The sequence below is a fragment of the Microtus oregoni genome, unplaced genomic scaffold, assembly GCF_018167655.1.
Source record: "Microtus oregoni isolate MIOR12 unplaced genomic scaffold, Mior012 000032F_ref0000030, whole genome shotgun sequence".
NCBI lineage: Eukaryota > Metazoa > Chordata > Mammalia > Rodentia > Cricetidae > Microtus > Microtus oregoni.
The window spans coordinates 9,591,536-9,663,624 of NW_024543091.1; the positions used below are offsets into that span (position 1 = coordinate 9,591,536).

The following is a 72,089-nucleotide window of genomic DNA, read 5'->3' on the forward strand; positions in this document are numbered from 1 at the left end:
AGAGAGATCATTTTCCTGCCTGTTTCTTTTCTTTATAGGAATGATGAAGGTGGGGTCCCAGGCTCATTTTAATTGAGCATCTTGCTGGGCACCTGGCCAGATGAATACTTCCTGTTTAAGTGACTTCACCAGGCAGATGCTATCATTTCTGTATTTATGGAGAACAAGGAAACAATAAAATTTGGAATCAAAAAGCAGGATTAAAGTCCAGAGAATCTGTTCATTTTGAGAGCAAATCATACTCTTTTTTTAAAATACCATATTGAATTTTGCATAGAAAGATGATATTTTTGTCAGGAGATGCATGTAGCAGAGACTCACTGGAAATAAGTTTACACTAGGTTACGAGTTTATTGGGTAGGACATTTGTCAGCCCTTCAGAATGTAAGGCAAGTTGGACAGTCAAGGCCTCAGCATCAGGAGTCTGGGCTTTCTCCCTAAGGTCCATCTACTGCAGGAGGCACTGTGCCTGGGTTTTAATTGACATTCCCAGAGGGCAGACCCTCACTGGCTCCGAGACACCTGCTGTGTTTGGCTTTTTGCCTCTAGTCCCATCAACCACGACCAAGGGTCATGAAGTAGACGCAAGGCCTGTTCCAAGCGCTAAAGAACCAAATCAAACAACCGCTATAGCAAAGACCCTCACTCTAGGTTTCTATTAGACTTGCCTATAAGTGAGTAAATGCTTATAGCCTGGTGTGTTTGGGAGGTTGGGTATATTTATTACTCTCCACAAGGCACTTTGAGAACCTTGGCCGAGAACTTTATTGCTGTTAGTGTAATTCCCAGACAGGGGGTTCATTCGACTTCAAGCAGCCAAGAGAAATATGGGACATTTCTATGGGCCAGTTGTCCCCTTGTTTACAACCATAGGAACCAACCAGGAAAGGAGAACTGAACTATTTATTCTCAAATGTTGCTTTCAGGAGGCCGGAGAAAATAGGAAAAACATTTGTGGACAGGCTATTGTATTTACTGCTGGCTGCTGTCCAAGACTTATAAAAAGAAGGCTCTCACAGAGGAGATACTCTGTTTCCCCCATAAGAAATTGTTTTCTCTGTCTGGAAAATGTGCCATGTTTCTTTTGTTTCTAAGGTTAACTATCTGGATGCTTGAGGAACTTTATCCCCCTTCAGAGCAACCTTATTTTGCATTTCACAGTTCTGGAGTTTAGCCATGGCCTGTTCCCTGTCCCAGAGGCTGCAGGGATACTGACTGACGGTCTTATACTGCCACCACGGGGGCACTGCTGGAATTTCAAGGAACTTACAAAGCTGTTGTAGTCTCAAAAGTCAATTTTCAAAAAATGAAAGTGAGCAAGTTAATTTTACATTATATTATTTACGTAATATTAGATTTAAATTTAGATATAATTCATCAAAACCCATGAGGGCATGACCTGCCATCTGGAAGGAAGGCTTTGAAGGGGTAGAGAGAATTGGCATGTGTGCCTGAATTAATCTAAATATGGAAAGCTCTCCAAAGATCCCTCTGGTGAAGGCTTGACACCCAAACGTGGTAATGTTCAGAAGTGGGGCTTAGAGGGGTAATTGAATCCGAGGTGCACTGAACTCATCTACTGAGTAGTGGATTTATCCATTGGTGAGTTCATAGTTGAATGGTTATTAGCTTATGGGGCCCAACTAGAGGGCAAAGGTTGCAGGTTGTCTCCCCCATCCCTGCTCACGTTCTCTGCCTTCTGCCTGCCATAAGGTGAGGTCAGGGAACCCTAAAAGTTCATACTGCATTCCCCTCCCCATGGAGCAAGCACCAAGCGTTTAAGTCACTTTCAATTAAAATGCGAATCACTGGCAGTGTGACCAGAGGCTAAGCTTTTCCACAAATCATCTAGTGCTCTGTATACAGCATCAAAAGGTCACTAAATCAAGACCTCCCTGGACTGGACAATTACTCCACCCAGTAGAGAGTCATTCCCTTTACCAGCAATAGTGATGTCCTATTGCAGAAGGCATAGTGGAGGTCAGTGAGATGCTGTGTGTCAAGTGTGTAGAATCACGCATCACTTGCTACCAGCGTGAATGCCAGCAGAGATAGCTATAGACTAATACACAGTTACAGGAAGTAATACCAAGACAAAACAAACAAACAAACAACCCCCCTGCATCATTTATCATATGGTCTCCAGTGCCCGTGGTTGTCCAGGCTGTATAGTATCATCAACTGGAGGCTGCCGTAGTTTTAACTCAACTGTTCTTTGTGTGTTATCACTGTACACAGTTCTGTCACCTCTGTAGGCTCCTGTATTCACAACCCCAGGCAAGACGGTGAGCAGCTCCATCATCCCCAGAATCCCTTGCACTGATTCACCAATTCACATCAGTTCCTCTCCTGTATCCTCATTACCTGTCCTGAAACTCTAGTGGCCTAAGTGACACGGGGCTTTGTTTACTTAGTGTGATTCACTGGGGAATCCATGCAGATTGCTGCTCAGATTGAGAGTTCATCCCATTCGTTACTATGGTCTTAGAGGGTGGAGATGGACCACTGTTTGCTTAAGAGCCCTTGAAGGATGGCTTCCAGGAATAAGGCTGCTATAAACAGGCGTTTGTGCAAACAGGACTTTCCATCTCTCATCTGGGCCAGATGACAATTACATGCTCTGTCTCAGAAGCTCTGAAACTGTTTCCCAGAGTGGCTGTTTCCATTGTCCTGACCAGCAACTTAGTTACACTATCTTTTTTTTTCTTTTATTTCTGTGTTTCTAGTAACTGTGCCATATTCTTTTACCTTTCCATAGCATCTAGTAACGCTGAGCAGCTTTTCATGTATTTATGTGCCCACTGTTTCAACTCTTTGCTAAAATATTCCTTCCTGTCTTTCACCTATTTATACTAGCATTGCAGTTCACTAATGAGTTTTTGTGAGTTATCACTACTGATTTTTTTTGCATTTGTAAAATATATTTATTTTGCTACTACTGATGGTTTTTAAAAACATATTACTACCAACACTGGATTGTGAGTAACGTTGCTACCTCAGTTACTAAAGGGGGGAGCAGGAATACAGAAGATTTGAACATTTACAGTGAAAATTCCCACCTGAAGGTGTCAAATGGACATTGTAAGGAAGTTAATATGGAATATTTCCCATGAAAGGGCAAATATCGAGCTATTTATAAGTTTTTTTAAAGTGTAGAGTACTAGAGTAATTCAGAATATTTTGGGAACAAAGGAATTTTGCTAGATATACAGCATAACAAAAAGATACCTAGACAAATTCCCAAAGATTTTAAACTCAAGTTACACACTTCTAAATAACGCCTGGCCAAAGAAAAACTCCAAGAGTGGTAAAGCCTTGACAACAGCCAGGGGTTCTGGTGCACACATTTAATCCCAGGACTCTGGAGGGCAGAGGCAGGCAGATCTCTATGAATTCAAGATCAGTACATAGTAAGAAGCTGTCTCAAAACAAAACAAAGCACCCAAAACAACAAACAAACAAACAACCCTCCCGCCAAACCAAAACAGAACAAAACAAATTCACTTATAACTGAATAAGGACAATGGGGCTTGTAGATAGTTCAGGGCACAGAGTGTTTTTGTGCAGGCCTGGAAACCTGAGTCCAATTTCTTGTCCTGTAAGGTGGTCACGAGAGTTGTCCTCTGACCTCCATGTGTATGCAGTGATACATGTGAAGGGCGTGTGTGTGTGTGTGTGTGTGTGTGTGTGTGTGTGTGTGCAGGCTACTGCATGCAAAATGAAAAAAAAAAAAACTACGGCATAACCAAACAACAGATCCCTGTAGCAGTAATGAAAACAAGTCCACGACTTACCAGCTTATGTTAGATTGGAAGGTCATTCATATCTAAATATAAGAATAGGATTAAAGTACCTCTCAATATGGAGTTTCCCAGACTCAGAGGATCCAAGTGCATTCTCTGGCCTCTGGGCTCACCAGGTATAAATCTGATGTACAGAAATACACACAAATAAAACTCCCATATACATAAAAACAAAAATTCAATATGGAGTTTCACTTTGCAGTAAGCTGTTCAGAATAGGTCTATGAATTGGGGAGTATTTGTAGACAAAAACAGACAAGACCAACAATGTAGAATATTATTGTAAGGTGTGTTACTTTTGGTTGTGCTATGGAACACGTGTTTAATGCTGCAAAGATGTGTTTCATTAAATAAAATTCACCTGCGGTTCAGAGGCCGCGAAAGCAAACATCAGACAGGAAGTAGTAGGGAGGAGCCAGGAGGAGAAGGCTTTATAAAGACGGGGAGCAAAAACACAAGGACTTCTTAGGAGACCTGAGGAGGTGAGCTAGGTAAGCTGCTTGCTATTCAGCCTCTCTGGGGAGCAGGGGTCTACTGCAACCTTTCAATCTTTTCTTTTAATTAATTAATTAATTTATTTATTAAAGATTTCTGTCTCTTCCCCGCCACTGCCTCCCATTTCCCTCCCCCTCCCCCAGTCAAGTCCCCCTGCCTCATCAGCCCAAAGAACAATCAGGGTTTCCTGCCCTGTGGGAAGTCCAAGGACCACCCACCTCCATCCAGATCTAGTAAGGTGAGCATCCAAACTGCCTAGGCTCCCACAAAGCCAGTATGTGCAGTAGGATCAAAAACCCATTGCCATTGTTCTTGAGTTCTCAGTAGTCCTCATTGTCCGCTGTGTTCAGCGAGTCCGGTTTTATCCCAGACTTTTTCAGACCCAGGCCAGCTGGCCTTGGTGAGTTCCCGATAGAACATCCCCATTGTCTCTGTGTGCGGGTGCACCCGTCGCGGTCCTGAGTTCCTTGTTCGTGCTCTCTCTCCTTCTGCTCCTGATTTGGACCTTGAGATTTCTGTCCGGTGCTCCAATGTGGGTCTCTGTATCTGTCTCCTTTCATCGCCTGATGAATAATATTCAGGAGGATGCCTATATGTTTTTCTTTGGGTTCTCCTTATTTAGCTTCTCTAGTCGACCAATAAAATCGAATAGAAGACCCTGACTTTAACCCACAAACCTATGAACACCTGATTTTCTATAAAGGAGCTAAAAGTATACAATGGAAAAAAGAGAGCATCTTCAACAAATTATGCTGGCAAAACTGGATGTCAATCTGTAGAAGAATGAAAATAGATCCATATCTATCACCATGCACAAAACTCAAGTCCAAATGGATTAAAGACCTCAATATCAGTCCGAACACACTGAACCTGATAGAAGAGAAAGTGGGAAGTACTCTACAACAAATGGGCACAGGAGACCACTTCCTACGTATAACCCCAGCAGCACAGACATTATTGGCCTCATTGAATAAATGGGACCTCCTGAGACTGAGAAGCTTCTGTAAAGCAAAGGACACTGTCACTAAGACACAAAGGCAACCCACTGACTGGGAGAAGATCTTCACCAACCCCGCAACTGACAGAGGTCTGATCTCCAAAATATATAAAGAACTTAAGAAACTAGACCGTAAAAGGCTAATCAACCCAATTATAAAATGGGGCACTGAGCTGAACAGAGAATTCTCAACAGAAGAAGTTCAACCTTTCAATCTTGAATTCTTCAGTGGGACAGAGATTTAGATGAGTTCTCTTAGTAGTTTTCAAAGAGTTGGTGCCTGAGGGAGCAGAATTTCCTCAGGCTGCGACTCTTGCGGCCTAGACGCTGCTGGTAGCAGTGGAGCTACAGTTGCTGACTAGCTTAACGGTCGTGTGAAAGGCAGACAAAAGAGAGGGCCGCAGCCAGAACGCTGCATGAAACTGCATGAAAAGGCACCGCCCGAATGGCTGGCTCTCAGACCTAGCTACAGAAGGAGTGTGGTTTTAATGTAGAACCCATGTCGGCCCTGGAGTAAATCGGAGAGAGTATTGAGATTTTATACATTTTGAAAAGAAGAAAATTGAGGTTTAGAGGGAGCAAACAATAACCCTAATGTCGGCCATCCTGGAAGGACTGGGGACAGGAGCCCGCTTTGGGAGTGAGTCCACTACTCACTCAAATGGACTTTGCTGTGGACACGTGACCCATGAGCACACCTGGAGTTGATGGAGTGGCTCTGGCGGGCTGGGGCTGTATTCTGAGAAAGCACAGACCAGCTGTGGCTGTCTAGGACTTGGGAACATAGTGTCACATCTTGGACATTTTACTATCCAGGCAGACAGATTGTTTTGATTTGAATTCCAGGCCAGTCAGTCCCAGGTTTTTTTGCTACCTACACCCAGCTGTTCTAAACAGGCCCAGCACCTCCACCTTCTGAAAAGGCTGAGAGCATTCAAAACACATAACTCTATTTTGATACCAAACAAAGCCAAATCCAAAGACTGTAGGAAACTCACTAGGCCCATGTTTGAGGTGACTGAAAAGAGAAAGAGCTTACTACGCCCTTTCCTTCTCCAGGAACCCCAGCTTTAGCCTTCAGCTTGCCCGTGGGGGTTTTCTTGTTGTTCTGATTTCTCCTTGCGTTGTGAAAATGTCTCCTATTTCAAAGGTGGCTCTTAGGAAGATGCACTAGGCTGGTTAGAGTCCCTTGGGCATGTCATCTGTTACAGAGGACCATCCTGTGAGAGGGCAACAGTAGGAGTAAGGCTCCACAGAAGGCTATGCTTCCTTTTTATTGCTCACCCATGCAACTTTTAGAAACAAAGAGGTTCGATTTGTTATTTATCTACTCACTGAACAGTATATGCAAACATTAGGTTTTTGTTAGGAACATGATCGAAACTGATCTGTGTAAATTAAAACACCATTTTGTGTGACTTGGAACATTGTGATGCCTGAGCATTGTCACCAGGCAGCTCTGGTAAGTCCCAGGCAGGCCACTGGGCAGCTCAGATATAGCCTAGCCCAGGCCCTGCCCTGATATGCTAATGAGCTAGCCCCAAGTAAACTAGCAGCCCCAAGCTGTGAGTCCCGAGATAGGAAAGTTACCTCCTGATGAAATAATACAAAAACTGGAACTGTGGAAATGGTCTCTAGGATTGCGCTGCCATGCTTCTGCATGGCCTCTCTACCTCTGTGGTGGGAATTCCTATCCCCAAGAGGGCTTGATATACCGTGCATGGTCCTGGCTTCAGTGACCCTTGAACTTCCAACAGTGTCGTTGGGCCCATGCAGGCCCACCTGTCAGCCATCTCAAGGATCTTGTGGGACTTCTGCCAGGCCATCCTCCCAGCCTGCCACAGCTGGGCTTCAAGGTGAACGTGGGTGGAGCCTGTGAGCTTCTAAAGTGTCCTCAACTGAAGAAGATTCCCCAGGGGGACCCCGTAGCAGCCTTTCTGCCCCATCAGCGGCTCTTCGTCTGGTAAGATGTCTGTCTTACTTTGATACTATCATGATATTGTAAGAAATGTTTGTGTGAATAAGCTGAGCGTATTCGAAAGGCAAATCTTGTGTGGACATCCAAATCACCAAGCACCTTCCAGGCTGTAGGTATGCTCCCCATAGGTTTGAACTTGAATCTGCATGCTTTCTTTTATGCTGGAAGTGCTTGTGTGCTGTCTGATCCAGAATGATCAAGAAAGAATTCCACCATCAACCTTAGGCCTCTACGTACACACACACGTGTGCACAGACAAACACACTCACACAGTCACCTACACACATGTGCATGCTCATACATACATGCACTCACACACATACACATGGAAAAACAACTTTAAAAAGTTCATTTTGAAAACTAGGTGTGGTACACTAACAGGCAGAGGGGTGGGTTGGAGGCTAATTGAAGAGGAAGAGGTGCGGGTGACCAACGTCAGAGGAGCAGCAGGTGGCAATTGAAGTTCAGGTGTCAGCCCACCAGGAGGAAACTCCCTTATGGATGAATCTTAGCAAGACCCGGAGACTACCAACTCCACCGTCTTTTGCTTCTGCTGTGCCTTTGCGTGTTTGCCACCTCTCCCTGGTATCTGCCATCGTGTGAATGGGGTGGGGAGACCCCACTGCCTGTAACGCGGTGTGTTTATCTCACGGAAACATCCCTTTCTACTGGGCATTTTGACCTGTGGATTATTATAAAGATGTTTTCTTCCTAAGCTGTACCGTCTAGCTGATAGTGTTAAATAGAGTTTTGACGATTGTTGGGGACCGTGGGCCCCCAGACCCTGAATTTCCTGTGACCCTTTGGCTGCCAGAGTAAACAGCTTGTTTTCCTGTGCTTGCAGCTGCTCTGAGCACAAGACCCTGATGGCAGGGGAGTGATTTCTGGTGGCTTGCAGTTGAAGGATCCCTAGAGCTAGGGCATGGCCATTGGTCAGGGAAGGCACTACATAAGCTGCCCTGGAACACAATAAAGTTAGCATTCTTGTTTCAAGGATGACTCTCTCTCTCTCTCTCTCTCTCTCTCTCTCTCTCTCTCTCTCTGTGTGTGTGTGTGTGTGTGTGTGTGTGTGTGTGTGTATTTCAGTCTCCAGGCCCTTATGTGACTTGCAAACCATCCCCGTAGTGCAGGTGGTACACTATAGGCAGAGTACCGTAGCACATGTAGCACATGTAGTAGTATGAACGCTACAGATGATAAAAATATGAAGCTAGGAAGTGTCACACCGCTAGAATATGTGAATTTCTATTGTGGAGCCACACAGGTTAATGATTAAGAAAAACAATTGAGTCCCAGCAGCCTAGCTCGCTTAAATTCTTTAAATGTTAATGTTGAGAGATGTGTTCACAGATGTTGGGGTGCATCATAGCTGAAACAAGACCTTAAAAATAAAGTTAGACTAAGATGTTTTTGTTAAATAGTTTTGAGGTGAAAAAAATCCAAGAAGACTATCTAAGGTTTTGGAAAGGCACAGAGTTGAGTGGGGAACTGGAAGGTCAGGGAACAAGAACCAAGCAGTCCAGTTCTCCTTAGCTGACGTGCCTTTCTTCACAGGCTTGGGAGATGAGCAAAGGCAATGATTAATTCCTTATACCCATGTCTGCCCTCGGTCTCCTGATATAAAAAACATTGATGAGTGTGAAGGTACCCTAAAGGTTTAAAGTAGAGCTGACTGCTTGTTTTTCATGTATGAAAGTTTAGGCTTGTGATTCCTTATAAGATCACCTTTCAAGGTAAGTAATAAAGTGATTGGGCCTTCCTTAGTAACCGCAAAACGCAGCCTGCCAGGAAAAGAAAACCTTGCTTGCTTACACTGTTAATCTGAAACAAGTTGCTTGGGTGTGAATGTTCGTGGGCTCTTGAGATAATTTGTTTTTCACCTGTAATATTTAAAATGCTTAATCATGTAACATGTTTTTTACTTGTATTCATTATAATTGTTCATGTGAAAAATAGAATGTAACCATATTGAAATTTTTATATTCCCTGAAAGATTTTGCTGAGGTATATAAGCTGTAAGGGAAAGAATAAAGGTAGAGTCAGAAGGAGTTACAAGGAAAACATCAAGACTAGAGTTAGAAGAAAAACATCAAGAATGAGAGAATAAGGAAGAATAAAGATAGAGTTAGAAGACAGAAGGGACATTTCTGGATAGAGAGAACAGGAAAAGAATAAAGCAAAGGTCTGCCTGGGCGGTGGTGGTGCACGCCTTTAATCCCAGGACTTGGGAAGTAGAGACAGGCTGGTCTGCACAGTGAGTTCCAGAACAGCCAAGGCTACACAAACTCTGTCTTGCAAAGCAACAAAACAAAACAAAAAAAGGAAAGAAGGAAAGAAAGAAAAAAAAGGTCTGAAAGAAACCATCAAGAGTGTGTTTTTTCCCTTATCCTCGTCAGATAAAAACATTCCCTGGACTCCCTTTGAGCCCTTGTGCTGCTGGAGGTTTGTCCCCCAGGCAGCCGAAAGAGGAGGATCGGGAGGCAATACCCTGTACGGGTACCACAGGAGGACCGTGGAGTAGGCTTTGCCTTCACTTTCTTAACTGCGTAGGTTTTGCCCACTCTTTCTCTTGGCCATGAAGTGTGTAAAGTGCCCTCATCCTAAGTGTACAGCACACCGACGCATCACCCGGATTAGGGTAGAAACCCAGCCTAGCGCTGCAAAGGTTGCTGGCTCTCCAGTCAGTACCGGGCACTCTGGAGTAACTGCTAGGAACCCAGCGTCACTCAGCTTTATGCACTGAATTACACAGGCCACATCGTATTTGGCTTCTCTCTTGGGACAGCCTGTGCTGTAACAGTGTAGTTCAAGTCACCGCTACGCTGCTCTTTCTCGGGGCAGCTTCCATACTTCTCCGTGATTCATTCCCACGTGTTTAGAGTGAAAAGAGAGTCAGACTGTTTCAGGCTTTGCTTCTCAGCCAGTTCAATTATATACCTTTCCCAGCTGAGGTGGGAGCAAGGTCTCCCAGTCCTGGTTTCCCCGCTTCCTTTCTGTTGCTGACTGAATGTGACCCTCTCAAATGCCTGACTCCTAATGGGATTTACAAGTAGGACCTGAAGGAAATGGTTAGATTCACATGGTGGTCGCAGCTTGTGTAAATGCGATCGATGCCCTTTTCAGAGCAGACTTGGGCCATCCATCAGAACAGAACAAAGCTAATCTGCAAGTCAGGAGGAGCTCTTGCCAGGAGTCTGACCTGCTAATGCTTCACTCTGGCTGATTTCCAGTCTCCAAAACGGAGAAATGATGTCAAGTCACTGAGTCTACAGTGTTGCTCTGGTGTCTGCACCAAGACAGCTTTCAACTTTTCTAAGCATTTTTTTGGTGTGAACTCCGAAAGTGTTCTTGGAGAAGGTGGAACGCTTACAGGAAAGGCAGTAGAAGGGAGAGCCGCTGATAGGTCTCAGGCACTTGTCTTTGGGGAAAGATGATGGCCTTAACTAACCTCAAGGGGAGCTCATGACCAGGACCTCTGAGACACCTGTGACCAAGCAGCTTCCTGGAAGCTGAGAAGGCCCCTAAGCTAAACTCTGCCAGCACAGGCTCACCACCATCTTCCTTGCCCATTACCTGTTTCTGCAGGTTCCTAATATACTTCCTAGCACCCCAAGATTAGGGCCTAACCATGACTGTGCCAAAACCCAGACATCTATGGCACTGAGTTTTCAATTAGGCAAGGTATTGCTCCATCTCTTGAGATGAAAGAGGCAATTTGGAAATAAGGAGGATCCGCTCAACCCCACAGGTCTCCCTGTGACCAGTGGGTTAGAAGCAGGTGAAAACGGCCGTCTAACTAAGAGAACGGAGTCCAGGCTTGGGCATGGTTTTTTAAGGTGAATATTTATTTGAAAAGTATGTATAGAATATATCTTGATCATAACCACCCTTCCCTCCAGTTCTCTCTCCCCAGAACCCCTCATCACATCTCACCCCCCGCCAACTTCATAATTTTATAATTATGTATCTATTTTTAACTCAATGCTGTCCATACATACATGGCTGTGGGGTCATCCACTGGGGCATACTCCCCCAAAAGTACCTAACCCTCCCCCAGCAGCCATCAACTACAAAGAGTTCCTCTGCAAGAGGGGCCCAGGAGACCCTCCCGCTTCCTCTTCCTGATGTATGCAGGTAATGGACACTGCTGGGAGTTCCCCAGCAACAGTCACATCCAGAGAGCAGCTCTTCTACCCACACCCCAGCTCTCCTAGTTCTGCCCCTTTCCTGTGAAATCCTGAGCCCTAGGCAGGTGTGCTGATGTAGCTGTCCCATCTGCAGCTGAGCACCACACTCTGAACAGCCCTGCATCTCTGCACCAGCCACTACCCGCTGCACTAAGAAGCTTCTCCAAGACAGAGGCACAAATCTATGGGATACCCAAGAAGACAGTCTGACAACATGGTCCTTTAGAATAACAATAGGTTCTCCCCTGAGCACTTTGCAGCATTCAGTTCCTCCTGTGGAGCAGGCTTCAGATGCAACCAAGTCTCCTCGCTATTGCTCCAGTGGGCACCTCTTGCCTGGCAGGTGGGTACTGTGGCACGCCGAGTCTAGTCTACCACTGGGTAAGATGATTAATCTTTTCCTCCCCAGCAGCCTACATAGCCCCTTCTGGCACTATAAAAGCAAGCGGTGAGAGAACTTCCTGGGCAGTTGGAGTTCTGTGTCCTGCAATTAAAGCATGTGCATCTTCAATAGGGTCTTACCACCTTGGTGGGCAACCAAGAGCATTGGCAATTATCTGCATCGTTTTGGGTGCCTCTGGCCTTCTGTAACCACACAAAGGATCCTATGCCTGGCACTGAGATTTTCACTTAATAACTTGTCTTCTCAGCATTGTTCACTAATGTGGTATACTTCCATCCAAACTCCCTCTTTAAAATTATGTTTGATTAGCAGGGTTCCAGAAGTCTTCTTCATATACTTTTACCGAAGACAAAGCATCTTTTATTCATGTCAGTGTTTTATAATTTAGCTCACAACCCTGAATTCTGTTTGAATGGTATAGCTCATGAGTTGCCGGTCATACTTATTCTGTTAGGAGTAGAGCATATATGTCAAACTGAAATGTGCCTGGTTTGAAATTTGGCAAGAGAACAGTCTAGATATATACTGATTGGTGCTTTAAGCACATGTATCTGTAACTTGGGTGCTAAGTGGTAATAAATCTTGCTATTCATGCAATCAGCAGACAGAGCAGGTTTACATAGCTTATTAGTAATGCAGAAATGTGGACTCCAGGTTATGTAGAAGCGCTGCCAGGGAAGTCAGCCCGTGTACTGCCCAGAGGAAGGGAGAGCAAGGGAAAGCCCTTTGGGGCACGCGCTTCTGCACGTACCTCCCATATGTTTTTCCCTTTACTTGTAGCTAAAATTGATGAAAACCCAGCAATCAATAGGTGTTCTTGTTTTCCATTTCAACTTTTCAAAAGTGTAAACCATGTTCTCAAACTAAGCACACCCATTTTCCTTCTTAAATTATCACCTTAAACTGATCATGCTTGGGAATGTCCCTAAAGTATTTTTCTGAATGAAGTCCCTGAACAAAATCAAATCCCTTTTTGTGCTTCCTTTGCCTAATGCGAGCACTGTTTTGGGATAGCCCCCCTGCTATGTACATTGCCTCTTCTTCACGTCAGGGATGCTTTGGGATAGCCCTCCTGCTGTGTCCACTGCCTCTCCTTCATGTCAGGGATGCTTTGGGATAGCCCTCCTGCTGTGTCCACTGCCTCTCCACCATGTCTGGGCTCCACTTGTCTTAGTTCTGTACTCAAGGTGTGGACCAATAAAAACAACTCAGTCTATGTGAGGGCATGGAGTGTGGACTCAGATCCAGACAGGCTGAAAACAGCTTTGCAGGGCTTGTTAATTCTCTAGTCTAAGTGTTTCCAGTGTAGACTACATTTTCCAGGTCATCACTGGCCCAGCAGTATGAGAGTGGCTGAGATTAAAAGGAAAATTCATTTCCCAAGGCAAAGCAGTCTCTGTCACGTTCTACAGGGGTGTGTGTGTGGAAGCTAGCTACCAAGGGAGATCTGCCTGTCTTTATTACCGGTCCTCTTCTTAAAGAATTGGGGAGCTGCAATGATGAAATGACACCACACAATCAGGCCTAATTAAAAATCTTCCCATGATTTTAACAGTCCTAAGGAGGAAGAGGCAGGTGGATATCTGTGAGTTCAAGACCAGCCTGATCTACAGAGTGGGTAAAAAAATCAGTAGCCAGGTAACATAGTTAGAAACAAAACAACAAAAACTTAAAAACCCTTAAAACCACTCATACATGCACTAGTTTTTGAATATGAATTCCATTTTTTTTTTGTATGAGTGCTCTGTCTCCATGTATGCTTGCACACCAGAGGAGGGCATTAGATCCCATTACAGATGGTTGTGAGTCACCATGCAGTTGCTGGGAATTGAACTTGGGACCTCTGGAAGAACAGTCAGTGCTCTAAATCACGGACATTTCGTCAGCCCATGATTTCCATTCTTTTATTTTCTTATACCACAAACATTTTATTCTTTTTACAACCTGACTTACATAACAAAATTGTAGAGGGAAAAAAGGACTTTCTTTAAATTTCCAAAATAAATGAAATATATAGCCAATCCTAGTCCTTAAAGTTTTAAGCTGAAGCAGCTTTATTGCAATCTTTCAAAATTGGCATTACAGTGTAAATATTTATATCCATAAAGCTTGGCTTAATCTACAGTAGTTATTTCTGAAGTAGTTAAATTGAGTTAACAATGAAGAAGATAAAGCTAAAGCAATTTATAAAACAAATTATTTACAATTAAACATTTAGGGTCCTGATTCACAAAAATTAGTGCATTTCATGATTGATCTGAGTTTTACAGAGAAAGCAAGCAGAATGCAGAATACTCCTCAGGGAAATCTGGAATGACGGCTGTCAGAAGACAGCCTACCAGTGTGCTTACTGCAAAGCAGAGAAGGAGTAACAGAAACCTTGGCAGCTGCACTGATTCCACGGTCACAGTGACCAGACAATCGGTGGAGGTGGACGAGCAGACACAGCTTTGATAGAGCTGTTGGTGTGTACAGAAGGGAATGATTTCGCTTTTCAAAAACAAAATCACCCCCAATATTCTCTACACATGAACTCTGAGTCTGTATATTTTAGACAAATCCCAAAGGAGTTTCTTTTCTAAGAGCCGGCTGAGTTCAGTCCAGTGGTGAGAGCGTGGGACTGCTCTGGGAAAGACCAGCACGGGCAGGGTGCCTCACCCTCGGGCGTCAGTGCAATCCAGTGATTTTACGTACGCAGCAAAGGAGGCAACTCAAAAAACAGTTACAAGAAAGCATTTTTAAGTAAATTTCAGTGAATCAGGGCCCAGGTAGTATTAAAGGAAGATTTACAGTAAACATTTAAAACTCTGGAATGCAGGTATTATTGTACAATTACATTTACAAAACTGCCAAGACACTAGTTGCTCCAGAGTAAGGATTCAAAATGTACAAGCCAGTTCACTATGACTTTAGATACAATGTTATTAAAATACATTGTTAATCATAAAAATACTTTAGTATATACATGTACAAACTCAGGTTTACCTACTGAAGAAGCTGCTAGCACCGCTGGCCACTGGCACAGGAACACCACAGGCCATGGTGGTGTTGGCGGCATCCGACTGGGTCAGCAGTCAGTGCTGCAGCTGTCACTCGCTCGAGAGCAATGCACCTCTTCCTGCTGGATGTCTAGTTTGAAGACTCACTTTTGCCTCCACTGTACTTTGTTTTTCTAAATCCTGATCCAAGTAACTCTGGACATTCACATAATTCATTTGCAATTTGGTTACATTTCAAAACGAGGCTATAATTTATCTCATCCGTTATTATACTGTCTTGCTTGTAGTCAGGGTGGTTGGCGATGAACTCTCTCATCCATCTGGCAACTGTCATTAGTTCTCCTGAAAGAAAAAAATTAGGTGCTTTAAGAAGTGGGTATTTGATGACTCGCAAACACATGTCTCTAAAGTGAAGTCTGCATGACCTGAGAGTGTCACACACTAAGAGCTAAAAGGATGGCTTTCACCACATTCAAAAGATTGCTAATGGGGACAAACGGACGACTGCAGGACAGCAACAGGCATATACATCCCAGTTAGATAGATGCCACCCATTGGCTGACACCACCAGCTCTTAAGGGACTGAGGGTCAGTATTGTTTATAAGAGCTATGTTGTCCTTCTTGGCCAGTGGGCTATGTCTACAGATGATGCCTACAGGGTCCCTACAGTTAAGGAGCACATAGAATAAAAGGGAAGCCGTAGATAAAGTATTCTGGAGGTGATGTGCTCTTACAGATGACCTTTGTCAAGGTGGTGTTAGCACTCACACCGAGGTTTGCGTGAGCTGCTCCCCGCGTAAGTACTGGCAAGGCCAGTGAGGCACTGTAAATAGATCTCAGACTGACAAGGGTCCTCGGAAGGCTGCTGTGCAGCACGAACTGAGAGCTGCACACAAGCCAGCGGTGCAGGCTACTGGAGCTGTGGCTATTCAGTGACATGCAATACACATAGATGACACCAGACTGGCACCGCAGCCACCACACCTCATCGAAATACCACATTTAAAAATGTATCACTATTTCCTACAGGTAAGGGGGAAAACTCTCTCTCAATTTAAAACTGTGACCCTAGGATTTTAAGGTATATGCAACTGTAGAATTATCAAATGTTAAAAAAAAGAGCATGGCTAGAGTGTGACATACTGTTAAGCATGGTGAGTCAAGTACTGTAAAGAGTCAAGACAAAGCAAAGGGGAAAAATCTACTGTACCAGACGCTCTCTTCTTAATTAGCTTTAGGTAGTTCAGAATACTGCATCTGGTGTCCACATCTACTTCCATGTTTTCAAGATAGGAGTTCAGAATGGGGATGAGTCCAGGAAACACCCCTTCCTACAAGAAGAACACATTATAAACTCTGCCAGCTGGTGCTCATCGCATAAGCCCCGTCCAGACTGTATCTTCCCATTGATGACAAGCCCCGTCCAGGCCGTACCTTCCCGTTGATGATGGTGTCTATGCTCATGAGGGTGTACTCCTCTGCTGCTGGCTCAGAGCTGGTCTGGGCCTTGCTACACCCATCCACAACAGCATTGCCACCTGCCAACCAAGGGGAGCACAGAGGAGCTTCAGCTGCCTGTTCAGCATAAACCGACCCTAGAAACCCGAACACATGATACCTTTGCAAATGTCTTTCCTGAAATAGAACATCCCCTGCAAGACAGCATCCCGCTTCTGTGCCATTTTCATGTTTTCATCAACCTAATGGAGAAAGAGAATCAGGACTAAGTGAGAACAAGGACTTAGATGGAACAAGCAAGTGCCTTCATCACTTTGATGCTTCAGAAGAGAAGCTCACTTTACATAACACAAGTAGAAAATGCTCCTTCCTAAGGCTTACCAAGGTCTTGAGACATGGGAGGGCCTGAGATCTTGGTCTCAAGCCTGTGTTCTCCCCAAGCCTGCCTCACTTAAGTGAGCAAAGGGGCAGCAGGCTTCCTTCAGGTATACAGTATTGGCTCACCAAGGGCAAAGTCACCAATGCCATTTGCCTACCTGTTAACTCATTCGTGAATTCTTTGAAGACTTAAGTTATTCCTGTTACCTTTCTAAAAGGTCACTGTGTATCTCTTATTTCTAGCATTTCTCCTTGCTTTGGAAATGTTTTACAAACCAAGCCATACTAGAGTGTTGCAATTTGATACTTGTTTCTTCTTAAAAGCATTTTTACATGTATTTATCTTTCTGTGTGTCAGGAGACGGCTTGTGTGGGAGTCAGTTCTCTCCCACTACTACATGGGTCCTGGGAATCTATCTCAGGTCACCAGGCTTGGAGGCAAGAGCCTGTACCTGCACAGCCACCTCTGAGTCCTTTTCTGTCGCCCCTTATCTTTACTGCTTTCTCTTCTGTGGATTTCTCTTCACATTCCGTTCCTCGCTCTGCTTTTATAATGCTAATAAGTTTTCTTCCTTCTTTTTCTTGCTCTTGAGCCAGTCATTTGGAATTAACTTCAGTTTTAAACAAATGCTCTTTTCATATTTATTTATGTTTGACACAGGTTCTTGTTTATGGAGACAAGATTATTGAACTTGTTATCCTCCTGCCTCAGCTTCCCAAGTGCATTAGCCTATTCTGCCGCTGATGATTAATAGTGTTATATTTTTCTTATTCTTTGTGGTGGTAAAGAATCACTCACGCTGGGCAGTGGTGGCACACGCCTTTAATCCCGGCACTTGGGAGGCAGAGGCAGGTGGATCTCTGTGAGTTTGAGGTCAGCCCGGACTACAAGAGCTAGTTCCAAAACAGGCTCCAAAGCTACAGAGAAACCCTGTCTCAAAAAACCAAAATAGATGGATGGATGGATGGATAGATAGATAGATAGATAGATAGATAGATACAGTGCCCAGAGTCTAGAAGAGGGTGCTGGAACCCCCTCGACCCCAAATTAGAGTTACAGCTGATTATGACCATGTGGGTGCTGGGAACTAAACCTTGGTCTTCTGCAACAGCAGTTAGTGCTACTAACTGCTCAGCTATCTTTCCAGACCATTTTCTTTGTTTTGAAAGTATTATTCTCTCAGTGTCTAGCATTAGAATGCATTTGCTCAAAACTGAGTGTCCATGTAAACTCAAAATCTACACAATGGTATCCGATCCCCAGTGTGACAGGATTAGAATCCTGGGCACCTTTGGCCTTCTGAATGAGAACAGAGCCCTTATTCAAGACCTCAGACTGCAGCGGAGTGTAAGTGAATTGTAGAGTCCCAGCTTCCCATGCCCGAAGTCCTAAGTTCCTCTCTACCACTAAACAAAACCAACACTGAAGGAGGGAAACCATAAACAAAGGAGAGATCTCTCAAAGCTAGCCAGGCGCCTCTGTCATCTGTGCACACAGGGAGAATGTAATCCAGTAATGAGAAAGTGGCCCTTGCCACACAGCATCTCTTCGCCCGCTCCACATACACAGAATGCTAGTTGGTTTTTTATGTCAAGTTGATAGAAGATAGGGTCATCTTGGAAGAGGCAACCTCAACTGATGAACTGCCTCTATCAGACTGGACTGTTGGCAACACTGAGGGGTATTTTCTTGGTGCCGACTGATGTGGGAGAAGGGACAATCCCATCATGGTGGTGCTACTCCTGGACAGGTGATCATGGGTTGTATAGAAAAGCAGGATGCTAAGCAACTAAGCCTTTAGCACCTGCCCTGACTTCCCGCATGAGTTAGGACCTGGAATCCTAAGATAAAATAAACCTGCTCTACGTTGCTGTTGTTCATTGTGTTCTCCACAGTCACAGAAAACAAACTAGGTCACACACTAAATTAAACAACAGGGAGAACTCATTTGGATGGGAAGGGAGCTCAGACATTGCTCTTTCAATCTCTCTGGCAAGAAGTAATGTCACCCTTTCTCCCTTGCAGGTGTCCTCACCATCTCTCCTGTTCAGGACATTTCAGTGGAGAAATAAAATTCCTAGATTTGGGTGCTGAAGTTAACTGCTTCACTAGGACTGTCAAGTGAAAATGCTGAACCTTCTCAAGGATATTTTTTCTTAGCTTTCTGCCAGCTTTAGGACAGCTAGTCATGTTCAGGAACAGAAGCCTGGATGAGTAACGCACAAGGACCTTTCTTTGGGTGGATCTGATGTAGTCAGCACACACCCATGGGCAATGCGCTTCTGAATTCCTATTTGCTCTGACAAAGCCCCTCTGATTCTTCTATGGCCTGACTCCTTGGCAGCAGTCCACAGCAGCAGAGCCTCCACTCTACTTAACAGTCTTTCCCATCCATTATTATGTCAAGAAGAACTCATGGCCTGGACCACCTTAACGACTGCCTCAGACCACACACAAAAGCTTTGTGGCCTCTGAGCAAGGGCAGGCTCAAAAACTCTACTGGCCAACTTCCTCCAGGAAGCCTCTTCTCTGGTCTTCCTGGGGTGAGATTTATAACTCTTAATTTGGTAATCTAAATCACATCCTCCATAAACATCCCAAGTTTGGTTGCACTGAGACCTTTGCCTGAATTCTATCGGTAATCCTCCAATCATCCTAATTTTGACATCGTAGACCAAACAGACTTTTAGGGGGTGGCACTAGTTTGTGGGACCATCTCCAGCCATTGTCTTTAAACAAAGCCTCGAGAGATAAATTTGGTCCTAGGGGGAAAAGCAGAGACAAAGCAGAGACAGTTTATCCTGATAGGTAAGAAAACTCTATGTAACGTCAGGCTGGAACTGCACAATGCACACAGTAAGTAAACACCTCTGCACTGTCTATGCTCATGGCTCTAACCACCCATCATTACCTTGGACAGTGGGATGAGGAAATCCAGTTTGTATGAGAGGATCACCCTGGTGAGCAGAACCACAAACACCACATAGGCCGAGTTCTCAAAGTCTGTTAACTGCACCTGTGGTGAAGACCAGACCGTTAGGGATCGACTGCCTGCCCCAGCTTCCCCTTCCCTAGCCCTCCAGACTGCATTATTCCTGAGCACTTTCATCATCCCCCTTTGAGGCTGGAGCCCTCTCTCCAGGTCCACGCTCTGATAACAGCTCCCAGTGGCTTTTGGAGTTGCTATTCATAGGCACATTTGGATTCCTACTGCTTTCGAATGAACTCAGAGCCCTCTGAGGAGAACATTAGGCGGGTGGGGAGTGGTCAGAAGGGAGCTTCTGAGTGGAAGCACGTGTCTCACCTCCATGGGTCTGAACTCTACTCTCCATCCAATATCTGAGTTTGGAGGAGGAGGCTTAAATCTCATTGTCTGCCAGTTTGTGGATTGAATATTCTATAACAAAAAGAAATAGAACAAAATCAACTTTCTACACATTCAGAACACAGATGACGTGTATTTAATGAGGGACGAAGACTGTTTACTGTCTATCTATACCTAATACCTCCCAATTTACAAATACGAGAAAGTTACAACTTTGGGACTTTGTTGAGTGTGACCTGTTAGAAAACAAAAGTTTGTGAAGTGAAATTCATTTGAATGGGAGATACCTCAAAATGGTCAGACTCGTTGGCATCATCCAGGTGTATTTTCTCTTCAAAAAGGGTGAGTGGGTCTCTAATAAAGAGATGAGCAACATGCTGTGCCAAAAGATGATCAAGGCCTGCAAAGACAGATCGTAGGGACTAACTGCAAAGGGAAGGCACCTGTACAATTTCTAAGTCCACAGACTGAAGACAGGGTGTCTAGACGTAGGAAGTGGCTGGGTGGTTCAGTGTTCTCACCTTGCCCAGGATTTTATCCTATGGACACTGGGGAAGAGTCGGAGTTTACTCACTCCTCACACAATGCCTGCTGGGCACTGGTGTGGACCTAGATACAGAGCTCCAAAAAGTTCCTTTTGCTAAAAGTCAAGAAGATCTCACAAGTATTTGGAACTTGAAACTTTAGGAACAAGCAGCCTCATAAGAAAAGTTAGAGACTTCACACTAAAAACAGAAACCAGACCAGGAGTCAGCAAAAGTTCAAAGCGCTTTCAAGAACAAAAGGTGCACATATGATTGGGTTAGCAGGAGGGCTGCTCACCTTCCCGCAGGAGCTGCTCATAGATCTCTTGATCGATGGTCAGGTCAATGTCATTGTATTTCTCCCCACACTTAGATAGGTAGCTATCTATGGAATCATACCGAGATTTACTAATCCTAAAGCGATTGTTCTTCAGGGGCTAAAACAGAAGACATGGTCTAAAATTAACACCCAGGAATTCAATAGAAGCACATTTGCCTGGTGACCTGTGTTCAACCCTTAGAACTTATGGTGGAGAAAATGACTTACAATGTTGTTCTCTGACTTCTCTATACACAAGCTGAGGAACACCTGCACTCCCCAACGCTTTCTCTTTCACACACAATAATAAAATTGTAAGCTTGTTTTTATTTATAAAGTATGTTCAACAATTTGTGGGTGATTATGACAGGAGCAGAGCAGAAAAGCCCTTAGTGGAGACATCCTTTGTGGAAACCTCTAAGAACACTGATGTCCAGTCAGGCTCTTGTCCTAGAGAGTCTCATCTACGATGAACCTGGGCGCCTGGCTCTCCATGGCTATGGTGACACACACTCTGGAGTGTGACGAGAAATGCTAACAGTGCTGATCTGTCCTGACGGGGCACAGCCATCTGACAACAGCGCCTCCTAACAGACTCCACTGGACATACAGCACTCGCGCAGTGCCAGGACTTTCTGGTAAAACAGCCGTCAGTGTGACTTCTACCACTATTTTTAAAAGAAGCAACAACTAATACAGATTTCAAGCAAGGATAAAAACTGCCTCCCTCCCCAAACTAACCACCCACCTTTCTCCTCACATACCCACTTAAAACAAAGCCAGGCTCACCACCTGTATTCTCTTCCCTTATGTGAACACCCAGAGGGTAAACATCTAAGAGAGGCTTCAAAATGCAAGTATGTGCAATATGCACACATTACCTGCGTGATGCAAAAGATTAAGGAGAAAAACATTCCTACCTCCAGGCCTCTCTCCTCCCGTGTTCTATCATCTACAGATGCAGAAATCACTCCCCAGCGACAATCAATGTCTGACACGTAGCCTCGGTAAAATGGAGACGCAGCACTCAAAGCCATCTAAAAACACAAGTGAGCAAATGCAGGTCACAGTGCTGCACACACGGGGAGGCTCCCACCCGTTCATCAGCCCATGCAGTCCTTGAGGCTCTACTGGTAGCTCCCAGCTGCTGTTTCATAAACAGAATTTACAAAGAAGGACTCCAAGGCTTTACTTATTATTGGATCTTCTCTTTTGCAACATGGGGACATACTTAGCACAGGGAGAAAGGATGTTCATACTCAAACTTAGTATTATCATAAATACCAATAGCTTGACTCCTCAGTTCTCTATGTGTTATTAGTTCATTAAATAGCACCTGTGGTCTTATTTTCTTCACAGATATGTTTAAAGGAAGACATACATTCTACTTACAACAATTGGGCAGATAGTGGCCAGCTGATCATAAAGGTATCTGGCTTCAGATATGCTGCAGGCTTGGAATGTCACCTGTTTAAGAATAAAAATGATTAAAATGACAACATAAATTCATCGTCAGACCCCATAAGAAGTCAGTCTGAGAAGAAGGGGTCACAGATAAGAAGGCTTTAGAGATGAGCTTTGTTTAGAAGTTGTCTTGGGCTGGGCATGGTGGCGCACACCTTTAAACCCAGCACTCAGACAGAGGCAGGCGGATCTCTGTGCGTTCGATACCAGTTTGGTCTACAGAGTGACTTCTAGAACAGTTAGGGCTGTTACATAGAGAAATCCTGTCTTGAAAACAAAAACAACAAAAAGTTGTTTGGCCTGATGCAGAAAATAATTTATGTGCTTACCCCTTGAAAGAGCAGTCTCAGCTCTGATGGTTTAACTCTATATTTTAACTATCCCTTCTTTTTTTTTTAAATTTATTTATTTATTAAGGATTTCTGCCTCGTCCCCACAACCGCTTCCCATTTCCCTCCCCCTCCCCCGATTAAGTCCCCCCCCCCCCTCATCTGCTCGAAGAGCAATCAGGGTTCCCTGACCTGTGGGAAGCCCAAGGACTGCCCACCTCTATCCAGGTCTCGTAAGGTGAGCATTCAAACTGCCTAGGCTCCCACAAAGCCAGTACGTGCAGTAGGATCAAAAACCCACTGCAATTGTTCTTGAATTCTCAGTATTCCTCATTGTCCGCTATGTTCAGCTAGTCCGGATTTATCCCATGCTTTTTCAGACCTAGGCCAGCTGGCCTTGGTGAGATCCCAATAGAACATCCCCATTGTCTTAGTGTGTGGGTGCACCCCTCGTGGTCCTGAGTTCCTTGCTCGTGCTCCGTCTCCTTCTGCTCCTGATTTGGACCTTGAGATTTCTGTCGGCTAACTATCCCTTCTGACATCAAACAAGCTCCATGGGGACACACCTACTGAACCACATGGGCAACTGGCTACTGAAACAAGTGTTTAAATGGCCGGTGTCCTGATCTTCCTGAGGGTTCCATGTTAGTGCTAGCGTGAATGGCACACGTCAGTTACAAGCACCGACACCTCCCTAGCCCCCGCAGATCAAGACAATGGGAAGCAATGCTGTAGCCATCAAGGAAAATGGGTTTCAAAGGCCACAGTAAAAATTGAGGAGGGCTGAAGATGAGGTTACTGACAAGCAAGGCAAGGTAGCTCCACCAGTGACATGGGACTTAGAAACCAACTTGTGAGGTCAGGGATATAGACCAGTGAGATGCTTGCCTTGTTAGCACTCGGACCTGAGTTTGATCACTTGAACCTCCAAAATTTGGCATGTGTTTATAGTCTTGGAGCTGGGGCAACAAAGACAGGTAGATCCCTAAGGCTTACTGGCTCTAGGCCAATGAGTGAGTGACCTTTGTGGATAGCTCTTGAGGAATGACACCTGAGGTTGGTCTCTGTCTATGCACACAAGGAAGGAAGTAAGCAAACATGCACACACACATGCATGCACTTTATGTGTAGTAAGGACTCCATGTGGAATGGGAAGACTGGATAAGCAAAGCATGGTTTATTGACTGTGGTCTTTCTTATCACTTAAGGCTGAGCTATAGGACTTAGTCTTGCCATTTTAAATCCCAAGCATGTGGGGCAGTGTCTGCCACCCACTTACTAAATTTACAGAGGGTCATGAAGGTGAGAGGATAATAAAGACAGGAACGTGGGGGAAAGGTATGCAGAGCTACTTTAAAAACCTCTGAGATTTAAAAGATCCAAGTGTTTCCAGGTGTTGTGATGGTTCTGTTGGGCTTGTGTTTCTTAGTTGGTCTAGTTCCTTTCTGGGACTTCTGTGTTTGCTACTGTGTGTTACTATCTTTGGTTTGCAGATAATGTAATGAACATTTTCCCTGAATGATTTGACTGACTTTTCTCAGGTAGCCTGGGAAACAGCAGTAGATAGTAGATACATCCTAGAAAGTCAGGATTAGAAAAATCTAAGAAAAACAGCAACTGAAATTTGAAAATTCCATTCCTAACGTCTCAGTTACATGAAGTAGATTCCCTGACCACCCCCCTGGCTTTGGAGCTGAAGCAGTGCGGAACATCGCTGGAGGTGCTGCCTCAGTGGAGAAGCAAAACCAAGGCGCTGACACCTCAGCAGAGGCACAACACAGCAAGCTCTTGCTTTTGCTTTCCTCTTAAAGGATCACATGGGAGGAAATGTTATCATGACACCGACAAGAGGCACAGGAGGAACTATAAATACACAGATGTTAGAAACCGAATCTACAGTTTACCTAGAATTCAGTTTTGAAGCCACATAATTTTCTTAAGTGGAAAAAAACCAACAAACTCATAGCAGGTCATGACCTTTTTATTTATTAAATGGCTCTCAAAAAGTCCAAAGACTGAAGATTTACTTTCTTTGTAAATCTCATTACGGAGCCCAGGATGCCCTGAACTTACAGCCCTTCTGCAGTGGGGTTACACACAGGCAAGCACCACTAGCCCTCGGCAAGCTCAATAATCTGAAGCTGTTTCGTTTTGTTCAGTTAAGTCTTCCATTAACTAAAAAAATTCCCATCCTTTTTGGGGTGCTTTCTGTTCTAGTCAGGAACGTTTGTGGCTGTTTGTGAACTCATCTCATTTATTACACATTTTAATTATCTGTGACTATAACTTTTTAAAGTGGAATGTTATGGGGAATATTAAATTCACGCCTTAAATAGAATAGAGAACTGTGTCTTCTTCACACACAGAAATGTCCCTCTGGAATTGTGTTTCAGTAACTTGCTTCCCTGGTTCAGTATTAAACAAGGCTGGGTTCCCAGAGCACTCATGGAATACTAAAGCCAGGTATTAAGTACTAGAGTTTAATGGTCCATTCTAGAAATGTTTGTATTTAAGATGGGAAGTAGATAATGCAGTTAAGTCAGCCTCTTTTTAAATGAAGTGCGACCATTTCTAAGGGAAGGGACTGACCTCTGTTTGGAAGCCACATATCCAATCTTACCTAAATAAGTGGAGGAAACAAAATGCCTTGTCCTTTATCATGTTATAGAAACAGCATGGGAAAGTCTGACTTGGGTAGTCAATCTGGATTTCATCTGTAGTTTTAAAAACAACAGTTTGGAAGCTTATGTGACAAACATGTGTGTACCTGCAGCCTTGAGAAGAATGCTGAGGCTATGGTCCAGTTTAATAAAATGAGCCAAAGAAAGCATGGAGGAAGTTGAATGACTAAGGCGGGGCAGAGTCACCAAGCAACATGGGCCTGCCTGCATGGGAGTGGGAGCTCTGCATTCCCCATTCCAGCTGTGGGCACAACCACTGCCAAGGGCTATCAGTTACCTGACTAGACCCAAATGTTAATTAAGTGAACAGAGAAGTGTTGTTGTATCTCCTGTGTAACTTTGCCAGGAGCAAGGCAAAAGGCTGTTAAGTATTTATTCCCTTTAAACAATGAGGTGACTGTACAAACATAGACATTTATATGCCAAAGAACTTTTCCTTTGGGTCACAAAAATCACTGGGTTCTCCCACCAGAGGTCATTTTCAGAGGTAACGCCTTGTCTAATATCCTCAAAGGCTCTCACTAGGTGGCAGTAAAAATCAGGCTTTTAGAAAGAGAATTCACAAGTACTTTGCATTTAAGTTCACTAACAACCACACATCTTTGTGGTGAATTCTTAAATTCTTAGTCAAAAGACAGTTATAAATAATGTTACGAAAATAGTCTCATTTCAGAAAAGCTATCTTTGAATCTGATTAAAGGGTGATTTTTAAATAAGAAACATGCATAGTTAGTAAAAAGAAAGGAAGAGAACACTTAGCCTCTACAGTAATGGAAGCAATACCTGAAGACAGCAATTGCCCATCCCAAATCCCATGGCATCCATGTAAATATGGTCTGGCTTAGAAGCCTTTGCTGCCTCCTCATCTTCAGGAAATGTTTCTACAAATGGAGATGGTGTGTTCTTGTCTTTAAATACTGTATTAAAAGTTAATTAAAAAGAAGAAGAAACAGTTGAGAATCAAGGACAACTTCAACAGGCTGCACCACCCCACAGCCAGACTTACTTGGCACGTTGATAACGACCTTTTCTCCTCTCCTATGCCGGATGTTTCTTGTTAGGGTACTAAAACCGACAAACAAAAGAAGAGGTCACCCAAGACTGCCATATTATAGAGTTTGAGAACATTAAAAGGAATGGAACTGAATCTGACTTCAAACTAAAATGCCAAGACAGCCATGTAGCATGCGGCTCTAGAGTTTCCTAGCAGAGACCTGGCACCCGCAGCTCTGGGTGGTACCATCTCCCCTGCTCATCTAGTGCTAACCCGAGGTCCAGTTCAGGTGTTCAAGGCCAGCCACAGTCTGGTGAATTCTAACACTTCCCATAGAAAATACAATGATTTTACTCAAATTTAAGAACTTAGGTTTTGGTATTAAGGTTTTGGTATCATTGAAGTCTAAATCCTTTACCTGCCTCAGTTCCCCAATTCCGCAGCACTAACCTGATTCCCAGCTGATGCACACAATAACCACTGAGCACTTGCCATGACTAGTTCTAATTCAACCACGATTTTAACAGCATAAAGAAAGGAAAAATTGCCGCTGATTTTTTTAAACTGATTACAAATTGCAATAACACTTGACACAGATTAAAATAAATTTACACAGGCTAAAAAAATTATAAAACTAGGTTCGCTCCATTTTTATGTTAGTCTGACTACTAGAAGATTAGTTTAAACACTTCATCTGCTCTGAGGCCCGCTTCCCTCAGTGGTCAGGACACAGCTGGAGGACTTCCTGTGCTCTCCTTTCCTGTGAGCAACTCTGGAGCCAGCACTGCATAACTACCACAGTCCATCTTTTCTTGGAGTTCAGTATTTTTCTCTTTAAACACATGAAAATGTTTCAAGGAAACTGTATTTATAAATCTTTGTCTAGCTAGGCATGGTGGTACATGCCTTTATCCCAGCACTAGAGAGGCAGAGGCCGGGAAACTATGAATTTGAGATCAGCCTACTCTACACAACGAGTTCCAGGATAGCCAAGGCATATGTAGCTAGACCCTGTTTCAACAAAACCCAGCAGAACAAATAAATAAATCTTTGTCTACCCTTACAAAGATTTTAAATGTGAAATAGGTGGGGGCCTCTGAAAGCAAAGACTTTGAATGTGACAGATGTGGGGCCTGTGAAAAGAATAACCTAGAATTCCTAGTGTCCCCACACTGGGTCAGGAGCATAGGTTAGCCCATAGGTAGAAAGCAAAGATCTTGCTGGTGCAGGATCTAAAGCAACTTAAAAGCTGAAAATTAAACTATAAACTACAGACCTAGAGAACACAAGGAGAAGGCCTATGCTCTAAGAGGTGCTGTCCACATCTGACCTTGTCATGGCACCCAGAGTAATACAGAGCGATGGCAGATCCCGGTGGGAAAGGAACAGGTAAAGGAAACCTCCCAATACACGTGCTTGCAGAATTAGGACTGAAAACTACCTGTAAATTAAAGGGAAGAAAAGGAGCCAAGGACTTTAAGGATGACTTAGAAACGGGCAAAGCAAACCTGGATGCAGTTAGTGAAATAGTTTTGGGCTCCTGTGGACATGAGCAGATGTGTGTCTGCTGTCTCCTCTGAATCCAGTACGTGCTTAAGAGGAATTCCCAGACCAAATATTGTATACCAGAAGGCAGAGTCTGTCTGAGCTACACTCACCCAAAGCGGGGGTGTTTGTTTATGGCTTCATCTGGAAAGAAGAGAGACTTGGATGCGCCTTCTTCCTCTGGGTTGGGTTTGTATTCAGGCAGTGTGAATCCAGGGCAGCCTAGTCTGCAACCAATTGAGAAAGGAAGAGATGAGAAATGGCTTCAGAATCAATTAGCTATAGTATCACCATAATTTGCAATGGCTAAAAACATCTAATTTCTAGGGTTGGAGAGATGGTTCAGTGGTTAAGAGCACTGGCTGCTATTACAGAGTTCCTGAGTTCAATTCCCTGCACCCACATAGCAGCTCACAACTGTCTGTAACTCTAGATCCAGGGGATCCAACATCCTCTTACAGACACAGGTGGCAAAACACCAATGCACATATAAATAAATCATTAGGAAAAAAAACCCCAAACATCTAATTTCTATTACTCCTCACTCTGGAGGACCTAGCAGTGCTCCCAACAATGAAAACACTGAGAATACTGATCCCTTTGGGGTCTTTTTTTCTTCTTGTATTGCCTTGTATTGTGATCTCATTTGCTTATCCCAGCTGATTTTGACTTTATCAGCCTCCGCTCAGCATCCAGAAACATTTACTCAGCTTTCCCCAGAACGAATCCCTTGGTCACATGCTGTTATGAGGTAAAACATTGCTTTGGAAATGTTTTTCACTAGCTACAAATGCTCACATTACCTTCAACCTATCTCCTACATTGCTCCAGTCTCCTGGTGATTCTGGACCAGCTTTCCTGATTATTGCCTCTGCAGATCTCAGGAATCCCTCGAGGTTAAACAGTGTCTCTAGTAGCCCCAATTTACAGCAGAGTGCCCTCTGATGTCCAAGATCCAACCTTATTGTCTAATTTAACCTCAAGAAGACCTCACTTGCGGTAAGGCAGTCCTTCCAAGTTAGTGAATGCAAAACAAAGCAGGCTCTTAGCAGACGACTGGCCCAAACCTTCTGTAAGGACAGTCCAGTGCCTGCAGGCTGCCCATCAGCCTACAAACAACTGAAGCTGTGGCCCTCATCTGGAAAACAGTTCCTAGCAGCAAGGCCTCCTGGGCATTCACACAGAAAATGTGCATCTTTTCTGAGTCTGTGAACTTAAAAAAGTCCTGTAGGAGAGTGACAGACATTAGCCTGGGGGAATCCCAGCTAGACAGACCCTAAAGTCAGAATCCATACTTTGACATCACAGTGCCACCTGTAGCACTCATTTGTTCTGCCCAGCAGAGCGTGCTGCAGTGATGGAGAGCCTGTCAGCCATGCAGTCCAAACAACGGCGAGAACCTCAAGTGAGGCGAGACTGACTAGATGCTGGATTTTCACTGCATATAAAGTTAATTCGAATTCAGTTTTGCACTGTCCCAGACTACAGAGCTGTGCCTCTTCTTAGAGAAAAACCACACTGTTCATACTTCACACACCACTTCCTCCTCAACCCCACGATACAGCAAAACCTCATCATCTGCTGCACAGGGATTGGTTTTAAGATTTGTTTTTATTATTTTTAATTATGTGTGTGTTTGTGGGTATGTGCATGTCTGCGCACCTGCCCTTGGAGGCAGCAGGCATAGGAGCTCTTGGAGCTGGAGTTACAGGCAGGTGTGAGCACCCAATGTGGGTGCTGGGAATTGAACTCATGTCCTGTGCAAGAGCAGTCTGCACCCTCAACCACTGAGTCATCTTTCCAGCCCCTACAAGGAAGTTTTGAAGAACTAAATCAGTACTAATTATTATTATTATTTCATTTACAAGTCAACAAATTTCCAGGCCAGTACACAGAACTTGGATTTTTTTTTTTTAAGAATTACAGACTTTTTGATGGACCCTATTTCTGTTTCCATTCATTATAGTGGAAGAAGTCACTATAAACTTTTTCTCCAGAGAGCAACTATCCCATACAGAACCATTAACTGCTCTTAGAGTAACAAAGTTCCCCGCCCCGCCAATCACCTGTACCTCAGCCTCCGGGTCACAACAGCTAACTTGCTTTTCTCCACCTTCTCACCAGTCCTGCCTGTGTGACTCCTCTTCCCCAGAACAGGCCTTTGCTCCCTCCCCTATCAAGTGACTCCTAGAGTTTTAGACACTGCTCAATCATTTTCCCTTGGCGAGGCCTTCCTGCACCCCAGAATCCACCACATAGCCACAGCCACACCCCACAGCACTCCCTAATTCTATCATACAGATTGCATATTTATATAATGGGTATTTGATTAATCTCTGCTATGCCCTCAGCTCTGCAGAGCAAAGTCTGCCTGGATCTGAGACAGAACAGGCTCCTGCATCTCTAAGTGTCTGAAGACTGACTTTAGGTTTTGAACTCCCGTATGGAGGTACTACACAAGGAGCTTAGCAACCATAACGCCTACTGAAAATAAGTCCTAAGATTGATGGCACGATGCTGAAAGCTCGCACGCTTAGGAAAAAAACATCAGAATCGTATGCTGGTTTTGTTGCTGCTGTTGCTATTTGGCTTTTTGTTTTGTTTTTTGAGACAGGGTTTCCTAGCTGACCTGGAACTAGCTCTTATAGACCAGGTTGGCCTCAAACTCAGAGATCTGCCTGCCTCTGTCTCCCGAGTCCTGGGATTAAAAGTGTGCTCCAGCACAGCTTGGCTACTAATGTGGTGTTTTAAGGTTATGAACAGTCACCCCCATAGAGAAGGTTTGTGAGTAGAACTCCCATCTCACCTAGCGGCACTCTATTTAATATTGGACATTCGTGCACCCCTTTCTAATCTTCACTGTTTATTTACGGGTATTTACTGTCCTAACTAGATTTGTCGACAAACCCTGAGCTTACAGCACCACACAAATGTGACTCAGCTTGTTCAGTTGGTATCTGGCAAGAGCACACCAGGAACAAAGTGCCCAAGGAGCTCGGTGCTGCCCCACACCCTGATCTCACCTTATCTGTGCTAGATTATCTGCCGGATTGTGAAAGCATGCTCCCTCCCCAGTGTTCAAAGGCATTCTGGGGGTTGGGAGCCATGGCTCAGAGTCAGTTGGAGGGCAGATGCTATGCTCCTCTGAGAATGTGAGCAAGCGCAACTGCTACAGTCTAATGAGAGGAGCCCCAGGGCTTGGCTCTTCCCCAGTAGGCCAAAGTCTCGGTCTCCCCACACTGCCAACCGGCCACCAGTCACAGGGTCTCTCCAGGGCAGTCCACACGTGCGTTCTCACCAGTGCACAGGCACCACCCACCAACTGAAGATGCTGTGCAATACTGTAGCAGCCTTAATGTGAGAGTCTACCAAATGTCAGCCCATGGGCCCCACATGCTGCAGGTTAGCTGTGAAGGTGGTAGCATAAGACTGTAAACTCACTTAAAACATGAGACGTGTGTGTGCGTGCGTGTTACGTGTGTGTGACAGACTTTATGTCTTGACGTGAACTTTGAAAATGACAGTGCTGCACGGTACAAGGTACAAACTGTCTTTAAGTGTGAGAATTGTAAAGGAAATGCCAGGTCTTCATAGTCTCTAGTCTGACACTTCTGTTCTAACACGTTGATGCAGAAACTAACCTGGGGAAAGAAGTTATCGTGCAAAGAGCCTGGTTTTCCCCTAGCACAGAAGTGGCCTCCTTCCGGCGTTTCCTCATGTTGTCCTCCACTGTGTTGAACTCGGACATGGTTCCTCCATAGGGCTGTCCAGGTGTCCCTTCGATCATGTAACTTCCATACTCCGGTCTCCAGAGGGTTGGGTGGCTGGAGAGAAGTCATTTTAGTTTCAGTTTGTCATTTACTGTGGTCCATTTACTTCAGAATTTTTAAAAGTTGTATTAAAATTTTTAAAGCTATTAGGTACAATTGAATAAAAGGCTTATTAAAAGTTGTAAATTTTCTATAGCTTTTCAAATACTTAAGGTTGCTAAGTGTTGAGTTTAAAATATTTTTAAGTAACTCAAAATGCACACAGGTATTCTGTCCAGGATGAAGTCAGCCTGCGTTATAGGCTTCCAGCTCTATGTCAGGATCCTCCAATGCAGCTTCCCAAAACAACCAAATAGAAACTCAACTAGAGAGTAGGTGGCCTTGGCCCCTCTCTACTCCCACGTAAAGAAATATTTAATCAGAAAAAATAAATTGTTGAGTGTGGCGGTGCACACCTTTAATCCCAGCACTCGGGAGGCTGAGGCAGGAGGATCTTTGTGAGTTGAAGGCCAGCCTGGTCTACAGAATGAGCTCTGGAACAGCTAGTGCTACACAGAGAGGAGGAAGAAGGAAAGGGGGGAGGATGAGGGGGAGGGGAAGGACGAGAAGAGGAAAAAAACTGTCTTTAGTTGTCTGAACTGTGGATCTCCATTCTATCTCAGAAATGTGTCTTGAAGAACAAACAAGCCTCCCACATTGGAGCTAACTGTGCTCGGTGTTCTGAGTTCCCCTGAGGTAACTACTGTTAACCACACTTTATAGTCATGAGAAGACTGAGGCACTGAGAGGTCAGGTGACTTGTTCAAGGCTACTCATCAACTGAGCAGATGAACCAAAGTTAGAAACCATAACTTGGGACCCAAACCTACACTCTTAACCTCTGTCATCTTGCCTTCTCGAAATCTGAGAAAAGATCCTAGGTTACTAGATCTTAGTTACTCTAAAGGCTCCAGAACCACTAGGCTGAGTCTCAAGCCATCAGCTTACTTGGGGTTTGTCCTTTCCCCCTTCTCCTGTAGAGTTTCAAGAACATCTTCTCCAGACAGCACAAGCTGGACTTTTCTATTTTCATGATCAAAGGACACCAACATGTATTCCACCTGCAGAAAGTAATAAAGGCAACAGATTAATGCTTTTCCAGACATGAACTCAACATGACCTTCAGAAACAGAGCAAGTGCATGCCTTTAATCTTAGAACTCGGGATGCAGCAGCAGAAGGATCTCTGAGTAGTGAGTTAGAGGCCAGCCTGGTCTACAGCCTAAGTTCCAGAACAGCCAGGGTGGTTTTGAGACAGAGAAACCCTGTCTCAAAAAAATAAACAGAGCAGGGAACAGGGAAATGTGATGGTTGTAAAGGAGTCACAGAAACTGGGAATGGTCACACCTGCTCACACTATATAAGTCCTTTGTGTGGTATGAAAACCTACAGGTCATGGGAGGACAAGAACTCATTCTTCAGCCTCTTTCCCCGTTCTAGTCCATATCCCACAGAAAGGTCAAGATGTCCATTTAGACAAGTGTTACTTAGAGGAAAAGCCTTCAGAGTCGAGATGCTGAGAAATGCATTTGTAAAAAACCATTCTAATGCTCATTTCCTGAACTGTTTTAAGAAAGAGGCTCTCCAGATATTTGAGTCAAGATAAATTACAGTCCCTGGTAGATTCTTCTACAATCCTCCAATTCCCCATTCTCCTTCAATGTAAAGATATTATTTTAGAGGCTCCAACAATTTAGTTTTGGTATGGTACAAGTAATTTAAGACAACTTCCTTGATCTGGAATGCAGTACCATTTATAATGCAGCACACACTGGTGCATGTATTACACCTGACAGAATCCTAACGAGAGAGAGAGAGAGAGAGAGAGAGAGAGAGAGAGAGAGAGAGAGAAATCATAGGTCAATACCAAAGACAGACTTCTGTGGACAGAGTAAAACTTGAGCTTGCTTTTGTTTTCTCTGAGATGGCATGCTTTAAAACAATGAGAGCTGGTGTGGAAATTTAGATGATGAATCACTATCTGTGAATGAAGTAAAATACCCACGTTCACATGCAAACAAGAAGTTGTAGAGCTGAGTCATTCAACCAAATGATAAGCTGACTCTTCGGAAGCAGCTCTAGAGATCATGTTGTGACCCACAAGACAAACCAGCCCCAGATATATCTATCTGGCTGGGCTTATTTTTATTAAAGAAAGGTGGGGAGCAAAAAAGGTAGGTGAGAGTGTATCTACTTTCCTTTCTCTATGTTTTGCAAAAAAAAAAAAAATGCAGAATCCCAACCTTAAACCTACCCAGGAGCCAGACTGCAGCCTGTCTGCTCCCTTCTGAGTGGAATTGATATCAGTCCAGTACCTCATCTTTCAGTTGTGTGGATTTAGCTCAGTATTGATGGGTTTGCTGTTAATTGTCTTGTTTTTAGACAGGGTCTCACTTAGTTGCCCAGGCTGGCCTTTGAACTCACTGTGCAGCCAAAGCTGGCATCAAACTCACAATGTTCTTGCCCTGGCCTCCCTAGTACAGAGGAGTACAGATATTTGCCACCATACCAGGTAGAAGCAATCATTTTGAAGAGGCTCTTGTTTTTCAGTTAAAACATACAGAGGGATGAACATTTATAACCACAGGAAATGGTATGACAGTTTAACATACAAAAGAAAACTAGCCAACCAACCAAGTGAAACACTTGCAATTATTCATATTACTAGCTGAAGTAATAAGAGCGGCGGCGGGGCTGCGTCCCCAACACCCCAGCCGCCTGCCCAGCTAGCTTTTGCCCCGAAATAATTACACGGACACTGTATTCTTTTAAACGCTGCTTGGCCCTTTAGCTCTAGCACTTACAGGCTAATTCTCACATCCCGATCAACCCATCTCTAATAATCTGTGAGAACCGGTCTTACCGGGAAGATTCTAGCCTATGTCCATCCTGGGTTGGAGCTTCATGCCGTGAGCTGAGCGGGGCATGGCGTCTCTCTCAGGCATCTGCTCCTGAGAGGAAAGCTGTCGAGAGTGAGCTCACTTCCTCTTCCTCCCAGCGTCCTGTTCTGTTTACTCCTCCCACCTATCCTCTAACCAATAAAATGGGCCAGGGCAGTGCCTTTATTAGCCAATGACCTTCCTCCATCATTTCCCCTTTTTCGGTTTAAACAAAAAAAAAAAAAAGCTTTAACTTTAACATAGCAAAATTACATATAACATAACAGTTATCAAGTAAAAGTTACAATAATCTTTATCATGACTAAGGAAAACTATAACTATAACTAACTATTCTTAACTCCATCAAAGACTCCAGAAAGATATAACATTACCTAAGTAAACAAGAACTAAGAAACTTCAAACTCTAGAAATGACAGAGACATCTCGCTGCCTGGACAGTCACCCAAAGTTCCTCTGTACCGTTGGGGCATCCATCTTCAGCCTTCAGGCCCATGGTATCCAGCAGACATTTCCATAAAGCAGGAAAATTCAAAGTCAGTTCAGTCACTATCTGTTGTGTCCTGCAGAATGTCTCGCAGACTCTTTCAAAATGAATCAGGAACCCCGAAAGATCATCTCACCTTAGGCAAGTTCAGTAGTCCTCTCTCTGTGGGTTCTCTGTGTCCAGTTTATGCAATAGTCCAGGCAAGAGCAGTTTCTTGCCCAAATGGCTATCAAAACTCCATAACGAGCCTCTTCGATGCCCATCTTCCTCTTGAAGTAGATTGGTGCTGCCAGGAGCAGAGTGTCTCATTGTCATGAAAAGTCCTCAGTTATTAAAACATTAAATGTCCTATTCTGTAATCTTTGAAAGACATGAAGAATGCCTATCTAAAATATATCTCTATGTATCTAGAAAATCTAACTAACATGACTACAAGCTTTACTATTATCGATGATTATCCATTAACAACCTATATTTCTTAATTATACAGTACATATTTAAATGAACTACACAATCACAATACCTTAATCAAAATCAGAAACACTTATACATATAACAAAATTGACCTTAAATCTCTATCAAAAAAGCAAAATCTATACTAATGCAAATTATTCATACCTATATCATATCCCCCTTTAAATGTAAAAGAACGTTTATAAACCATATTTGGGAACATGGGCGCAGTTTTTTCTCTCCAAACTGCTTCCTGCTGAATGGGGGCGTCGTTAATTAGGTCTTTCATGGTATAACCTGTGTGCTAGTTTCATCTTAGTTGGCAGTTGAGCGAAGCAATTTTCTGAAGGTGTTCACACCAACCCTTCAGGAGGGCGTGGTCCATCATACCAAATCGGAATAGAAGAAATGAACAGCGTCTCATCCTCTGTGAAAACAAAATAAGAAACTCCTTTCCAAAGCATCATGTCCTTAGATCCAAATTTCAAATTCAAGGCATTTTCAAAATATCTATGTTGGATTAGTTCAGCAGCATTTATAAATAAATATCTTTTAGCATCTGTTTCTCCTTCCTCAGCATTTAAACAATTCAACGAGAGCATAATAGCATACAGTATCAAGATTCTCTGTGCATTTTCCATCTTTGTGCAGCTTTGTTTTAACCTCTATTTTGTTTATTTTTACTTTTAACTCTTTGCTTTTTGAGACAGGTTCTCTGTATCTTTGACCTGAAGTAACTCTGTAGACCAGGCTGTCTTTGAACTCTCAGAGATCCGCCTGTCTCTGCCTCCCAGGCATTGGGATTAAAGGTGTAAACTACTACACCTTGAACTCACAGAGATCTGTTTGCCTCTGCCTTCTAGGCACTGGGATTAAAGGCGTGTGCTACCACACACAACAACTCTCTTCCTTTTTTTTTTGTTTTTTACTTTAAGAACTTCAACTTTTAGTCTACATATATTTTTAACACACTTTAAACCATTCAGAAATTTTCTTTGTCTTTGAATCCCTCTTTACTGTATATCTCTCTTTTTCTGACCACAGGAGTCTTTAATTTAGCAAGCAATATCAGTAGGACTAAAGCCGTGGCTTTGCCAGCTGGATCCAGCCCATTCCATAGCTTTCCAGCCTCATGGCTGAGGTACTGGCTGTAGCCATGTTTACTGCTACAACTCTATGGCATTTCAAGGTCCCTGCCAGCAAGTGAGCTACAACAGACAACACTCAAGTCCTCTCTCGTTAGCCGGCCCTCCTGCCTCAAACAGTCAGAGTTTGCCCTGGCAGGATGGCCCAGAAAGCCAGAATTTTTAAACAGTGCAGCTTTTTTCCTGCTATGGCTGAAAACCGAAAAGCATGTGTTCAGCTTTTTGTCAACACCATTTAAGTGTTTCGTGGCAGGACCTCTTAATGAGCTGCAGGCTTTGCAGCTAAAGCTGAGTCAGGAAGCCTCTCTTAGATGAGGCGCTTGCTTGCCTCTAGCAAGCAGAGTAGAACCGAGAGATTGCTGCTACCAAGAAACCAGGCACAATGCTTTCATTTTGTTCTATAATTACTTCCCAAGCTGTCTCAGGCTTTATGTGGAAGCAGTTGTCCACGTGGGCGCCATATGAAGTAATAAGAGCGGCGGCGGGGCTGCGTCCCCAACACCCCAGCCGCCTGCCCAGCTAGCTTTTGCCCCGAAATAATTACACGGACACTGTATTCTTTTAAACACTGCTTGGCCCTTTAGCTCTAGCACTTACAGGCTAATTCTCACATCCCGATCAACCCATCTCTAATAATCTGTGAGAACCGGTCTTACCGGGAAGATTCTAGCCTATGTCCATCCTGGGTTGGAGCTTCATCCCGGGAGCGGGGCATGGCCTCTCTCTCAGGCGTCTGCTCCCTAGAGGAGAGCTGTCGAGACTTTGACCTCACTTCCTCTTCCTCCCAGCGTTCTGATCCGCCTACTCCACCCACCTATGTCCTAACTAATAAAATGGGCCAGGGCAGTTCCTTTATTAGCCAATGACCTTCCTCCATCAACTAGCCATCTTATTGATGAATTTAGGTTCCTATCAAGAATTTTTAGTTTAAGAAATGGGTGACATACTTGGTTTAGGTATGTGAAACAGAATAAGATGTTATAACCACCCGATCAATGTAGTGAAATCAAAAGGCTGGAGAATGGAGAAGGGTCGCCCGCCTGCCAGACTGCCCGCCAGCCAGACTGCCCGCCAGCATCCACAGACCCAGGACTCCTAACTAGCTCAACACTGTTGGACCATGGTGCTTTGTAATTCAGGAGGGGTCCATGAAACTCACTACCCGAATCAGTACTGTCTCCTCAGGCATGTTAAGATGTCTGCAGAGGAGCCCAAGAGAAAGGTTACCTGTGACATCTTCACACATAGACCTTAACCTTTGAAGCCTAACCTTACAGTGGAAATGTGAAATGCTTCCCACAGCTTCCTGTGCTTGAACCCTTGGCCTCTAGCTGATAGCACTGTTTTGAGAGATCGTGGAGCCTCTGAGATTAGAGATACGGCTGGCAAAGGTGGGTCACTGGGGGCTACAGCTTGAAAGCTGTGTCTGCTGCTTATGGTTCTGTCTTGAGATCTAGGCTTCCTGCCACCATGCTTCCTATACCAAAAGTTCCCACTGCTATGGACAGTCCACCCTGTCACCAGAGGTTCCCTCTCCCACAGACAGACCAGTGAAGTTCTCCTTCCAAAGCTGCTTCTGATAACCCGAAGGGGTGCTCCTCCTTTAATTCAACGGCTATGCACGTCTGCCTGGCATTATCAGTTATAGGTATCATAAGCAGATAATAAGGTTTCTAAAAGATAAGCTAAGGGCTGGAGAGATGGCTCAGAGGTTAAGAGCATTGCCTGCTCTTCCAAAGGTCGTGAGTTCAATTCCCAGCAACCACATGGTGGCTCACAACCATCTATAATGGGGTCTGGTGCCCTCTGCTGGCCTGCAGGCATACACACAGACAGAATATTGTATACAAAATAAATAAATAAATAAATATTAAAAAAAAATTTAAAAAAAAAAGATAAGCTAAGAGATAACTTTTACTTTATTGGGTCTGCATCATTTCTCTGTGTCTAAAATAAGCAAGAATATCTGTGGTCATTATACTGAAAGGACTTTGGATAGTTTCCGAGTTTAAAATTGAAATCCTAAATTTCAGAAAATCCTATCCTCAAATGTAAAGCTCCAAGAAAGGCAAAAGGGCAAAAAGCTTAAACACATTCTGTTTTATACCAGCCAAGTGAGAGACACTGAAGATGCTAATAAACCAGACTCTTAACTGGAAAACAATCATCCCATGACCTCATGAAGCAAACAGAATAGAAAATATCAGAATACTTACCACATGAGAAAGAAAAACTGACCTTTTTTTAAATAAGGCCTAAGTTTGAATGAAATCTAACAAAAGTTCCTGAGCACTTTTCAATTTTAAATAAGTAAATATAAAGCAAAATGAGGTTTTTCTCTTGCTCATTTCACGACTCCAGTGCAGCACTGTCACCTAAAAATGCTGGCAGACTGACGACCAAAGCAGGGCCAAGGGCCTGGCTGGGCCACCTAGCGGCGAGCAATAACAATGATGCCATAAGGCAAAGCTTTCCATACCTGATGCCTAAAGCTACAACCGATGACTTACATGATGATGCCCGGATTTCACCGCTCTCCCAACTGCTCCCTTGATACAACCGAAAGAAAGCTAAAGAGAAAATAACACAGCAGTGGGGGCCTCCTGTGCACGGTGACTTCAACTATTCACACAAGAGTATTATCAGTCACCACCCCCAAACTAGGTCCTTCTTACCCCTTGGAAATGTGGCACCTACAAGACCGAGTGTCACCAGAGAAGGAAAGATGTCCAAGAATTGAAGTGTTAAATTATTAGTTAGATAAAATTCAAAAAAGCTTAAAAGCAAAAGTGCCAGATAAACCCACAGTCAACTTCTCAACACCTGGGTCAGGAGATTACAGAGAAATAAGAGGTAGGAATAGGCCACGCATGGGAAGAGTATTCCTGCCTTTTCCAGGAGCAGGCAGATTATCTGGGAACTCGTTTCTTACTTCCTTTATGCTCTTTCCAGTTGCTGCCATGGAAACTATCCAGTATGGGGGCACTGAGGAAAGATCATCATGACATTAAAGGCGATGCAGGAGGAGGGGCCAGTCTGAGAGCATCTCAGAATCAATTTCAGCTAGTCCATTCAGAAAGGGACTTCTTTTTAAATTGTTTTTATTGAGCTATATATTTTTCTCCACTCCCCTTCTTCTTCCCCCATTCCCTTTTCCCATGAGCCTTATGCTCCCAATTTACTCTGGAGATCTTGTCTTTTTCTACTTCCCATGTAGATTTGATCCTTTTATGTCTCTCTTGGGGTTCTCATTGTTGTCTAGGTTCTCTGGGACTGTGAATTATAAACTGGTTTTCCTTGTTTTTTGTCTACAAGCCACTTATGAGTGAGTACATATTATATCTGTCTTTCTGGGTCTGGGTTACCTCACTCAATATGTTTTTTAGATCCATCCATTTGCTCGTAAATTTCAAGATGTCATTATTTTTTTCTGCTTGTAGCACTCCATTGTGTAAACATACCATATATTCTTTATCCATTCTTTGATTGAGGGGCATCTAGGTTGTTTCCAGGTTCTGGCTACGACAAATAATGCTGCTATGAACATAGATGAGTATATGTCTTTGTGGTATGATTGAGCATCCTTTGGATATATACCCAAAAATGGTATTGCTGGGTCTTGAGGAAGGTTGTTTCTTAATTTTCTGTGAAAACGCCACACTGACATCCAAAGGGGCTGTACCAGCTTGCACTCCCACTAGCAATGCAGAGGTGTTCTCTTTTCCCCACAACCTCTCCAGCATAAGCTGTCATCAGTGGTTTTGATCTTGGCCATTCTTACAGGTGTTAAGATGAACTCTCAGAGTTGTTTTGATTTGCATTTCTCTGATGGTTAAGGATATTGAACAATTCCATAAGTGTCTTTCAGTAATTTGAGATTCCTCTGTTGAGAGTTCTCTGTTTAGGTCTGTACCCCATTTTTTAATTGGATTATTTGCTCTTTTAATGACCAATTTCTTGAGTTCTTTGTATATTTTGGAGATTAGTCCCCAAACAGGGACTTCTTACCCACAGGTACCCTGCCCTCCAAGAGGAACAAGTTAGAGAAGGGGAAATTCAGCAAGGTTACCTAGGCAGCACTTGGGGTTACCTGCAACAGTAGTTGCCATTCTGTGAGGATTTTCTTTCTCTGGTTTCAGTTACCCATAGTCCCAAAAACTTGCTATGTGTTTCCTTCTGACAAAGATCAGTCACATAACTCTTATTACAATGTACTACAATTATTTGTTAATCTCTCACTGTGGACAGCAATTTAATTGATTTGCTTGATTTGCGGAACTCTAATGATTAAGGAGTGGGTATGCCAATTCTCTAACTCTGACTGGGCTATAAGGCCAGAATTCCAGCAACATCACATAAGCAGACTAAATATATATATACCATTCTGAAAACATATATGGGCTGCAGAGTGACTAATTCAATTTCGTGTAATCAATGTACCATCCCAGAAGTGGCAGGGGAAGAAACAAAACACTCAGCACACACCAGCATCAGACGTGTATTCTCCACAGTACACAGAATTTGAAACATGGCTGCCCAGCACCCATGAGTTATCCTTTCATTTGGAGAAAGGGACCAGTAAAAATGCCTGCACACTTTGCTATCTTTTAGTATGTATACTGCTTTCTCCATATATTAACACTTAGATCTCTGACATTTCTATTGGTGAGAGTAATTTTTATCCCATTAACTAAAAGTCACTAATATCTTTCAACAGCTGAGTCAAGAACAGAGACATAAAAATCTAGTTTTGAATATCTGTGAGCTATTGAATCAAGACAAAGACACACATAGAGGCTATTGTGAACTCTGCTGTGTGTGTTAATGTTGCCTGGAACAACCAGACATGTAATTCTAAGTCATACTGCTTGTTCAAGCAAAGGTGAGCATCTTTATGTTCATGTAAAATTATACCAATAAAAATAAAGAATCTTAATTGAGGGTGATCTAAGTACTCTGTAACATACTGAATACAGAACAGATATACAGCAAATATTTGCAGCATTGGAGGTTAAAATAACAGTAATAATACTCAGAATGTTACAGGAAGCCTGTAAGTGGTACATTTAGTAGTACAAATTAAACCTTCTACTTCCTCTTACATTTATAAAATGTAAGGCCTGGGGAAGGGAGCCAGATGCTGAAGTGTGCTGGGCATTTAGGAAGCAGTGCCTTCTTGCTATCGACTTGTGCAAAGAGGAAGTCATCCATTTCCCTAGGACTAAAGGAAAGCTTCCCTGAGAAAGACTACTTTGAGAAAGCTCTTTGTCAGCTTCTATATAAATGACAACTAAGCAATTTCCACACTCAAAGGTGTTTAACCCACCCAGCATGCACCTGACTCCTGGAGAGAAGAATCCAGTACCTGTTGTGTAAGGTGCCACGAAGTACTATTTCTCCCACAGGGTCGTGGTGGGTACTCTTTAAGCCCTAGGGATGGTCAGTGTAGGTGGGAAGGAAGGCCAAGTGTCTTATAGCTTAGACAGGTCTCCAGCCAGCCACCCCCAGAAGCTGGGTTCAGGGCCAGCCCATAGACTGCTGCTCTCCTCCAGCCTATGAGAAGCTGGACTACTGCTAGAGCCACCAGCACTCCCTCAGAGACCCAGTTTTCTCTTCACACCAACTCCTGGACAATTCCACAGCCATTCTGTTAAAATTGACAATTAAACAGTGATGGTTGGGAGTTCTTCCCCAAAGTTATTAATGTTTTGCTGTGTGGGGAAACCATTTTATAGATCTAAGCCACGGTTCAGCCGCCCATTCCACTTAACATTATTTCTTCTGTTCTTTCATTCTTCAACAAAATCCTGAGATGAGCAGGTATTGGGAACACTGAAGAGTCAAGGTCACACTACAGCTAGAAAGACAGTCATTAACACTAGAAAACTAAATTAACTGAATGGGTGCCCAAAATGTGGAGTATCAGGGCCTAATTAAATCTAGGGATCCAGAGGGCTTTCCAGATGATGTGCCATTTAATTCAAGCTAATACTCAGAAGGGACACTGGCTACACAAAAGCAAGTGTCTACAGAACATTCCTGAGACATAAATATGATGCTCTACTTCCCTATCCACTCCTGGGGAGTAGATGTGGCACGTGCTCACGCACTGGGCATCATCTCACAATAGTTCTCTTCTAATCGTAAACCCTTAATCCTGGACCATTCCCTACAGAGAGGCATTAGTAACTTATTTTGGGAGCACACTCTCAGCCATCAAGTTGGACAGCACTATTTCTATATCGAGCCTGACACACAAACCTGAAGAACCTGTTGGTGAAAGCCATAGTGATATTACTTGATTTTTAACCACCCCATAGTAGGGAGAATCTGAATGTCAAAACCAAGAATATTTGTGCTGAGTACAGTGTAAAACTGAGTGAGAAATCTGTGGTGGTTTGAATAAAAATGGCCACCACAGGCTCATGTATTTGAATGCTTAGTCATCAGAAAGTGGAACTCTTTGAAAGGATTAGAAGGATTAAGAGGTGGTCTTGTTGGAGTAGGTGTGGCTTTGTTGGAGGAAGTCTGTCACTGGGGGTGAGCTTTAAGGTTTTAAAAGTCTCAGACAGGCCTAGACTCTCTTCTCTCTTTGTGTGGCTGGTGGATGAGGATGTAGCTCTCAACTACTGCTCCAGTGTCAGGCGTGGCCCCATGCTCCCCACCATGATGATAATGGACTTACTCTCTGAAACTGTGAGCCAGCCCCCAACTAACTGCTTTCCTTTTAAGGAGCTGCCATGGTCATGGTATCTCTTCACGAAGCAATACAACAGTGACTAGGACAAAATCCTAAAGCAGGAATTTTCATACCAAAATTTGAGATGGGTCAGGTTTGACTCAAAGTGGACCCCAGTGTTATCTATCATAAATGTCAGAACTGTGCATTTCTGGTCATGTTTAGCAGCTTTGGCGTACAAAGTGTAAACTACTGTGGTTTTCTGCCTGTGATAATATGGAAATAATTGGCAAGATGTTAACAGTAAATTGTTCGTGCCTCAAAAAGGTTTTCAGTGGAATCTGAAAACATCTCATGTATCATAACTGTCCCTTCCCCTCTCACATATACTTCAAGATGTCAATTTATGCCACAGAATTATACAATACACTCTAGGGGAAGTTTAGATATGTAGAAATTAAACTTGGCCTCACCCTGCTCTGGTCTTTGGTTGGCATCTGGCATGCTTGATTAGGACAGTAGCTTCCAGAGCTGGCTGCTTTATTAATTATTAATCTCATATTAATTATTAACCTCAATTTTAACACTGCATAAGTGAACTTCTCTTGTAGGCGGACTTACTTCTCTGAGTCACTTTGGTCCACAGAGGAAACTTTTCACATGCCTGGTTTAGTGAGAAGAGGCCCATGTGAAAAATGAAGACTTTAAGAGAAAAATGGGATTGCGATTCTCACAAAAGGAAAAAGATCATGTTCTCCATATTTAGACTTTAACATAAAATAAAATTTCATTTATCTGATGTGAAATAGAAGTCCCAACTAGAACACTTCTATTGTGTAGAAAGGACAGAAACCCAGGAGATACCAGAATTCTGACCTGGACACAGTGACAGTGGCACCAAAGAGCCATGAATGCAGACTCCTCCCTAATGCTTACAAGTTTTTCCACATTAATCTCTGACTTGGGCATGTCAGTCTCCTCCTCCCATTACGTGGGTTCTAGGAGCCCCACTTAGGTTGTCGGGGTGCGGGGCAAACCATCTTTATCCACGAAGCCATACAGTCACCCCTGCTCTTTTATGCTTTAAGGATGACATAAAACATCCATATTTTAGGCCTCTTAATTTAAGTTAGCTATTTTTTAAGTGATTCAATTTTTCTTGGCATGTCATTTTAAATTTTCTGACATGTAGCCAGGCGGTGGTGGCGCACGCCTTTAATCCCAGCACTCGGGAGGCAGAGGCAGGCGGATCTCTGTGAGTTCGAGGCCAGCCTGGTCTACAAGAGCTAGTTCCAGGACAGGAACCAAAAACTACGGAGAAACCCTGTCTCGAAAATCAAAAAAAAGAAAAAAAAATTCTGATATGTATGAAGCCCTCCCTTGTTTATGAACCTAAGAAGGACACATATCAGGTTATCAATGCGAAGTCTGTCTTGGCCACCAATAACGCACAGTATTGTAAATATAAGCAGTTATTTACCTCAAAACAACCCTGATTCTAGATTTTAACTTTAGCCTCTAGATTTCAAGGGCAATTGAACTCCTTAGCTCTTTCCCAAAACAAACTACGTCCCGTGTCAGAGTTCCAGTTCACATGTATGTGGACTACAAACAAACTACGTCCCGTGTCAGAGTTCCAGTTCACATGTATGTGGAGGACACGACACGGAATCTGCTTCCCACTCAGAGGCTGTTTGCAATCAACTGTTGAGAAGTAGGCAGAGCTGGGGAGTGGGGTGAGGTCACCATCTCAGAGTGTGAGAGCCGTGCATGCTGCAGTGTTTCCTCCTAGGTGTTCGCGCTTAGAGAGGTGAGCAAACACACCCCCTTTCCATATACTTACTTGTCCTAAATCCTGTAAGAAACAGGAGAAACTCAGGGGGTATAGTGGAACCAAATCATGTAACAAGTAGTAGGGGCTTAAAACAGGTAACCCCAAAGCACCCACTGTACTCAGAGACAAGATGATAGTAACACAAGTCCCCTTTCTCCCAAACACTGAAATACCATTCCAAAATATTAAGAATATGAACACAGATACTCTCTGCTAATCATAGCTCATAAGGGCAGTGTCAGGGTCCCATTCCAAACCTGCTCCTGATGTTAGCAGGCTGACCACTAGAGTCATTCCAGCCTGCTTTAGACATGACTTGGGACATTTAAACAAGCTGAATCATGCCTAAAGGTCAAGAGCCTCTGGTCCAGCATAGGCTGCCTAACTGTAAGGCAAGCTCAGCATGAGTATCTTATGAATAGGGCCAGCTTGCCAGCATATTGCCTGGGAAGGTTGCAGTCATGGACTCAACTTGTCAGCCTTTGTCCTCGAGATACACAAGGAACACTGTCATTCTCGCAGTGCTGGCACTCACTGAGTACTGCCATCTGATAATGAGAAACGCTTAAGCTTAAGTTTGCCTCTATTAGGGCTCTGCGATGCATACATGTCCTCATGAAGAGTGACACTACTTGCCACCGTCCCTTGCCCTCCCCTTCTTTTCCCGATCTGTTGTCAAGTCTGTACACACCATCCTTGCTCCTGCCTGCTTGCGCAGCAACCCGGGAGAGCAGTGGAGAATCTCAACAGTCCACTTGGAACCTGGGAACCACACACCTCACTTTCCTGGTGGTTTTTGTTGTGTTTTGTTTTGTTTAAGCAATATGAAGATAATACCAGCTCCATGGGCTCCAGGGAGGAATGGCACCAAACACTGCCTTTGTAGGCTTATTGGTTTCCATCTCTATAACAGGGGCAGAGTTTTTCAAGTTGGTTACACACCTTGGTGGTCATGGTAGGTACTATTAATACTAGAAAACATGAATTTATTGCAACAGAGAAAAGAACATTCAGGTGACAAAAATAGTTTCACTTGGAATTTTATTTTAGGTCTAGCCTTACTTAACTGAAAGTTACTTATGTACAACATGTGCAATTCGGCTGACCCGGGGGTCCTTCTCAGAGCAAGAATCCCCAACAGTCTCCCAGGAGCTTTAGGTCAACTGCCATCCTCCACCGGACCCCTGCCACCACACAGCAAACACACTCGCCCTTCTGCTTCTCCAGGAACCACACAGGTCTGTCAGAGCACTCCCGTGTTACTTCTTCAGGGAAACTTGGTAGGTCTCACACAACGACCCTACTAAAGCGGCCACTCACACAGTAACAGGTAAACCACCTTACATACTCTGTTTCCCAGAAGCCCCTGTACCTAAATGCACTCTGGCTACCCAAGGTTGTGTCTTCAGAACACAGGCTCACAACCCTCCCCACACACGAGTGGGAATCTGAAATGCAGTGTGCTCTGCTACTAGCACTAAAACACTTTTTTTAGGTCTTCAGACTTCTTTATGCAATTTCATTTCTTTTTTAGCTATAATGAAGCAAGTCGCTGGAGTTACACAGGTGGCCTTACTGACTCCCATTCTTTGTCACCTTAATCCATTTTCCGTAGTTCAGTCTGAGCCAAGTAATAAGACTGCCAAGCTCCTCAGAACTGAGAACAGATAAGTGATTCCTGGGTAGGAGCTGGGGGTGAAGTGCATGAACTTTGTGCTTTCAGGACTTCTGTTGACTTCCTGCTCTTATTCTACTTGACTAGAAGAGCCAACAGATCATAAGGCCCAGAACCAGCTACTTCTTGGTCCACCAGCATAGGCAGGACTACTGAGGAGTGCCAGGCTTTTAAAGTAGCTTTTAATTCCCTTTTAGATGTCTGAGTCTTGCAGCTCCAGAATAAATTCCATGAGGATTTATTTCTTATTAACTTTCCAAGCTTTCCAGTCACTGCTGTTTTCTCTGAGCATCTTCAACATCTAGAGAAGTGTGCCTGATTTCAGACACTCTAGGACATTGCCTAGCTCCGCCATGCTCTAAGAATTCCAGCCCCTAACTCCTGTGGTTGATTTCAGTGAGATAAAAATCACATCTGCTATAGATATGAATACTTTGTCTTGGTGTGGATCTTGGTTTATTGATACAAATTTAAGGTCAATTATGTTATATGTGCATTTAAAAAAAATTTATTATGTATACAGTACCTGCATGCATGCCTGCAGGCCAGAAGAGGCCCCAGATCTCATTACAGATGGTTGTGAGTCATCATGTAGTTGCTGAAGAAGAGCAGAGAGTACCCTTCACCACTGAGCTATCTCTCCAGCCCCTGTTATATATACATTTCTGCTCTTGATTAAGGTATTGTGTTTGTGCAGCTCATTTAAAAATGTCATGTATAATTAAGAAATACAGGTTAATAGATAGTTGTCTATAATAGTCAAGATTGTTGTCATGCTAGTTAGGTTTTCTAGATGTACAGAGATGTATTTCAGGTGGATAGATATTCTTTAAATCTTTCAAAGATTTACAGAATATGGCATTTAAAATGTTTAAGAACTTAGGACTTTTCATGACACATCTGCTCCTGGAAGCACCAATCTACTTCAAGAGGAAGATGGGCATGGAAGTGGCTCCTTATAAAATTGGTTAGCCATTTGAGCAAGAAACTGCTCTTGCCTGGACTGCTTGATGGTATGCTGTATGAACTGGACATGCAGGACCTGCAGGAAAATGACTGCTGAAGTTGCCTAAAGAAAGTAAGACAGTTCTTCAGGGTTCCTGCTTCATGAAAGAGTCTGCTGCTAGACATGCTGCAGGACACAAAGAAGAAAGCAACTGACAAACTTTGCCAGTACAAAGCATAAGAGATCTTTTAAATTTCCTGCCTCATGGAAAAGTCTGCCAGATACTATGGGCCTGTAGGCTGAAGATGGATGCCCCAATGGTATAGAAGAACTTTGGGTGACTGTCTAGGAAGCAAGAAGTCTGTCAATTCTAGAGTTTTGGAGGTTGCTTACAATGAATTTATTGTTTACATAGGTAATATTACATCCTTCTGGAGTCTTTGATGGAGCTGAAGAAAGATCATTATAATTATAAAAGATAGAGTAGGTCTAAAACTTTAGACTCACAAAAATAGGATAGATGATACAGTATTTTCAATAATTTGCCAAATGTAAATTGTTGGCAAATTGTCTTGTCTTTCCGCTTGTTTGAGACAGTCTGCCACTTTTCTACTGTGTATGCCAGGCTAACTGGCCCACAACTTTCCAGGGATTGTCCTGTCTTCACCTCCTGTGACCTTGTAAGAGTACTGGTATTACCAATGCAGGGACTACTACAGCTGGGCTTTCACAGGGATTCGAACTCAGGTCTTCATACTCTGTGGCAAGTACTTCATTCACTGAGCCATTTCACCAGTCCACACCTCAGATTTTTAGTGCTTTCCAAGAGTTTTACCAAAAATATTCAGGAGTCCCTTACTTTACGGTTTCTGCTAAATCAGTATGCCTTTTAGAAACAAAGACTTAACAGAATCTTAAACGGGTACCGCAGGAAAACTACAAAGAAGATGAAGGATGCGTGTGGACACCTGTATCAGCTGGAATATCTGTCTGTAGAGAACTTTTGTTAAACTACAAAATCCTGACAACAGACACAATCTGAACACAGCACATTCCAAGACAGTCCAACAGAGCAGGACAGAGCAGGACCACAGCCAGATTTTCTGGTTACTTACTATGATGTACCAAAAAAATGTTAGGGAGAAAGAGCTCTTGCCCACATGTGTGAGGACTTTAGGTTTGATACCCAGGTGCTACAACACAAAAATCTCTGCTAGCAAGCACCACATGCTTGAGTGTGAATCTGTCTCTATGGAGCAATACTAACCCATTGTTTCAGGCTATTATCAAATGACCTGGAAGAATCAGCTGTTGTGTGCATTCCATGATTTTTCAAAATTTATATGACATTTAGAACATTCTCAAACAGTATTAAAAGTATTAAAAGCACTTGTCTAGGATACACGAAGCCCTGATTCGAATCCCTGGCACTATAAAACAAAGGGATACCAAAAGAAACAAGAAAAATTTGGCTGAATTTTGGTTGAGTGTCTTAGAACCAGGAGGACTGCCAGCTTGGACATAGTATATAGGCAGAGGAGCACAGAGCTGTAAGGACAACAAAGTGGAGAGACTTCCATTTCCTACTCTTACTCAAACAAACAGTGATATAAAACCCTAACAAACAAGAAACGCCCCGTCTGCAGAGCCTCTGCACTAAGAAGAACTAGAATTCACTAAGTCAGTGTTATGCAGAAGTGCCCTAAAGACACAGGTATTCAGACTCCAACCAAATCCTAACTCAGGAGTACTGGGTAGAGAGTGCAGAAGTGTGCAGGTTTTTCTGAGCTACTCATGAGCTATAAAAACAATCCTTCAAACGATTCTCAGCTAGATAATGATATTCCGGAAGTATTATGGAAGCATACAGGGATACATGAACCCTGAGCACCTAACACGGTAACATTCCTGAGCATGGAAGCATGCTCAAAATGGGTTGGGGGCCACCAATGGCAGGAGACCTGAAATGTCAAAAGCAATTGTTAGAACCACACTAATTATTATAATTCACTCTGTCCACAAAGCTGAATTTAGTAAGGTTGCAGGATAAAAGACAAATTTAGAAAATCAGCAAGATATATGGCCTTGTATGTGCAAAACCAATACACTGAAAGCTACAAAACACTGCCGAGAGAAACTAAGGATGTAGAGATGAGGAGAGACGCACTTCTTCATGAGTAGGGAGATTAAATGCTTACGTATCAATTCTCAAATTAATATGTGCACTCAATAGTATCCCAATGAGATAAAAAAATCTCATAAGGGCTTTTTTTTTTTTAATACACTCTACCTGGTTCTACAAGTCATGGATTCAGTGTATCTAAACAGAGAGGGTATTTCCTGACTTCATTCTCAAAGAAACCAAAGGAGAATGTTATCAGCGCCAAGACAGTGCAACAAATGTGGAAATAAAACGACAGCGAGCAGCAAGGAGGTACACTTTGGGAGTGAAGGAAAGCTAGTCCTCCCAACAAGCACTGGAGCAGCATTCAATAAACACATACATGCGTATGCACACACACAAAACACAAGGTATCTTTCTTTTCCAGGGAGTAAGGGAGAAAACCAGAAGCTTTGTAATGTCTATGAAGAAATTGTTTTTGCTTCAGACAAGAAGTTAATATCCAGAGTTTATGAAAACTGCAGAAATTAAATACCAAGGCAATAAAACTGTCATTCACTGAATGGACAAATGAATTGGACAGTGCCTAAAAGAGAAACACAAATGGTCAGTGACTACTTATAAAGCATGCAATACCCCTAGCAATCAGGAAAATGCACATGAAAACTACGGAGATACCAGCTCACCCTAGTCAGAATGGCTGTCATCAACACATCTGACAAATGTTACAAAGGATATGGAGAGAAAGGAACCCTTATTCACTGTTGGCAGGGGTACAGACTGATGTAGCCATTATGGAAATCAGTTTGAAGATTTCTCAAAAAATTAAAAATAGAAATACCACATGACTCAGCTGTCTCACTCCTAGGCATTTACCCACAGAACTCCATACTCCACCATATGAGATATTTGTGTCCCGTGTCTATCACTGCTTCATCCATTACAGAAAGAAACTGAAATCAACTTAGTTGTCCATCAGCAGATGGATAATGAAAATTTGACATATTGTACATATGTATGTACACACAGACACACACACACAATTTAGCACTAAAGAAAAAAATGTGATCACATAACTTGTAGGAAAATGGATAGACTTGATATGTAATATAAAGCAAAGTCACACAATCCCCAAAAGAAAAAACCACTCATATTCTCTCTTATATTTGGAAGCTAGCCAATACCTGTAAACAAATGTACACGTAGGTATAGTATAATATAAAAAAAAAGCTAAATATTAGGGGATGAGGAAATACTGGATGCAGGTGATGGACACAAATTATCAAAGGATAGAAAACTAATCGCGTTTCTACTTCTATTCGTTTTTGGTAGTGGATATACAGATATATTCATTCAAATGTCATCATATAAAATCCAGCATGAAACGCCACAGTTTGTTCTGAAACGCTATTCTGTCCAAACATGGCCCATGAATAGAATTGTGTGAGAGAACTCTAGGTGCTTGTGAGAAAACTCCAAGAAAACAAGAGTCTTATGACCTCAGTATTTTCAAAACAAGAACTGTTCTTGGAATGTATTTTCAGGCTCCTCCCAGTTGTTTCAGATAGGAAGTCCTTCCTTCAGGTTATCATTATTGCTTGCTTGCTGGTATCATTCAATTAAATGTTTAAACTATCCTTTCAACGCCCCTATGGAAAAACATGTTTTGGGTTTTGTTTTGTTTTGCCACGTGTGGCTTGTCCTTGTAATTGTACACTTTATTCATGTGATTCTTCTTACCCTTCAGAATATACACTGTCTGAAGCTCTAAGACTGCCTATTGCAGGAGACTTTAGTCTACCTCATTCATCAGCTCCACCCCTCAGGTCCCGCCATCTCTAGAGTGGAGACACTATTCTAACTGCAGCAGAAGATCATTGAGTCTTTGGGTTTGGTCTAATTTTGTTTGTTCTATTTTTCTTTTTTTATTTGCAAGATTTTGTTATTGATAAAATTTAAAATAAATAAAATTCAAAAAAACTGAATTGTGTTCAATAGTATATTCTAATAAATCAATAAATGTGGTTCTGAAATATAATTGAGATTCTGAAATGCTATTTTATTATTATAATTTTATTCTTTTGTGTATGTTTATGTATGTCTGTGCACCACATGAGTGTAGTACTACCCTCAGAGGCCAGAAGAGGGTGTTGTATCCTCTAGGACTGGAGTCACAGATGACTGAGAGGCCATGTGGGTAATGGTAACAGAATCTGGGTTCTCTGGGAGAGTAACCTAACAAGTGCTCTTAACTATTGAGTCATTTTAAAATTCCACATAATCTACTAAGCTAATGGAGCAGATCTAATTGCAAAACACAACACAACAAAACAAGACACCAGCTACTGTGGAATGTCTCACCCACAATGACCATGGTTACTTAAAGAGATATAAAGTGAAGCCTGGTGGCACAGGCCTGTAACCCTAGCTACCTGGAAGGCTAAAGCAGGAGGATCACAAGTTCAAGGCCTGCCTGTTTCAAAATTTTAAATAGGGCTGGGGCTATAGCTCAGCGGTACAGTGCTTGCTGTGCATCCTGGAGATGAAGAAAACTTGGAAGAAGCAGGTTTGCACAAGACATTCTTTGAGAACTACTGTATTTGCTTACAAATCTGAAAATGCTTCCTTTCTGCACACTAACTTTGCATTGCTTAACATTTTTATTAACATATATTACTTAAGAAAGGTCTCATCTTTACCACATTTGGGGCAGAGATGAAGAAAAGGACAGACACACAGAAAAGCTATGCTCGCTCTGATGGTGCAGCACCAACCAACCACACACAGGATGTAAAACACTCTACTTGTACACACAGTCAACACCCCACTCAAATCAGAGGAAAGTTTGTCAATTTCCTAGGAGTCTGAGGCCTTGGTTTGTCCTTGACATGACTCAACTCAAGCATACATGTTCACTCAGAACTTCACTTGCTCCATGCACACCATGACAGCGCCATGGCCTGCTTCGTTTAAGTGCTGTAAAAGGGGATTTGGTAACATGCCAAATTTTAGAATCAGGTTTCAGTTCTGCTATTAAGTAACAGAAAAGGCCGTATACACAGTTGACAGTAATAATAAAAGGTAGTTATTGCTATATAGATTTCCCAGATCAATAAATTCCCTTTCTTTTCTGGGAAAAGTGGAGATTAAACCAAGGGCCCTAGGTATACTAGGAAAGACTCCCTAAATGAACTGTGTCCCTAGCTCTGCATCGGTATTTATTAGTTTCTTTGAGACAGGGTCTCTTTATGTAGCCCTGGCTGTCCTGGAATTCACTACATAGACCAGGCTGACCTCTTACTACATAGACAAGGCTGACCTCACAGAGAGATCCCATGCCTGTGCCTCCTGGACACTGGGGGGGGGGGGGGGGGAGGGGGGTTTGAAGAAGTGTGCCACCACACCCAGCTTCCTCCAACACTACACACTCACCGAGCTATAAACAAAACCTGTACCTGGTTCTTCAAGTTAAAATTCCATTTCCTAAAGAAACATCATAATAAATGGTGGCTAGAAGTAGGACCTGTCATACTAAAGGTGAAATAGGCATGTATAGGAATAAGAAAAGACAAACAAAATAGCAAAGCCAGTCATGGTTCCAAGGGAAACAGCCTAAAAACAAACAACAAACCACCCAAAAATAAAAATAAAACAAATAAACAAATACCTAGCCAAACTGTACATACCTGAACTTGAAGGCTTGAAGAAATAAGAGAAAGTGAAGCAAGCAGGTTCAAGATCCAACTCAGTTTGGCAAACACTAAACACAAGGTTCTTTCTCATGTGGAGATATAAACACTATCCTCGTACACAGAGCCACACATTTCTGAAGAGGCAGGCTCTCTTCCAAACACAACCATGACCAGTTTTAAGGTTTGGCTGCAGTTCTTTCTGTTTTTTTCCAACCAAGCCCAGGGCCCAATAGATGCAACGTCAAACCTTGTAAAGCAGTGGTTCTCAACCTCTTAATGCCGTGACCCTTTACTACAGTTCCTCATATTGTGGTGACCTCAACCATAGAATTATTTCGTTACTATTTCTTAACTGTAATGTTGCTACTGTTATGAATCGTAAATATCTGATATGCAGGATATCTGACATGTGATCCCCAAAGGGGTCATGACCCACAAGCTGAAAACTGCTATTGTAAAGTAATATTTGGTATCAGGCCTACCCAGCGTAACATATCAACCTGAAACACTTCTACCAGCAGGGCTGGTCCTCATCTCCAGGGCCCACACCACTCACCACACCTTTCTCTATTTTTATCTGCTCAGTCTGTTTCTCAGTTATTCCCACGGCTTCTACTTAGACTGTGTGTAGGAACCAACCAGCCTTCAGACTTCTCAAGGTATGCGACAGCAAACTCTCCCCATGCACAAGGACTTGTGCTGACTTTTAGCTCTTGAGGCTGACATCAACAAATACTTCAGCAGGAGACCGCCAGAAGTGAAAGAACCGCCACAGAGTCTAGGAGAGGCTCAGTATCTGTACTCTGAAGGTCAAAGGCAGCAGTCTGAACTGAGGAGGAGAGCAATGCTTCACTGAAGAGCCATTTCAGGAGAAATGGCAGGGTAGGGAATTCGCCTCCTAGGAACTTTTTGAAATTCTAATTCTTCCGAGTGTCAGGCTATTATGAAGTAAACTCTCAACACTGGAAGGCTGGGGAAAATTCGGCTTATAGATTTATATATCAGTTATGACAGAATATTTGCAAAAAGAAATTTGGAAATGTAGTTTCAGCAGCCACTAAGTTTTCACAGAACATTCTTGACATCATATCACATAGGAGCCATTTTAGTCAGGCACCTTACTAGAGGATTACACACAACTCCAAAAGTTCAACTTCCCAACAGACATGCCTAAAGTAGTTAACTGGCTCAGTGATCGTGGCAGAAGTCTTTAAACCCAGCACTCAGGAGGCAGAAGCAGGAAGATCTCTGTGAGTTCAAGGCTAGCCTGGTCTACAGATAGAGTTCCAGAACAGCCAGAGCTACACAGAAGTAATCTGTCTTTAGAAAACAACACCAAGTGTTAACTGGCTACAATGCTGAACTCGTACAGTCGGAAGACAAGTGCACAGGGTTGCCAGGCTGCTCCACTCCTTGAAATGTTTGTGGGGAGAAAGGCAAACCTCGTCCTAACACCACCCACCAATGCCTCTCATGAGGGAATTGTGTGCAGTACATACATTTGACGGGGCCTACTCTACAGCTCTTCTCAGGTCGGCTTACTCAGCAGGGGCAAGCCACTTCAAACAGGTAGTTGTACGTGCTCTTCTTGCCAACAGGGGGAGCACTCACCCCCCACCTGGAGAGAGGATCCGGGCAGTCCCTGGTTAGAGAAATGACAGGAGGAAGGGGGCTCTCTGGGGTGCACAGCTGTGCTTCAGCTGCATCCATCTCCTCTGGACGTAGTTCTACCCGCAACAACAATTACAAAGACATTAACTACCCCTCCCCCCCCCTTTTTTTTAATGGAGTATGGAGTCCTAGTTAAACGTCAAAAAAAAATGCAAAAATAAATTGATTGTTCAAGAGTGGCTAGTTCCATGACAACTTCAAAGGATGCCACAATTGGCTGCCAACCATACCAGGCACACGGTTAGGCCCTCGGAAAAACAGGTGAACGAGAAGCATGTCCCTGCCCTGTAAAACGACACACAAAACCCAGATGAATAACTGTCAGATGTTGCAAATAAACAGAACTTTAGACTAAAATTGGAGAACAGCCAAACATGTCCCTTTTCTTCCTTGTAGAAATGTGAATTATTAGTCCTTATACTTTCCTAGTTCAAGCATAACTCTTCCAGCTGCAGACGGCAGAGACATCTACCAACACGAGACACAGAAAAAATAACGTTTTGCAAGAAGATAGTGCATGAGGGTGCAGCAACACTTGAAACTTAGCCCAAGGGTGATAATACTATTATTACGGGAGCGGCACGCTATCTATGGTAAATGCCAAACTCACACAACAAAGGGACAGACTCCTCGAGAGGTCATTTAACTTTATGTATCTTATATCAGTGTGTTAAAAAAAAACAAACAAACAAGAAACGCATAAAGCTAAAGAAACGACAGTTTTAGCGTTGCCGATTTTGATTCCAAACAAACGGGTCCCAGAGACCGTGAACAGGTTTTAGCACCGACTGGTTTAGCTGCAGGATCTAACCAGCCTTCCCTAACCTTGAAGTTGTAAGCATTTACAGTTAAACGGGATAGCTAAGTCTTCCGGACTGTTGAGAGACAGCCCCAAGCCCTTGGATCTAGTAATGTATTTGTTTAAACGTAGCACTCAAAGTTGGCGGACAGGTGTGTTTTGTGACAGCCGTTTAAAAAGAACCTAGATGATGGAGGGCCGAAGCAAACACTCCGGAGAAATAAAACGTGACAGCAAGCCAACCGGGGCAAGTTAGTCCCGTTCACACACTCATCTCCAAGGTGACTGGTGTGACGGGGCGGCGGGAGGCAGGTACACACTCAGGCACACACACACCCCTCCTACATAGGCCCTCCCAGGATCTGAGCGGCTTTCGTCCCGACAAGAATGAATGAGCTCCAGGCGCAGCGCCGAGCCCGGCCGGCGACGGGGCCGCGGGCGGCCTGGCCGAACAAAGGCGCGCGGGCTCACCTCGTCACCCCACTTGAGTACGTCCTTGTGCCGGTCCTTGACGGCGTGGTAGATGTGCAGGAACTGGAGGATGCCGTGCCGCCGCACGTGGTCGGCGTGGCGCTTGGTCTCCTCCCAGCTCAGCGGCGAGCCCTGGGACAGCAGCCCCATGGCCGAGTCCTCCTCCCGGCCGCAGCTCCGCCCTGGGGGCGCCCTCGGGCCGCGCGGCGGGCGTCCCGTCCGTTCCCGCTCCGGCTCGGACCCCGCCGCGCGGGTGACAGCCCGGGACACGGTCTCTCGCCACCTCCCGGTCTCGCGCTCCCACGCCCGCCCTGCGGTCCAGGCCGCCGCGGCAGCGCTCCACTCGGCACCGCTGCACTCGGCGCTGCCGGTGTCGTGCACTGGCTTCCTACTTGCGAAGCAAAGCTGCGCCGGCACAGAGCATGCCCAGTTCCGCGCCTGCCGCTCCGTGCGCCGCGCTCCGGATTTTATAGGCTGCGGCGGGGGCGGGGACCGAAGCGGCGGGGCGGGGGCGGGGCTCAGGCCGTGGGCGTTCGCGGGTGGCCTGGCTATCAGCGAGTAAGAACAGAGAAGTTATAATCCCAAGAGATAAAAATCCGGGTCAAGAAAAAATGATGGAATGGGATGTAAAGCAGACCAGATTGTTTTTTAAGTGGGAAGGGGGCCTCATGTTTACAACATGGTGAGACAAAAAGATGTGTGGTGAAAAAATATTACCTCGGGAGTCAGCTAGAATATCTACTCAACTCTTCGAACCTGTATAAAGTTAGACTAATACTTTTTAATGGGTGTTGTACATGGCTTGGATTTGTAGAATCGATTGCTGGTGATTTGCATGAATTCATGTGTCTACAAGAGGTCCGGCATATAGATGCAGTTACTGTAAATCGTCTAAGTTAACTATTTGTCTATGATAGGATCTGGTTGGTACAGACATCATTCATTCTGCAGAAGAAGTCTTGTGACTATCTCCACATGGGCAGTGTGAGGAGCAATCTTCAGAAGTTCCCCCATCTCAGAACCTAGGATTCACCCAGCACCAGGTTAGAGAGCTTTACCATGCCTGCTTGAAGGCACTAGAGCTGGATTAGGTGGGAATGAAGGGAACGTAGCACCTAGCCCCTGAATAACTGTTCGATTAATGTTTTGCAACCGGATAAATATATGCAGTAACTAGCTGATCCATTCCTGGACAGAGGGCAAAAAACATTTATTACACCCTTTCTCCTAGATTGTAGTTACATATTTTTTTTTTTTATGTACTTAGAGACAAGATCTCACTAGTAATCCGACCTGGCCTTGAACTGCCTGGAGCTTCCTGAGTTCTGGAATTATAGGTATGAACTTCTACACCTGTCTTAGAGTTAATGTTTAATAAACACTAGTCACATGTAATAAACACTAATCAATGAATGCATGACAAGAATATTTTCTCACTGCCTTCATGTTGAATGTGCCCATCAAAGAACTTGGGACCGTGGAAATTGAAGGTATGCTGTGATTTCCACAGTGGGGGTGTATGTAATTGTGCGTGTGCATAGGTTAGATGATATCTGCTGAGACGATGACATTAATCACTGGAATAAAAAAAAACCCAACTCCTTCAAATTTTCCCCACCCACTCACCTCTGCTGCTTACTGTCCCTACCTTACTGTGTGCTTCCCACCAGCCCTCCTGCAGACGGATGGCCATTAACCGCTGTGTTCTGGTCCTCCTTCACTCTGTCTTTGAGCCCTGGTTATTCTGTCTTGTGTCTGTATGCGTATACACCTCTGCTAATATACACATAACACTATATATGTCAGATGGTGACTTTCTTTGGAGTAGAGCTGACGTGTGTGTGTATTTTATACTTCTAGAAAAGTGCTCCATATAGCCTACTGCTTAATAAGTGTCAGCCTCTGTGTGGAAAGAGACGATATGGGGAGAGGGAGCAAAGCTGTTTCACTTGTATGTAAACGAACCCAAGGCTCATTTGGTTAGTCTCAGCATTTCGCCCTCCATTTCCATACACCTGCATGATTCAGCACAATAGCCACCAGCCTCCAGTGGCTATTAAGTATTGGGTGTGCCACGGACGTGACTGAACAAGTGAATTTTTAGTTTCATTAAACTTAATTGTGCTAAATGTTTCAGATTGATTTCACTTGGCAGTGGTGTCTCAGATCTGTAAACACCCCCTCACTGGAGGTTGTGATAGGGCTACCACAGACCTGAGGCTAGACAACAACAACAACAAAAAAAAAACCCACCACCAACAAAAAACCAAAACTCTAAAATTTCATCTTTCGGTAACAGGGACACGTATACATAGATTTGGAACAAGTTGGGAATGTGAACACACTGAATTTTCAACTGTAAATTTTTATGGAATCGAAATGCAAATGAAGTCTTCCAATGAAAATTTAGTGACCCAGGAGACTAGTGTTGAAGACTTACAACAAAAGTAAAAATAACTCACTAAAAATCATACTTATTACATGCTGACACACTAGATTTCAGGCGTTTGGCTAAAATAAATAGCACATTATTTACGTTGCTCTACTATTTTCTTTTCAGTTCTTTAAGGTGGCGACTGAAAAATTTTGACCCGTGGCCCGCACGAGCTATACCTCGTTGAGTAGAAACAGCTGGGGCAGACTTGTTTACACGTTGGAAAGCACTTTCTCCATACACCTGCTCTGTTTTCTCAGAGACCAGGAAGCGGTGTCCAGGGAGAGCCTCAACTCAATGTCAGGAGGAAAGAGATTTGCACGGTTCAGTAAACTGAACAAGTTCTAGCACAGTCAAATTCCGACACGATGCTGAACGTAGTGGCTATTTAATCGGTGATCTGAGTTGACCTGCATTGGACTGGGGTTCACCATCGCGTTGGGAGTTCACAGGCACCATGTCCGAATTTTGAACGGTCACTCCCACGCAGAGGTCTCAGAACTCCGGAAGATAACTTAGGCACAGACACTGTGGCGCCACTGGGCAGATCTGCCAAATTTTAAGTCATGCTCCCTGCAGTGCCTTTAGCTATGTTCAAAAAGAAAAGAGGCACCCACGAAATGAACGTTCAGCAAGCGGCTCGCTTCTGCCAGTGCTTTCTTTGCACCTGCACGTCTCCAGGATGGCACGGAACAGAGTGCAAACCCGTCGGCAGGGTTCAGAGGGGGGAGCATAGTTTTCAGCAGGCAGCGATTCCGGGGGGATGCTAAGAGGAGAAAACGCTCCCAGCTTGTAGAACCAGCTCTCCCCTCACAGGCGCATCCCGGAGGAAAAGCTGGGTGTCTCGGGGCACCCAGCCGTGCACGCAAACTCTGTGCGCCCACCGAGCCGGCGAGCGACCGCACGCGCGCGCGCGCTCAGGCCCCGCCCGCCCGCCGGCCGCGGGAAAACCCGGCCGCGGAGCTGGCGCGGGCCCGGCAGCGCCAGGGCGTCGTCGCACGCCCGCCGTTGTTGTGGTAGCGCTGGCCACGTGACCGCCCGACCGCCTCTCCGGCGCGCCGTGCCGCCTCACCGTGACTCAGCACTCTGCGCGGGCTGCTCGCCCTCCGGGTCTGGTCCCGAGCGGAGGCTGTCGCGTACCCACAGGAAGGTCGTTGTCGTAGCAGCCGTTTCAGAGACGCAAGTCCGGACCGCGCGTCGGTCTTCGGGCGTCACGCGATTACGTTTCCTCGTTGGCGGCTTTGCTGAGATCCTGGGAGGGGAGCGGAGGCGCTGTGCCCTGGGGACTCGAGCTCCCCTGGGTCTGAGACGGTGCCTAATGGTCTCCAGCGGGTTTTAATAAACTGCCCTGGGCTGCATCTGCCTTATGCCACACACTTGAGTTTCAGGGGGAAGCCAGAGAGTGGACCTATTTACCGAGTTTTATCAGTGAGGCCATTGAGACCCAATAATATGCCAGCTATACCTGTGGGGACTGAACGGTGACCTCAGTCCGCTTGCTTTCTGCTCCAGCGCTTAGCACAGCCTCGGTGAGGCCTGTGGGATTCTAGGTGTGAATCACTTGCCATGCACACCTCTCTTGATACACCCTTTCTCCAAAGCCTCAAATTCACTAGGGAAGAGCTTCAAGCTTACCTCGTGGAAACAGTCGTTCCTCCGTGCATGTGGTAGCACAGTACAAATGATGTGGAAGGGATTTATTTTGCACCCTCCATTTGAATTATACTTGGCATTTGTTGAGACCTAAGGATGTGTCCAAATTCCAGGGATGGAAGAGTCCTAAGAAACAGGATTTCACGAGTTTGCATGCTGTTGTTTACTGTCAAGGGACCTCTCCCTTCTCACCTGCTATAAGTGAGTCTGAAGGTTAGGTTTCCCCTTCATCCTAAACCTTCTCTGTTGCCAGTACTACTAAAAGAGTTGAGGATGTGTAAATATTTTTGCACTGTGTAGTATTTGAGCTCTTGCTGTTGAGATGTGCCAACATTTTAATGAAAATGCAAAGCTCTTTTGAGTGATGTGTTTTGTTGTTCGAGATAGGGTTTCAAGTGGCCCAGGCTGGCCCCAGATTTACTTAGAGTCAAACATAGGCTTTACCTCCCGATCCTCCTGCCTCTATCTCTCATCTGCTGACATCACACACCCTGCCTCTTTCTTTAGTTTATTTAGACTTTTGAAAAGTAGAAGTGGGCTTGTCTTCGTGTAGTTGGGAAGATTAGTAAGTGATGAAGACCCGTAGGAAACTGGAGGAGAAGTAAGAGCAAGCCTCTCCCAGGACATGGTGGGTGGGATGCTGGACACGTAGGTGAACTCCCCATACCTTGTAGAATCATTTTCTGCCTAATGAGATACTGGGGAAGAAGATGTGGGTGCCAAGATGATGGGCTGGGACAGGAAGGGCTAAATCTGCACCTACCAGACTTAAGTCTTTCTTACAAACATGGTTAAAAAAAATAACCTTTTACTGTGAAAATTCCCAACACCATGGAAGCATATATAATGGAGTACACATTTATTTTCTATTATTGGTATCACTATGTGGCTAGTCCTGTAGTTTAGTGTTGGTGTCTGCTGTCTGCCTGCCTGCCTGCCTGCCTATCTATCTATCTATCTATCTATCTATCTATCTATCTATCCCATCCGTCCATCCATCCATCCATCTGTCTGTCTCTTTCTATCATATATCTAACATCTATCTATCTATCTATCTATCTATCTATCTATCTATCTATCCATTCGTCCGTCCATCCATCTGTCTGTCTGTCTGTCTATCTATCTATCTGCTAGAGGAATGTAAAGGATGGTTTCAGTGGTGGGCTTGGGGCCCAGGGAGATGGAAAAAATAAGAGTGGGTTGGTTCCCAGACAGAAATGGCTTCCTTTGTCCGGAAAGGGAGGATTCTACACATTTGTATTCCATGTGTTTAACATTCCAAGTAGCTAGAAATTTTAAATCAGGGAACTTTCCATTTAAAAACCCAAACTAAAAAACAAAACAAAAGCTGTGCCTATTACATGTTATGTAAACAAATTGTTTCACAATTACTGGCATGGATAATGACACTGTGAAGTAGGCCAGATGCCAAATTTTAATCCTACTTTCTACCTCCCATCTCATGCACTTGAATTCATATAAATATTCATCCTAGATTAGATATCTTCAAATAATTAGGCCCAGAACACAACAACCTATGTGCTATAGGTGATCAGATTCAAAACAGTCAAATAATTACATGTGTGTAAAGGGAAATGTAATAAACATTGAGCAACTGTGTTTAGATAAGACTGATTTCTAAAAGCCAAAAATAATAGCATAATTGTATATGTTATTGTCCCACATGCTATGCCTTTGCTACTTACTTCATTGTGGCTCTTAGACTTAAATGTAATAGGTTCTTACGGAAAAAACTGAAGTCACCTAGCAGCAGTTTATCCTACAGTATACAAGACAGTTGTACAACAATAATCCAGTTTACAAGATCAGCAGAACCAAGTGTCAGATTGAGAAATGGAGGTCGCTATCTCTCTTTCTCTCTTAAATGTCAATGGTACTTTTCTTTAAATATTGCAAGGCCTTCCAAGGTCATCAAAATAATTAGTTGAGCAGAATATAAAATGATTGTAGTTCTCACTGTCTCTCACACGCACAGGTGCACACCACTCTCATAAGAAGTATTTGGACATGAAGATGGGCCCCAGGAGACCAGGTTGGACCAGGATGAGGAACTAAGACATTATTCAATAATTATGACTTGGGCAGTTTTGTGTACGTTTCATTCCACATACCAAATAAGTGAAATGCTCAAGGAGTGTGGCCTGAGTATCTCAGGGCACTCCTGGGCCGACCTCCTCCATCCCAGGGATGGCAAAGCAGCTGATGGGATGGCAGTCTTCCTGATCTGGTCCCAGCTTGCTGTGGGCAGCAACAGCCTTTGTGGAGAATATATTCTGTGGCCTTACTGGGGCATTAACTGGAACGGGAACACTGGAAAGTTTGAGCAATGAGGATTTCTAGTTTAAGGTCAGGCTGGACTACACAGCAAGAACCTGCCTCGAACAGAAGAATCAGGTGGGGTGCAGGAAGAGAAGGGTGAGGAGAGAGTTTCCAGGTGTACAGGATTAGGAAGAAGGTTAAGAAAGACTATTTACTATAAGGCGCCACTCCATTCTTACCGAGGAGGGGCCCTCTCAGTGGGGAAGCCCAACAAGGCACACTAGTAAACAGAATCAGATTTGATCCACTCTGTTTGCTTTCAAAGTCCAAGTTCAATCCACTCACCTCACATAAGCTAAAAACAAAGCTTAAAAAATATAGAGTTGACATTTAACTAGGAACTATAGCTTACAGAGTGCTTAGCCAGAGGGGTAAATGCGAAGTAAAGGAATGAAGTAAAGGTATATATTTCTTATATACCTACAATATTTAGATTCCTTATCCATAAACTTATAGGAGAAAGCACTGGTTTTTATTACGGATTTATAGTTTGGCTATTTTGTTTGTTTACACTCCACTACTTCTAAGAGCTGAATTAATTCATAGCATTTAATTCTTACAGAAATATGGAATCACAGAAAGTGCATACTTTCTATGCAAATTAACCCCAGGTATCTTGACTGAGTGATGGTTTAAATCTGCTGTGGGATAATCCTTCAGTACGCTGTGAAAATGTGTTATATTCATTGTTAATAAAAAGCTGATTGGCTGACAGGTTGGCAGGATTTTGGGGGCAGAAAGATGCCTGGATAAAGTATGAAGTCAGAAGAGATGCCAGCCAGCTGAGGAAGCAGGATATGTAGAAAATGAGGTAATAAGCCATGAGCCACGTGGTAGAACTTAGATAAGACGTATGGGTTAATTTAAGTTGTAAGGAGCTGGCTGAAGATAAGCCTGAGCTATCGGCTGAGCTTTGATAATTAATATTAAGCCTCTTTGTGTTTATTTGGGAGCAGCTGCTGAGACCCAGAGAAACTCCATCCACAGAAGTCATTCAATATAGATTTTCCAAATAATAAATTAGGTTTATTGGGTCAAAACTGTACAAAACCCTCTTAATCTTGGTATTTGGGTGTTTATTTTTATCTCTATACCCTTCTATTTCTTTATCTGTAGTTTTTTACTTTAGAATAATGTCTACTCTGGGCAATGGATGCGGCTTAATTAACACAGCACAATGCTATGCTCCTGAGTTTAATCTCTAGGAAACCCTCGTGCATGTACTCGTTACTGCAGTAGAACATTATGGACTTCATTGTGTGCTGATGAAGGGAGATACAGGGGAGGCCTCCAGGCATGCCAGAAGTTGTGGTCATAAATGCAGACTTGAGAGAGAAGAGTACACAGGAGTTAGGCTAGCCAGAAAATCTGTAAGCAATGGTTTGTTTTAAAAGGAAAATTCTTTCTTAAGATGGTCCTTAATAAGCACAGATCTTTTCTTATTAGCATCGTTTCATCATGTCATATATGAAAATTCATATCCAAAATTAAACACCTCTGTCTAGAGCTGTCTTTCAAGGTCACAGTAAAGTGATGTTCTTCCCTCTCTACAGATAAACAAATACAAATTTCTTGAGAGAGCGTGAACTGTTTCCACATACTGGGAACTAAGCAGAGTTTACACTGCCCCCAGTAGGGTCAGGAACAGGCCAGTGTGATGAGGAAATCCTCATCCTGAGTCATAATTTGTTGCAGTGATGGTAGCAGTAGCTCAAGCCTTGAATGTGAGTTCGCATCTTAGGAAGTAGATTATGGCGGAGGTCACAGCTGCAGTCTTTGTCTTCCTTGTGTAAACAAGTGGTTACCAAATCCTTTACAGAGCTGGGGAAGGAGTCCATGGCATAGGTCTTGCCCCCGAGCTCAAGGATCTCCACACAGCCCAAGTGGGGCCACTGGAGAGCTTTCTACAAATGGCCGTTATTATTTTCTAATCTGGACTGCATATCTTCACAGATTAGCTGGGAAATTAGTGGTAGTGTTGATCTGAGGTACAAAGAATTTACTTTGAAAGTTTAGCATGCAAAGTAGCATGATTATATAACCCTACCAGCGTCGCTCTCATGGAAATTTCTTCCTAGAATAAGAAGACCAGATAATTAAATAAGATCCCTTTTAACTGTTTTTTGAAGAATACTATACAGTGCCTATTATTTCATTATCAGACTGTGTTTTGTTTAGTTTGCCTAAAATTTAGCCGCAGGTGCTGTGATCTGTCCTGCTGGGAAGCTTACCAAACTTCTAAGAGAATTTCCCTCTTTTTTCATCTGGGGTTAACATAGGTGAGTGAGGTAGAAACGCTTTCTCCACTTTCTTTTAGGTAGGGTATCTAACTTCCTTCTTAAACACAAAGTAAGGAAATGAACAACAAAACGAAACAAAAACCAGATGCCTAGTCCCTTGACTAGCCTCCACATTCTGTTATGAATCTACAGGTCCTTAGCGTTAGATCCAAAGTGAGAGGTGGGGTGGGGGTGGGGGAGCAGGATGGCAGTGCTGGTGACAGCATCCTAAACGGGAGGACTTTGGCCCAGGTAAACAGAAGTGTTGCGGGAGGTCCTCCCACTCCTCCAGCATTCAAACAATTTAAAGAGAGAATAATAGCATACAGTATCAAAATTCTCTGTGTATTTTCCATCTTTGTGCAGCTTTGTTTTAACCTCTATTTTGTTTATTTTTACTTTTAACTCTTTGCTTTTTGAGACAGGTTCTCTGTATCTTTGACCTGAAGTAACTCTGTAGACCAGGCTGTCTTTGAACTCTCAGAGATCCGCCTGTCTCTGCCTCCCAGGCATTGGGATTAAAGGTGTAAGCTACTACACCTTGAACTCACAGAGATCTGTTTGTCTCTGCCTTCTAGGCACTGGGATTAAAGGCGTGTGCTACCACACACAACAACTCTCTTCCTTTTTTTTTTTTTTGTTTTTTACTTTAAGAACTTCAACTTTTAGTCTGCATATATTTTTAACACACTTTAAACCATTCAGAAATTTTCTCCATCTTTGAATCTCTCTTTACTGTATATCTCTCTTTTTCTGACCACATGAATCTTTAAATTACCAAGCAATCTCAGTAGGACTAAAGGCGTGGCTTTGCCAGCTAGATCCAGTCCATTCCTTAGCTTTCCAGCCTCATGGCGGATATACAGGCTGTAGCCATGTTTACTGCAACAACTGTATGGCATTTCAAGGTCCCTGCCAGCAAGTGAGCTACAACAGACAACTCTCAAGTCCTCTCGGTAGCCAGCCCTCCTGCCTCAAACAGTCAGAGTTTGCCCTGGCAGGATGGCCCAGAAAGCCGGCATTTTTAAACGGCGCAGCTTTTTTCCTGCTACGGCTGAAAACCGAAAGGCATGCGTTCAGCTTTTCGTCAACACCGTTTAAGTGTTTCGTGGCAGGACCTCTTAATGAGCTGCAGGCTTTGTAGCTAAAGCTGAGTCAGGAAGCCTCTCTTAGATGAAGCGCTTGCTTGCCTCTAACAAGCAGAGCAGACCCAAGAACACAGCAAGTCTAGTTGCCATCAAACAAATTGTAGCACTTTACTCCAAATGCTCTATTCAAAAGCTCTGTCTCCCGCAGGAGCCAGACAGAGATCACAATGGCGGCACAGCCCCAGGAAGTCGCACTTTAAAATGACACAGCGTTTTTTCTGCTACTGTTGCGGAATCAGGAAATCTCTCTACAGCACACCACCAACAAACAGCAAAAATCTGTGTTAAACTCTCTCTCCCTTATTTTTAAGCCTTCTCAGGTTTTTTAAGTGGGTTTAGTTTATCACGTTGGGCGCCATATGAAGTAATAGGGGCGGCGGGGCTGCGTTCCCAGCACCCCGGCTTCCTGCTCGGCTAGCTTATGCCCCAAAATAATTACACAGACACTGTATTCTTTTAAGCACTGCTTGGCCCTTTAGCTCTAGCACTTACAGGCTAATTCTCACATCCCAATCAACCCATCTCTAATAATCTGTGAGAACCGGTCTTACCGGGAAGATTCTAGCCTAGTCCATCCTGGGTTGGAGCTTCATGCCGTGAGCGGGGCATGGCGTCTCTCTCAGGCGTCTGCTCCTGAGAGGAAAGCTGTCGAGAGTGAGCTCACTTCCTCTTCCTCCCAGCGTCCTGTTCTGTTTACTCCTCCCACCTATCCTCTAACCAATAAAATGGGCCAGGGCAGTGCCTTTATTAGCCAATGACCTTCCTCCATCATTTCCCCTTTTTCGGTTTAAACAAAAAAAAAAAAAGGAAGAGAGTTGTTGTGTGTGGTAGCACACGCCTTTAATCCCAGTGCCTAGAAGGCAGAGACAAACAGATCTCTGTGAGTTCAAGGTGTAGTAGTTTACACCTTTAATCCCAATGCCTGGGAGGCAGAGACAGGCGGATCTCTGAGAGTTCAAAGACAGCCTGGTCTACAGAGTTACTTCAGGTCAAAGATACAGAGAACCTGTCTCAAAAAGCAAAGAGTTAAAAGTAAAAATAAACAAAATAGAGGTTAAAACAAAGCTGCACAAAGATGGAAAATACACAGAGAATTTTGATACTGTATGCTATTATTCTCTCTTTGAATTGTTTGAATGCTGAGGAAAAAGCAAAAGCTACTAAAAGATATTTGTTTATAAATACTGCTGAACTAATCCAACATAGATATTTTGAATTTGGATCTAAGGATATGATACTTTGGAAAGGAGATTCTTCTTTTGTTTTCACAGAGGATGAGACGCTGTTCATTTCTTCTATTCCGATTTGGTATGATGGCCCACGTCCTCCTGAATGGTTCCTGTGCACGCCTTCAAAAAATTGCTTCACTCAACTACCAACTGAGATGAAACTAGCACACAGGTTATACCATGAAAGACCTAATTAACGACACCCCCATTCAGCAGGAAGCAGTTTGGAGAGAAAAAACTGCGCCCATGTTCCCAAATATGGTTTATAAATGTTCTTTTATATTTAAAGGGGGATATGATATAGGCATGAATAATTTGCATTAGTATAGATTTTGCTTTATTGATAGAGATTTAAGGTCAATTTTGTTATATGTATAAGTGTTTCTGATTTTGATTAAGGTATTGTGATTGTGTAGTTCATTTAAATATGTACTGTATAATTAAGAAATATAGGTTGTTAATGGATAATCATCGATAATAGTAAAGCTTGTAGTCATGTTAGTTAGATTTTCTAGATATATAGAGATGTATTTCAGCTAGATAGACATTCTTCATGTCTTTCAAAGATTACAGAATAGGACATTTAATGTTTTAATAACTGAGGACTTTTCATGACAATGAGACACTCTGCTCCTGGCAGCACCAATCTACTTCAAGAGGAAGATGGGCATCGAAGAGGCTCGTTATGGAGTTTTGATAGCCATTTGGGCAAGAAACTGCTCTTGCCTGGACTATTGCATAAACTGGACACAGAGAACCCGCAGAGAGAGGACTACTGAACTTGCCTAAGGTGAGATGATCTTTCGGGGTTCCTGATTCATTTTGAAAGAGTCTGCGAGACATTCTGCAGGACACAACAGATAGTGACTGAACTAACTTTGAATTTTCCTGCTTTATGGAAATGTCTGCTGGATACCATGGGCCTGAAGGCTGAAGATGGATGCCCCAACGGTACAGAGGAACTTTGGGTGACTGTCCAGGCAGCGAGATGTCTCTGTCATTTCTAGAGTTTGAAGTTTCTTAGTTCTTGTTTACTTAGGTAATGTTATATCTTTCTGGAGTCTTTGATGGAGTTAAGAATAGTTAGTTATAGTTATAGTTTTCCTTAGTCATGATAAAGATTATTGTAACTTTTACTTGATAACTGTTATGTTATATGTAATTTTGCTATGTTAAAGTTAAAGCTTTTTTTTTTTTTTGTTTAAACCGAAAAAGGGGAAATGATGGAGGAAGGTCATTGGCTAATAAAGGCACTGCCCTGGCCCATTTTATTGGTTAGAGGATAGGTGGGAGGAGTAAACAGAACAGGACGCTGGGAGGAAGAGGAAGTGAGCTCACTCTCGACAGCTTTCCTCTCAGGAGCAGACGCCTGAGAGAGATGCCATGCCCCGCTCACGGCATGAAGCTCCAACCCAGGATGGACTAGGCTAGAATCTTCCCGGTAAGACCGGTTCTCACAGATTATTAGAGATGGGTTGATTGGGATGTGAGAATTAGCCTGTAAGTGCTAGAGCTAAAGGGCCAAGCAGTGCTTAAAAGAATACAGTGTCTGTGTAATTATTTTGGGGCATAAGCTAGCCGAGCAGGCGGCCGGGGTGCTGGGAATGCAGCCCCGCCGCCCCTATTACTTCACAGAAGGATTCTCATTGGGTAAATAGAGGCTTAAATGTGGGTTTGGGGGGGGGGGGTCTGTTTACCAGGAGCCTCCCTTAAACCACTGGAAACTTCCCTTAATTTGCCCCAGTGGTCAACTTTCTTGGGCAAGGTCATCTAGTTCCCTGGTCAGAGACTCCATGAGCTGTCATATAAAATATACTTGTTCTCCTAACAGGTAGTTCTTCTCTCTGTTGTCGTCATCCCCACCCCACCACTGCCTGGGCATTTTGATTCCCAATAAACATTTTTTTTTCCCACAGAGTGGTCCAGTTTAGTGGCTACAGTGCACTGCTGCTTATACGCTTCTAAATATTGTATTTACCAAATATTTAAAGTACAGGCAGGTTTATGAGAGATTTATAATAGAATACATTCAATATCCAAACTAGTATCAAAATGTCAAGGAATATTTTATATTATAAGTTGACTTGACATACTAGATTCTTCTCAAAATTTTCTTGGGATAACAGTAATTAGCGGCATGGTTTTGATATATTATGCAATAATATCCAGTAGGAAGACAGTGCTAACCAGGTCCCTGGCACAGAACATGTTGTAATTTAAAAAAGGTGCGCAAGAGAAAAATACCATGCAACAGGGCTCACAGGGCGGGAATAAGAAGGGGGGGAGGAAGGGAGAGGCCGGCCTCTAGTGACAGGAGCAGCAGAAGAGAAGAGAAGGAAGGGCAGAAAGAAAGAGAAAGAGATGGGAGGTGGGCAAGGCCCATCTTTTTAAAGGGAGCATAGTGAGTGTGCACAGAAGGTGCTCTTAGTGGCTGCAGCTGAGGAGGACTTATCCCGTCAGATTCCCCAAGGGCAGGCCAGTACAGATGCCTGAATACTATCAGGATGGGGGAAGACAGAGACTGTAAATCAAGACTGAAAAAGTACGAATAGTCCTGGTTGGTACATTTGATGATGTCAGATTTATAAGAAGTAACAATCTATTATTTGTATCATGCTCTAAGTTGTTTGTAAATCTGGGAGTGTTTCTCACAAGAAGTAAAAAGCTCTGTTGATGAACAGGGAATCATTAAAAGTGGTCTCTTCTCTATCTTTTCTATATGGAAGTGGAGAGTCATGGCCATTGTATTTTAATTATAGTAGTGTGTTTTGATGTTTCCAAGTTTTCATTTTTCAAGTTGTGACCAGTTTATAGTCCAAGGATACTTTGTACTCCGATGATTACACAGTAATTTACTTAAAAGGCAAAGGAAACATCCACATGGGTCTGCAAGTATTTACTTCAATTCCTAATGTCTGTTAAGGGCTTGGCTCAGGTAGCATGTTGCTGCATGGTTAAGGGATACTGGGTTTCTTTTAGCTGCTTGGAATGTATACTGTTCAAATAATGTAAAAACAGGGAGGAGGGTGCTTTTGTTTTTTGGTTGTAGTGATAGTAATTCCAGTGTTCCAGAGGAATGATCTTAGAAACTGACGTGGAGATAACAAAAACTGACCAGAGAGGAAGGGGAGCAGGAGAAGGGATAAGGAATGCAGAGGAAGACAGCCTGGGTCAGTGGTCTAGATCCCTCATTTGTAAGCTCATGCTCCTTCAAATGTTAGTGCAAATGTGATAAGAATTTGGGCAAATATGTTTGCCTCTCAGCCTTAGTTCTGGCTGGAAAAAAATAGTAAAACAATAATCTTCCAGGCTTGATGTGGTATGCAGCTTTAATCCTGACACCCAGGAGGCTGAGGTAGAAGGATCCTGCGGTAGGAGAAAATCTGAGATGGTGCTTTAAACACACAAGAAATAAACCTGCAGCCCCGAGTCCTCTCACAGTTACTGTGCGTACACAACATAACACATAAGCATTCTTTGGGAAATTTCTCTATAAAAGAACATTCTCTGCAGATATCATTAGTAAAGAAAGCCAGGGCTAGTTCCTGTCTTATTTCTAGAGCCATATTTAGGTTATTTCAAGCAGCCTTCAAGGAGAGCCCAAGAGCAGTCATACAGAAAGCAGGATGAGTGATACCCTCACCTTCTGGGAGCTAGTGTCTCAGTACTCGGGTCAAGTGGATGAGAGCGCCACAGAACAGTACCGCTTCCAGTGAAGTCTGTGGCAAAATAACAAAAAACACTGCTGTGCTTAAGATAAAATAGCTCATCGGGGGTAAAGCAGATTCTTTCTACAGGATAGGAATCTATCAAGGGGATGATTCATCCAGTTTAATGTCTGTTTATATACACACACACATCCCCCTTGGATAGTTTATAGACCTCAGTCAAATTACTGACCACTCGGTTTTGTAGCGGAGGCCTCAGTGTCTGTCCCTCACTGTGTTCTGATTCTGAAGGATCCTCTCAGAGAATTTCCAAAGCAGCCGTGAAGCTGTCAGCAGTCTCTTTAGTTTGTAGCCAAAAAGGTAATGGTTGGGTATTTAAGCGCTGTTTTAAAAGTTTGCCTTTTGATAGGTTTGAAAGACGATGGCTCAGACACAATGTCTGTCCTATCCTTTGTCCTAGAGTAGGCTCTGTTGAGCATCTGTACCTTGGTTGAGTCATGTGCACCCGTGTGGAGAGGCCAGACGGTGTCAGGTGTCACGTGTCGCTCCTTAAGTGTTGTCTGCTCTCCTTTGGTGACAGGGTCTCTCACGGTCCAGCTGACTAACCAGTGTGCCCTAGACATCCGTCAAGTGTGCAGCTTGTGTCGCCCTGCCTGCCATTATTTTGATGCAGGTTCAGGGGACTGAACTCAGGATCTCATGCTTGTAAGGCAAACATTTTTTACTGACAGCCACCTCTTCTAAATTTACATTTTTTTCCCTTGAATTTTAAATACGT

At 43.5% G+C, this 72,089-nt stretch overlaps 1 protein-coding gene across 1 annotated transcript; it reads right to left on the reverse strand.

Moving 5' to 3' along the window:
- Window positions 1–13,893: 13,893 nt before the first annotated feature.
- Gclc (glutamate-cysteine ligase catalytic subunit) lies at window positions 13,894–56,994 on the reverse strand. The gene is made up of 16 exons (XM_041679794.1): window positions 56,561–56,994; window positions 32,639–32,751; window positions 31,523–31,705; window positions 27,995–28,108; window positions 26,349–26,407; window positions 26,126–26,259; window positions 22,261–22,335; window positions 21,789–21,905; window positions 20,848–20,986; window positions 20,313–20,425; window positions 20,005–20,097; window positions 19,612–19,716; window positions 16,482–16,563; window positions 16,298–16,401; window positions 16,074–16,194; window positions 13,894–15,204 (listed from the first exon to the last, which is right to left on the reverse strand). Exons 1-16 carry the CDS (start codon window positions 56,708–56,710, stop codon window positions 14,993–14,995), a joined length of 1,914 nt encoding a protein of 637 aa, XP_041535728.1. The 5' UTR covers window positions 56,711–56,994; the 3' UTR covers window positions 13,894–14,992.
- Window positions 56,995–72,089: the final 15,095 nt, after the last annotated feature.

Bases quoted from the DNA above. Each gene is read 5' to 3' on its own strand.
- Gclc (XM_041679794.1), bottom strand. From the start codon at position 56,710: ATGGGGCTGCTGTCCCAGGGCTCGCCGCTGAGCTGGGAGGAGACCAAG. The intron at 22,336-26,125 runs GTATTGCTTCCA...ATTCTTAAACAG, and splicing joins TGGGCAATTGCTGTCTTCAG to GTGACATTCCAAGCCTGCAG. The intron at 20,426-20,847 runs GTGAGCAGCCCT...CTGTCTTTGCAG, and splicing joins TGAGCAGCTCCTGCGGGAAG to GCCTTGATCATCTTTTGGCA.